The sequence below is a fragment of the Pseudochaenichthys georgianus genome, chromosome 4, assembly GCF_902827115.2.
Source record: "Pseudochaenichthys georgianus chromosome 4, fPseGeo1.2, whole genome shotgun sequence".
Classification (NCBI taxonomy): Eukaryota; Metazoa; Chordata; class Actinopteri; order Perciformes; family Channichthyidae; genus Pseudochaenichthys; species Pseudochaenichthys georgianus.
The window spans coordinates 13,765,916-13,828,579 of NC_047506.1; the positions used below are offsets into that span (position 1 = coordinate 13,765,916).

Consider the following 62,664-nt stretch of genomic DNA (forward strand, 5'->3'; position numbering starts at 1 on the left):
CATCTGATGCGGCCGGCGGCTTGGCTAGCGAAGTTTATTTTATTATTTGTATTATTTATTTATTTTTCTGAGAGAGACCGGAGCGTCTGCTCACGGCGAGAGTCGGAGTGAGAGAGACCGGAGCATCTGCTCACTGCGAGGGTCAGAGAGAGAGAGACCGGAGTGTCTGCTCGCTGCGAGGGTCAGAGAGAGAGACCGGAGCGTCTGCTCACTGCGAGGGTCGAGAGAGAGAGACCGGAGCCTCTGCTCACTGCGAGGGTCAGAGAGAGAGACCGGAGCGTCTGCTCGCTGCGAGGGTCAGAGAGAGAGAGAGACCGGAGCGTCTGCTCACTGCGAGGGTCAGAGAGGGAGAGACCGGAGCCTCTGCTCATTGCGAGGGTCAGAGAGAGAGACCGGAGCGTCTGCTCACTGCGAGGGTCGAGAGAGAGAGAGACCGGAACGTCTACTCACTGCGAGGGTCGAGAGAGAGAGAGAGACCGGAGCGTTTGCTCACTGCGAGGGTCAGAGAGAGAGAGACCGGAGCCTCTGCTCACTGCGAGGGTCGAGAGAGAGAGACCGGAGCCTCTGCTCACTGCGAGGGTCGAGAGAGAGAGAGAGACCGGAACGTCTACTCACTGCGAGGGTCAGAGAGAGAGACCGGAGCCTCTGCTCACTGCGGGGGTCGAGAGAGAGAGACCGGAGCGTCTGCTCACTGCGAGGGTCAGAGAGAGAGAGACCGGAGCGTCTGCTCACTGCGAGGGTCAGAGAGAGAGACCGGAGCCTCTGCTCACTGCGGGGGTCGAGAGAGAGAGACCGGAGCCTCTGCTCACTGCGAGGGTCAGAGAGGGAGAGACCGGAGCCTCTGCTCACTGCGAGGGTCGAGAGAGAGAGACCGGAGCCTCTGCTCACTGCGAGGGTCGAGAGAGAGAGACCGGAGCCTCTGCTCACTGCGAGGGTCAGAGAGAGAGAGAGACCGGAACGTCTACTCACTGCGAGGGTCAGAGAGAGAGACCGGAGCCTCTGCTCACTGCGAGGGTCAGAGAGAGAGAGAGACCGGAGCGTCTGCTCACTGTGAGGGTCAGAGAGGGAGAGACCGGAGCCTCTGCTCACTGCGAGGGTCGAGAGAGAGAGAGAGACCGGAACGTCTACTCACTGCGAGGGTCAGAGAGGGAGACCGGAGCCTCTGCTCACTGCGAGGGTCAGAGAGAGAGAGACCGGAGCGTCTGCTCACTGCGAGGGTCAGAGAGAGAGACCGGAGCCTCTGCTCACTGCGGGGGTCGAGAGAGAGAGACCGGAGCCTCTGCTCACTGCGAGGGTCAGAGAGGGAGAGACCGGAGCCTCTGCTCACTGCGAGGGTCGAGAGAGAGAGACCGGAGCCTCTGCTCACTGCGAGGGTCGAGAGAGAGAGACCGGAGCCTCTGCTCACTGCGAGGGTCAGAGAGAGAGAGAGACCGGAACGTCTACTCACTGCGAGGGTCAGAGAGAGAGACCGGAGCCTCTGCTCACTGCGAGGGTCAGAGAGAGAGAGAGACCGGAGCGTCTGCTCACTGTGAGGGTCAGAGAGGGAGAGACCGGAGCCTCTGCTCACTGCGAGGGTCGAGAGAGAGAGAGAGACCGGAACGTCTACTCACTACGAGGGTCAGAGAGGGAGACCGGAGCCTCTGCTCACTGCGAGGGTCAGAGAGGGAGAGACCGGAGCCTCTGCTCACTGCGAGGGTCGAGAGAGAGAGAGAGACCGGAACGTCTACTCACTGCGAGGGTCAAAGAGGGAGACCGGAGCCTCTGCTCACTGCGAGGGTCAGAGAGGGAGAGACCGGAGCCTCTGCTCACTGCGAGGGTCGAGAGAGAGAGAGAGACCGGAACGTCTACTCACTGCGAGGGTCGAGAGAGGGAGAGACCGGAGCGTTGGCTCACTGCGAGGGTCAGAGAGAGAGACCGGAGCCTCTGCTCACTGCGAGGGTCGAGAGAGGGAGAGACCGGAGCGTTGGCTCACTGCGAGGGTCGAGAGAGAGAGACCGGAGCCTCTACTCACTGCGAGGGTCGAGAGAGAGAGACCGGAGCGTCTGCTCACTGCGAGGGTCAGAGAGAGAGAGACCGGAGCCTCTGCTCACTGCGGGGGTCGAGAGAGAGAGAGACCGGAACGTCTACTCACTGCGAGGGTCGAGAGAGATTGAGACCGGAGCCTCTGCTCACTGCGAGGGTCGAGAGAGAGAGACCGGAACGTCTACTCACTGCGAGGGTCGAGAGAGAGAGACAGGAGCCTCTGCTCACTGCGAGGGTCGAGAGAGAGAGAGACCGGAACGTCTACTCACTGCGAGGGTCGAGAGAGAGAGACAGGAGCCTCTGCTCACTGCGGGGGTCGAGAGAGAGAGAGACCGGAACGTCTACTCACTGCGAGGGTCGAGAGAGAGAGAGACCGGAACGTCTACTCACTGCGAGGGTCGAGAGAGAGAGAGACCGGAACGTCTACTCACTGCGAGGGTCGAGAGAGAGAGAGACCGGAACGTCTACTCACTGCGAGGGTCGAGAGAGAGAGAGAGCGGAGCGTCTGCTCTCTGTGAGGGTCGAGAGAGAGAGACCGGAGCGTTTGCTCACTGCGAGGGTCGGAGAGAGAGAGAGCGGAGCGTCTGCTCTCTGTGAGGGTCGAGAGAGAGAGAGCGGAGCGTCTGCTCTCTGTGAGGGTCGAGAGAGAGAGACCGGAGCGTCTGCTCACTGCGAGGGTCAGAGAGAGGGAGACCGGAGCGTCTGCTCACTGGGTGAGGCGCTGTTGCTACGGGGTTAGCTGCTAGAGGAGGAAGGTAAGCGGAAGCTGGGTTGCTGTGGATTGCTGAAGGTAGGAAAGAAGAAGGGATGGAGGGATGTATGTGCAAGGGGATTTTTGTGAAGCCTGTGAGCAGGTACAGAGGGCAATACGACCTGGCCCCCACCAGGGGGTGCTGGTGAGTCGGGCTGTGTCCGTGGAGGAGGACGGTGGGCTGTGACGTCACGACCCGTGGTGCGTGCGCCGCACGGTGGTTGGCTCTGGAGCAGGAAGAGCTGTGTGTGTCGTTGCTCTTGCCATTGTGCTGCTGTAGGCTTTGTAGAGATTGAACAGTCTAGCCTTGTTGTCGTTTCGGCGAAAGTGGATGCCGTTTTCTCTCAGGAAACGTTGGAGTTGAGTGACTGTCCACCTCCGTAGTTCGGGCTCCGAACTACGTGCGCCGCTGCGAGTGGCTGGGGGCTGCGAATGAGGCAGGCTGCCGGTGGTGGGGAGATTGGAGCTGGCTGTGCCTGTTGTGGCCCCGGTTGTGTGCCCTCGCTGGCGGAGTAGACGAAGCCTGGGACCTGTCTGGAGTTGGAGGTGTCTCGTTGGGGGAGCTTGAGTGGGAGCTGTGGCGGCTGGTGTGTGGAACACTGATTGCCGAGCGCACGCGGCTCCGTTCGGATGCTTGGCTTAGATCCAACTGCTGAAACGTGGATGGCGGGTAGCCGATGTCGAAGAGATCTTCGTCTGACTCTGGTGAGTTGATCAGCAGTTCGGGATCCATGGTAAGTTGAATGTTCTGGTGGTAGAGTGTAGCTTGTTTGAACCGTGACGACGCGCGGCGTGAGTCACGGTCTGGCTGTCAGTCCTTGAAAGGATGGAGACGAGCAGTGGCCGGAAGTTTTGCCGGATATAAATAGGGGTGGCCGTGGTTCGAGGCGGAGTTTTAGGCGTGGCCATGCTCCTGAACCTATGTTAACATTTTAACCTCATTTAATGCATCCAATGAAAAAATGCAAAATTGAGAATTAATGGTTGTGCCTCTGATAGGCCCTATATGTCAATATCACTGATGCCTTTTGAATTGTAAATTAATTCCTTAATTTATATGGATCATTTGCTCCTCCTGCCAACGACAAACTCTGTAATGTCGTCTCTATGACGACACATTTAAAAGTGGATGGTGTCATTGATCAGTGACATATTTGCAACGCCTGAAAAGGCAGGTTTGTTTGTGTGGAGATTTGTTTGCTTCACTGTTTTCTTCATGCTCCCTTTAAAGAGCCATGCTCCGTATCCTAGCAACAGGACTCACTCCCCCCTCTGATCTGCAGAGTTGGTGGCGGGGAGCGAGGGTGAGAGCACAGGACCTCCACTGTTTCCGCCCCACACACTGGTCAGATTCAGCCCTAATTCCCTACTCAATGCGAGTTCAATGTAACAAATTAAAAGAACTGTAGAACCCAATTCTCCCCGATTCTGATGCTCAAGTACCATTTTTGGGTTATTTCAGTTTTATACTAGATTATTCTTATAATTTCTATAGGGCTCATTGTACTTTAACATATTTTTCTCAATTTATCTAAATGATGTAATTGTTGAAAGCGCAGATTCTGATTCAACACAAACTGTTATTGTATAAAATGTAATTGCAGTTATTTTACTTAACACAGTTAACACATTTCAATTTCTGATATTTTTCTTCCTATATGTCTGCTCTAATCAATAGCTTTCTTTTACAACTGATGAAATGGCTTTTCATCCAACTTTACCAAGCATTTTTGTTATCTTTTCACATTGTTTTGATTTTATAGCATACAACTGAATGTTCCTGTTTCATTTAGTTTTGTTGCACTGCTTTCATCATTTTAATTTCCAGATGCATCACTTTTTAGCAAAATAAACTCTGATATACCCAATAAACGGCATGTAGCATCACAGGAGAGAAATTAAAAGTTGATGACTAGCTGGTGAACATAGGGGAGCATTTAGCCACTAAAGAGTCAGATATCTCCATAAACCACATTACTCAAAATCTGCTTCTTTCGGGAGACTATAAACCTTAGAGTGTATAAACTGTGGTGTTGTTCTTTTTGTAGTAAACACAAAAATGTGAACTCAACAGGAAATGCCCTCAAGTTGGAGATAAAACTGTAATGATACAGAGAGCTTATCAGCGATGATGAACAACATAACCCAGGGTTTGAGATGTTGCAGTTCTTAATGACCTCTGTGCATATGAAGTGCTGCAGCTCTGGTCCCAGTGCCCGGCATATTATCCCACAAAGAAGATCTGCCAAGCTGTATCAAAGCCAGCGTGATTTCCTATCACAATACACTGTATGTTGACAGTATGCTTTCTATTCAAAATACTTGTGGCCTCAAAGCTCTGCCCTTTCCTTTCAAGTCTGCAATCACCACCCAACACTCTAAAAACAAATGCCTTGGCTCAACAAAGAAAATCAACGCAACAGTTTGCATCGATGTTTATTGAGTTAAGACAACTTCTAATTAAATTGTCTTAAAGCAACAAAGTTATTTGAGTTAGGGGAGAAGGATTTTCCTCTACAATCAGAGGTGTTTTTACCACTTACTTAATAATTGGTATTATAAGCACAAGTTTTGAAGTTGATTACTCAAAAGATTAAGTTGTTCCGACTAGTTTTACCACATGATTTAAAAGAAATTTTAAGTTTGATGTACTTAATTACCCTCATTCGGGATACAAGTTTTTAAGTTTACAACCATTTATAAATGAAGTTGCTCCAAATATATTGTATTCAATAGATTATTTTCTTAGCTTTTTCATGTTTTTGCCTTTAAATAAATTAATTAATTAATTCCACAACAAAAGTATTAGGCAAATCACTTTTTATTTTTGAACTGCAGTTGTTTATTTCAACATGATGTTTCAATCAGGAGATAATTCATTTTTGTTTGAACATTTATTGACACATGCCATATGATGTGAATCACAGCTGACTGCAGGAGAGAGGAGAACGATAGTTACGGCTGTAACTACGGGCCTATGAGTCCCGGATGACCGCCAGAGGCGGTGCTTTAGCACTGGATATGTCCATCGCGCGCATGCGCAGCTCGAGTACCAATAACAACAAAGTCACCTGTGACCCACGTGACACCGGCTATATCAGCCGGTATTGTCAGAGGATCTGTTCCCCGAATCTTCTCGCGAGCACACAAGAATTCTGAGTGACAGGGAACTCTGGCGGTCATCCGGGACTCATAGAACCGTAGTTACAGCCGTAACTATCGTTCTATTTCGTCCCTACTGACCGCCAGAGGCGGTGCTTTAGCACTGGATGACCTATACCAACAATGTCATGAAGAATCCAAGCCCTTGCTCACCACTGGAAGCAGCGGAGCTCGGCAAAAGGACCACGCCCAAAGAATGGGGAGTGGCGACATTGACCTGATGACAACTGGAGAATGTGCCAGAAGACGCCCACGACGCCGCGGCGCAGATGGTCTCCAGGGGCACCCCTCTCAGGGCAGCCCAATATGTTGAGATGCTCCTTGTAGAGTGGCATCTCAGCCTGGTGGCAGGGGGCGGCCACTGGCCCCGTAAGCCTGTGAGATGGTATCGACAACCCAGTGGGGAAGCCACTGGTTAGAGGGCCTAACCTCCTTTAGTGCCGCCAGGGCAAACTCAAGAGTTGCTCCTCCTGCCGTATACAGGCAGTAGCCTTGATATACGCCCTTTGGGCACCCCCCGGGCACAGCAACTTCGATGTGCCGTACTCCTGAATGTCAAAGCGTGCCAGCTGGGCAGGCTGATTGAAGTGAGTTTGTGGAAGGACCCCGGGCGGGAATGCCACATTTGCCCAAAGGGCAACGCCTGAGAGTCTCACCTCGGAAATGTATTGTTTATGGAGAGGACATGCAACTCCCCGACTCACTTCCCTAAGGCTGTGGCAAGCAGAAATGCTGCCTTTGTGGGCAGCCACCTAAGCCCCACCTGGGCCAGGGGCTCGAAGGGAGGAGGTGATAGGGCATCCGGCAGCAAGGGCAGGTCCCAAGCCGGAGCCCTCGGGGTGCAAGGGGGACGCTGCCGTAAAGCCCCTCTCATAAAGAGGGACACCGACCTGTGGCACCCCGCCGTGGCGCCGTCGACCCGAACATGTTGGGCAGAATCGCAGCCACATTCAGAGTGGAGTGAGAACGTCCACTATCTAGAAGGGACTGTTGTCTAAGCAACAATGTACATGCTGTCCCCAAGGAACACGCACATTCTTGCCCCCCAGTTGGGGTAGAAAGTGCGTGAGTGCAAGCTGCACGGCCCGAAGCTCTAGCACGTTGATCAGGGCCCAGCGGCCGAGGCAGCTGCCAGTCTGCCCAAGGGCCGGAGGAACTGAATATAAGGCACCCTCTTGCCCTGCCCACGTGGAAGTAGCATCCCTCGGTTGGGAACCACTCCACCTGTGCGTATGCAGTAGTCAGCATATAGAATGGCAGCACCTTCAGGAATCTGTTGATTCCTCTGAGGTCCAAGATCGGGCGAAATCCGCCGACTTTCTTGCTCACGAGAAAGTATGCCGAGTAGAACCCCCTGGCTAAGCAGAGGGTCTTACTGGGTTGATTGCGTCCTTGGACAAAAGGACGGACAACTCTTGGCCCAGAGGTAGGGCCCCTGCCGGATCGCTGACGACTGTCAATTAGACCCAGCCGAAGGCTAGGGGCCGGAGCTGCGGTCCGTACCCCTGGGTTAAGGTGAAAACCACCCAAGGGACGGAAGTACAGACTGCCCAGAAACTGAGCTGCTGCTGGGAAAGCAGCCGCCGACCACCCCCGGGATTTCAGAGCCCAGCCCCCCGGACCCTGGAGCCTCTTGGGGGGGTTCCGGTAAGGCTCTGGGGCACGAGGCCGCCTGGAAGGCGGGTGACATGGGGCACGAAAGTCATTGGGAGGCGGTTGAGTGGGCCGCTAAGACCTCTGCAGACCATCCAGCGGCTGAGTGCGGCTGCTAGAGCGGCCCCAGAGCCTGCTGGGAGTGGGCACAGGTCTGCGAGGACCCGAGTGCTGCTGCCTGGTCTGCCTAGCTTGGGCGGCACACTCCAGTGCCTCCAGGGCAGCCGATCTAAACAGCTCCCCTGGCTCGACTGGTACGCGACGGAGGACTCTCCGTCAACCGGAGGAGGTGCGTCAGCCGAAGGAGGGGCGCCAACCAAAGGAGGGGCGCCAACCGAAGGAGGGGCGCCAACCGAAGGAGGGGGGGGGGGGGGCCCAGGCTGTAGGGCCGAGAGGCGACTTCATCATGCCCCTATCGGCAGCTAGCCGATCCACTTTAGAGGACAGCCTATTTCTAGTCCTTCTATTGGGGGGAGCACACAAAGCCATCGCTTTGAGGAGTACGTGACAAGGAGAGGTGTCTGTTGGCTGCTGCCAGACGTTCCACCTCAGTGATTCGAGCCACTCTGAGCACCCGAGGCATGCAGCTACAGCTCATGCAGGCGTTTACCGTGAGAACCTCCCTCAGATGCTCGAATTTCGTCCCCACTGACCGCCAGAAGCGGCCGAGGCAGGAGGGGCAGCGGTCGTGGCCGTCCTCGGGCTAAAGAGAAACCCTACAGGCGCTACATGAATGAACCATTCTGTAGGTAGCCAGGTGCAGCGTAGCCGGGAGCGGGTGCGGGAACACAGCCTTCACCAGCTACCTGCTTAATGGAAAGAGTAGAGCGTTGCTGCTACTCGCCGAACAGAAAGAGGGATGTAATTACACCCACGTTACGGCAGAGGGCGCGGGAGCGAGATCACTGCCTTCACCTAGCTGGATTAGTAAATAAGGCAGTTTACCAAGAGCGGGGGCGAAAACACTGCCTTCACTGGCTGAGCTAGAGGCGAGTGCCAGATGCAGCGTAACCGGGAGAGGGTGCGGGAACACAGCCTTCACCAGCTACCTGCTTAACGGAACCAGGCAGTTTAGCGTCTACCAGGAGCGGGGGCGAGAACACTGCCTTCACTGGTTAAATTAAGACGAATGCCAGATGCAGCATAACCGGGAGCGGGTGCGGGAACACAGCCTTCACCAGCTACCTGCTTAACAGAATAAACAAGGCAGTTTAGCGTCTACCAGGAGCGGGGGCGAGAACACTGCCTTCGCTGGTTGAGTTAGAGACGAATGCCAGATGCAGCGTAACCGGGAGCGGGTGCGGGAACACAGCCTTCACCAGCTACCTGCTTAACAGAAAAACAAGGCAGTTTGGCGTCTACCAGGAGCGGGGGCGAGAACTGCCTTCACTGGTTGAGTTAGAGACGAATGCCAGATGCAGTGTAACCGGGAGCGGGTGCGGGAACACAGCCTTCACCAGCTACCTGCTTAACAGAAAAACAAGGCAGTTTGGCGTCTACCCGGAGCGGGGGCGAGAACTGCCTTCACTGGTTGAGTTAGAGACGAATGCCAGATGCAGTGTAACCGGGAGCGGGTGCGGGAACACAGCCTTCACCAGCTACCTGCTTAACAGAAAAAACAAGGCGGTTTGGCGTCTACCAGGAGCGGGGGCGAGAACTGCCTTCACTGGTTGAGTTAGAGACGAATGCCAGATGCAGTGTAACCGGGAGCGGGTGCGGGAACACAGCCTTCACCAGCTACCTGCTTAACAGAAAAAACAAGGCGGTTTGGCGTCTACCAGGAGCGGGGGCGAGAACTGCCTTCACTGGTTGAGTTAGAGACGAATGCCAGATGCAGTGTAACCGGGAGCGTGTGCGGGAACACAGCCTTCACCGGCTACCTGCTTAACGGAAAAACGAGGCCGTTTGGTGTCTACCAGGAGTGGGGGCAAGAACTGCCTTCACTGGTTAAGTTAGAGTCGAACGCCAGATGCAGTGTAACCGGGAGCGGGTGCGGGAACACAGCCTTCACCGGCTACCTGCTGAACGGGAAGAGTAGAGCGGTGCTACTACTCGCCGAACAGAAAAAGGGATGTAGCTACATCCGCATTACCGGTAGAGGGAGCGGGAGCGAGAGCACTGCCTTCACCTAGCTGGGTAAAATAAAGAAGCTAACAGTATACGCAAGACGTTAGCCGAGCAGCTGCTGCTAACGATCAAGCGAGATCAAGTCAAATAACACACATGTTTAAGACCAGATAACTAGCTTCTAAAGAATAGAATAGCACAGAGCCGTAGTTACAGCAGTAACCATGGCCAGGGCTCACACGGCATCTAACCGTAGTTACAGTAGTAACTATGGCCAGTACTTACACGGCTTAGAACCGTAGTTACAGTCGTAACTCTGGCCAGTACTTGCACGGCTTGGATACTTACACAGCATAGAGCCGTAGTTACAGTAGTAACTCTGGCCAGTACTTGCACGGCTTGGAACCGTAGTTACAGTAGTAACTATGGCCAGTACTTACATGGTTTAGAACCGTAGTTACAGTAGTAACTATGGCCAGTACTTACACAGCATAGAGCCGTAGTTACGGTATTGCCTATGGCCAGTACGTGCACGGCTTGGGACCGTAGTTACAGTAGTAACTATGGCCAGTACTTACGGCTTAACCCCGTAGTTACAGTATTAACTATGGCCAGTACTTACACAGCTTGGAACCGTAGTTACAGTAGTAATTATGGCCAGTACTTACGGCTTAGTACCTTAGTTACAATAGTAACTGTGGCCGGTGCATAAAAGTGTCAGCCAACGGCTGCCCACTAGACAATATAATATTGGGAGGATGAAATCCTCCTTAATGGCCATACATGCAGAGCACACGGCACACACAGTGAAGATTGTTCTCTGCATATCGTCCTAGTGCTAGGAGTCTAGTACTAGGAGCAGTAAATACAACGATATAGCGCTACTGCAACCATACCATGCGTTTACCGGGAGCGGCAGCGAGAGCACTGCCCTCACCGGCTGAGTTAAATAATGAAGCTTAACCGTACATGCAAGGTGTTAGCCAAGCGGCTGCTTCTAACAATCAAGCAACCGAGTCAGAACCCAATGTTAAGACCAGATAATTAGCTTCTAAGAAAGAGAACAGCCCGTATAGAACCGTGTCTGGTTACAGTAGTAACCGCACATGCCGAGCACACAGCACCCGCCGTGAAGATGTTCTCTGCATATCATCCTAGTGCTAGGAGTCTAGTACTAGGAGCAGTAATACAACGATCTAGCGCTACTGCAATCAAACCCTATGCTACAGGGAGCGGGAGCACTGCCCTGAGTTAATAGTTAAGCTCAACAGCAAGGTGTTAGCCAAGCGGCTGCTGCTAACAATCAAGCGACCAAGTCAGAACACAAATGTTAAGACCAGATAATAGCTTCTAGAAAATAGAAAGTACTTACCTTACTTTCTGCATCTAAACGAAAAACGGGTTTAAAGTATGACACTCTTGGCTTTCCATACTAAATCGAATGAGGGACGCAGCCAAAGCTGGGACTCAAATGCTAATGATAGCTCGGGCACAACGCCACAAGCAGAACTTTCAAAAGAGCATAAGGGCAACTTTATGGGAGAGGAAGCGGGAACACTGTCGTCACCAGAAAGTCTAAGCCACAAACAATAAGACGGTAATCAGGACAACTTGGCTGGGAGCGGGTGTGGAAACACAGCCATCCCCAGCAACAAGCTGACACAAACCTGTCTGTCGAGGCTCTGCACAGCCGGCGCAGCTCCTGGAGGACGCGTCTAACGACCCGTAGCCCCGACTGTCAGTCGCGAAGCTTCACGCGGCCAGCTGTTTGCAGAGAAATCCCTCAGATCAAACGTTCAAACCTGAACGCTGTAGGCTACGAAAACGTAGCCACGGTACCCTCGCGCAGCGAGAAGATGAAAAGGAACAGATCCTCTGACAATACCGGCTGATATAGCCGGTGTCACGTGGGTCACAGGTGACTTTGTTGTTATTGGTACTCGAGCTGCACATGCGCGCGATGGACATATCCAGTGCTAAAGCACCGCCTCTGGCGGTCAGTAGGGACGAAATAGAACCATTTTATAGTTTGGCTGCAGCGCGGTGATTGGCTGCTGGAGAATGAGGTGAAATGTAATAGGTTAAAGAGAACGCCTGTGATGAGCTGATTATATGCAGCTGCGGAGTGAATGTATGTAATTACACCCACGTTACGGCAGAGGGCGCGGGAGCGAGATCACTGCCTTCACCTAGCTGGATTAGTAAATAAGGCAGTTTACCAAGAGCGGGGGCGAAAACACTGCCTTCACTGGCTGAGCTAGAGGCGAGTGCCAGATGCAGCGTAACCGGGAGAGGGTGCGGGAACACAGCCTTCACCAGCTACCTGCTTAACGGAACCAGGCAGTTTAGCGTCTACCAGGAGCGGGGGCGAGAACACTGCCTTCACTGGTTAAATTAAGACGAATGCCAGATGCAGCATAACCGGGAGCGGGTGCGGGAACACAGCCTTCACCAGCTACCTGCTTAACAGAATAAACAAGGCAGTTTAGCGTCTACCAGGAGCGGGGGCGAGAACACTGCCTTCGCTGGTTGAGTTAGAGACGAATGCCAGATGCAGCGTAACCGGGAGCGGGTGCGGGAACACAGCCTTTACCAGCTACCTGCTTAACAGAAAAACAAGGCAGTTTGGCGTCTACCAGGAGCGGGGGCGAGAACTGCCTTCACTGGTTGAGTTAGAGACGAATGCCAGATGCAGTGTAACCGGGAGCGGGTGCGGGAACACAGCCTTAACCAGCTACCTGCTTAACAGAAAAACAAGGCAGTTTGGCGTCTACCCGGAGCGGGGGCGAGAACTGCCTTCACTGGTTGAGTTAGAGACGAATGCCAGATGCAGTGTAACCGGGAGCGGGTGCGGGAACACAGCCTTCACCAGCTACCTGCTTAACAGAAAAAACAAGGCGGTTTGGCGTCTACCAGGAGCGGGGGCGAGAACTGCCTTCACTGGTTGAGTTAGAGACGAATGCCAGATGCAGTGTAACCGGGAGCGTGTGCAGGAACACAGCCTTCACCGGCTACCTGCTTAACGGAAAAACGAGGCCGTTTGGTGTCTACCAGGAGTGGGGGCAAGAACTGCCTTCACTGGTTAAGTTAGAGTCGAACGCCAGATGCAGTGTAACCGGGAGCGGGTGCGGGAACACAGCCTTCACCGGCTACCTGCTGAACGGGAAGAGTAGAGCGGTGCTACTACTCGCCGAACAGAAAAAGGGATGTAGCTACATCCGCATTACCGGTAGAGGGAGCGGGAGCGAGAGCACTGCCTTCACCTAGCTGGGTAAAATAAAGAAGCTAACAGTATACGCAAGACGTTAGCCGAGCAGCTGCTGCTAACGATCAAGCGAGATCAAGTCAAATAACACACATGTTTAAGACCAGATAACTAGCTTCTAAAGAATAGAATAGCACAGAGCCGTAGTTACAGCAGTAACCATGGCCAGGGCTCACACGGCATCTAACCGTAGTTACAGTAGTAACTATGGCCAGTACTTACACGGCTTAGAACCGTAGTTACAGTCGTAACTCTGGCCAGTACTTGCACGGCTTGGATACTTACACAGCATAGAGCCGTAGTTACAGTAGTAACTCTGGCCAGTACTTGCACGGCTTGGAACCGTAGTTACAGTAGTAACTATGGCCAGTACTTACATGGTTTAGAACCGTAGTTACAGTAGTAACTATGGCCAGTACTTACACAGCATAGAGCCGTAGTTACGGTATTGCCTATGGCCAGTACGTGCACGGCTTGGGACCGTAGTTACAGTAGTAACTATGGCCAGTACTTACGGCTTAACCCCGTAGTTACAGTATTAACTATGGCCAGTACTTACACAGCTTGGAACCGTAGTTACAGTAGTAATTATGGCCAGTACTTACGGCTTAGTACCTTAGTTACAATAGTAACTGTGGCCGGTGCATAAAAGTGTCAGCCAACGGCTGCCCACTAGACAATATAATATTGGGAGGATGAAATCCTCCTTAATGGCCATACATGCAGAGCACACGGCACACACAGTGAAGATTGTTCTCTGCATATCGTCCTAGTGCTAGGAGTCTAGTACTAGGAGCAGTAAATACAACGATATAGCGCTACTGCAACCATACCATGCGTTTACCGGGAGCAGCAGCGAGAGCACTGTCCTCACCGGCTGAGTTAAATAATGAAGCTTAACCGTACATGCAAGGTGTTAGCCAAGCGGCTGCTTCTAACAATCAAGCAACCGAGTCAGAACCCAATGTTAAGACCAGATAATTAGCTTCTAAGAAAGAGAACAGCCCGTATAGAACCGTGTCTGGTTACAGTAGTAACCGCACATGCCGAGCACACAGCACCCGCCGTGAAGATGTTCTCTGCATATCATCCTAGTGCTAGGAGTCTAGTACTAGGAGCAGTAATACAACGATCTAGCGCTACTGCAATCAAACCCTATGCTACAGGGAGCGGGAGCACTGCCCTGAGTTAATAGTTAAACTCAACAGCAAGGTGTTAGCCAAGCGGCTGCTGCTAACAATCAAGCGACCAAGTCAGAACACAAATGTTAAGACCAGATAATAGCTTCTAGAAAATAGAAAGTACTTACCTTACTTTCTGCATCTAAACGAAAAACGGGTTTAAAGTATGACACTCTTGGCTTTCCATACTAAATCGAATGAGGGACGCAGCCAAAGCTGGGACTCAAATGCTAATGATAGCTCGGGCACAACGCCACAAGCAGAACTTTCAAAAGAGCATAAGGGCAACTTTATGGGAGAGGAAGCGGGAACACTGTCGTCACCAGAAAGTCTAAGCCACAAACAATAAGACGGTAATCAGGACAACTTGGCTGGGAGCGGGTGTGGAAACACAGCCATCCCCAGCAACAAGCTGACACAAACCTGTCTGTCGAGGCTCTGCACAGCCGGCGCAGCTCCTGGAGGACGCGTCTAACGACCCGTAGCCCCGACTGTCAGTCGCGAAGCTTCACGCGGCCAGCTGTTTGCAGAGAAATCCCTCAGATCAAACGTTCAAACCTGAACGCTGTAGGCTACGAAAACGTAGCCACGGTACCCTCGCGCAGCGAGAAGATGAAAAGGAACAGATCCTCTGACAATACCGGCTGATATAGCCGGTGTCACGTGGGTCACAGGTGACTTTGTTGTTATTGGTACTCGAGCTGCACATGCGCGCGATGGACATATCCAGTGCTAAAGCACCGCCTCTGGCGGTCAGTAGGGACGAAATAGAACCATTTTATAGTTTGGCTGCAGCGCGGTGATTGGCTGCTGGAGAATGAGGTGAAATGTAATAGGTTAAAGAGAACGCCTGTGATGAGCTGATTATATGCAGCTGCGGAGTGAATGTATATACACCCAGTCTTCCTGAAAGAACTTGCACTGAGCTTCATTTAAATCTTGAGAAAAAAGATAAATAACACAAATTTAAATTGCCCCACAAATAACAAATAAACACTTTAGCCATATTACCATGGGAAATGGGGACACAGCAAATACATGCTGCCATCACAACGAAGTTAGAGGCCTTTGCATATTTAAAACCAGTGCCAAATATGTAACATCTGTAAAGTTTTTGTAAAACTACAGAAACAAACTCTCAATGGCCACCAATCTGCAGATCACACACATCAATTTGACAAAAGATGTAACAAAGATGTGTGCACTGCCGACAGTCATTATTTCAAACAGTGTGAACACATTTAACGCAGAATGCTCATTCATTTGTTTCCCTCGACCACGATGGTTGCCATCGTATGGACAGATCCTGGGGTGGACCGGTCACTGATGAAGGCGATATTCATGTCCTTTTGAAGCACATTAAATAATAGGTTAGCGCATATGATAATGAATTAGGTAATTGCAGACTTTTTAAACTGTCACTCTTAGCGAATTCAGAGCCATTATTATCAGCTGCTAAAGCAACGCTGGTATTGTTTTCCCCTATTGAGTCTGCATGTGTGTGTCATCATGGCAACGTGGTCCTGAAGACACACAGAGGTGGTTTTGAGTACTTTGCCTAGTGTTTGAAATGCATGTGAACAGATTTTGTCAATCACAAACGTGCAAGTCTTCTCATCTGTTTTGCAGGTTCCATACAATATTTGAACTGGTTAAGAAGAGCAGAAGTCACTTTTCAAATGTTACACAATCCTTTTCCCATGCCATTACTGCCAACACCTATCCATGCTGAACGTTGCTAAGATATTATTGATTGGGGTTTGGCCAAAAGTTTACAAGGTGTCTTTGATGGCAGAATAAATACACGTTTTTGTTTTGCAGGGAGCGAGTCTCATCAGACCATGATGTGCCTCCCCGCTGAGCCCCCAGCAGAGGTGCTGATTTGCCCTTTTTCCCAGGCTCCTTCAGTGCGGGAATATAGTGACCAGGCTGCAACAAACAGTGAGAAAGCAACTATAGTGCTCCCCTGGGGATTAGGAGAAAGAAACAGATCATAGTCATTATGGAGCGTGCCAAGACAATCAATTGCACTGCATAGAAAATAATTTTGATTTCTGTTTATTTCTTTGGTCCAGAGAATTACAAGAGGTCATTTGAATCAAGTCTCTGCCAAGGCTAAAGCTTCAGATGTGTTAACATCAGCTTCACGACCCGCCCATTATATAAGGATGAGGAGTCCGCAGCGTTGGATATTTCAAAAATGATTGAAGAAGTTAATACTCTCTGGCACATTCTTCTAGATTTTCTGTCAATAAACAGACTTTCCTCACATACCAATCTTGGATTCCCACAAACCACAAGCCCAATCACAACTTATTTTCACTCCAACCTGTCGAATAACATGGATTACCCATCACATACTCTAACCTTTCATAATAGTTGACAGATAATTTAACCTTCACCTTCATGCAGGGATAACTCTATGTACAACAGTGCTTTCTACTGTGCTGTTAAAAGAACAAAACAAGATTCTGTCAGAGCAGCTCAAACGACACAGATTTTCTGTCTACATTTAATTCAGTTTGCAATACTTTTATTATGTAATGTGCACATGGTATTTTTCTGAACAGGCAAAGTAAAAAGAGTTGAATTGGTGTTATTTCTTTGAAAAAAAAATGTGTGAACATGGATGGACAGCAGAGAAAATTGACTTTGCTGCATGAGCCATATGTGACGTTACTATGGTGATCACAGTTACTCAGATTTACTTCCATCAAATCCCAGTGGAGATGCAGACAGAAAATGGTGAGAGACACAGAGAGGTATGACAGGCGTCAAATCTGTCCGCGGCAGGAACTGAATTGGGAACTTTTATAATTTATGCATCTTACCTAGGAAGCCATACGAATATATTTTGTGATTCAGATGACCAAAATATGCTTTTCTCTAAAAAGGATAAAACTATAAACAGCCACGTTGTAATCCTGCAGATGAGTATTTAAGATTCATTACATGTAGGGTGAGGTATCACTTCAAGTTAAACGTATATTAATGGTGTAATCTACATGTGATGTTTTATAAAGCGTTTAGGTCTAAAAGGTGTCATTTTAAACATTTTCCTTTAAATGTAAGCTATTAGCTTGATGTGTTAACTCTGTAGTCATCTCCCATTTTTCAAATTATGCTGTTTTCATTTTACCTACCATGCGTGACATGATCTGCAGATAAACTCTCCCGAGACTTATATCCACGTGGCGTTTACAGTTTCACAGTCCACACTCTATCTTCAGTTTATTTGCCCCCCTCCCCAAACCACTGCACAACTCACTACCCCCTTAATATTTTCCAAACAGAAGATAGCTGCTATCAGTTCAATGAGAGAGGAAATAATCAACATAAACAAAGTTAGCTATTTGAAATAAAACCTTCACAAGCAAAAATAAATATACTAGTATTTAATTAAATTTTTTCTCGAATGGCACTCCTACTATTGGCTGCTCATAATTTAAAAAAGTAGGTTAGTTTAATCTTTTCTAATTCTGCACTATAAACACATTGGGTTAAACCCTTAAATATTAATGTATGCAATGTGTGAAATAAGTCAAATTAGTCACAAGTTGTCTGCCGGGCCGGCTTTTTAGAGTACTACGGCTTCCACAGATGAATTTTTTTATGGATTTTTTGTCAAAGCACAGATATTCATTTCTATCGGGATGTTAAGAGCATTCCATGGAATATAACACAAAGTGTATCTCGAGCCGGTTTCTCAAACCTACCCCACCTTTAAACCACAGAACCATTTGCCCACCAATATTAAAGCATGTAATCTAACAGAACCACTACACTAGTTTTAATCACGTCAAAGTATTGACATACAACTGGCCAATGGCTAATCAATATCGTAATTACTTGTTTTAAATTGCATGCAATAGGCAGAATATGTAGCAGTACTAGTTTGTAATTGGATGTTTTCCAAACACTTGCTCTAAAGTTTCTGCACCGTGAAACAAGAAATAACAGCAGTGGCAATTAAATAAATGGAGAGATGGGAACCACTGTAATGTACAAACATATACTTTGCATGTTTTGCATTAAGAGAGTTAAGCAGATAGCATTTACTATGAGTAAAACATTGGTCAATTTTACAGGTGCAAATACTAAATGACAGATTTATACAATGACAATGATGTTGATCAAATTATCACATAAACAGCACATTCGTTGTATAATTATATTATTATCAAATGTATGTTTACAATAACATATTTGTAAGTTGTACCTCTGATTTAATTTTAATTATTTTCTAAGTTGCTGGAATCTACAGTAAAGTAGTCCTAAAATGCTCCTCAGAGATTCAAGTGCAACCTGATGCGTCACAAACCACCGTTGTGTTTTTCTTTTAATTTGGTCCCCCCCCGATGGAATACGTACATCTGTTTTTTCTGATGTGGGTCTAAATTCAGAGACCTGAAATCAAACCAATTAATTGCCCTATATTTATGACACTGACCCAGATTGTGTGTTAATAATGTCACGCTACAAAATTAGCTCATAGAGTACAATGCTAACACAAGTCTTGAGTTAGGATTGTTTCAAAACACATTTTACAGAATGTGCCAACATCCCGATTCAGTGAGGTTGCTCTTTAGGGTTTAACAAAAGCATTTATTTAATCTTGTCTTGTGTGTTCAAGGGACACTAGCATGCTTTATTTCTGCCCTTGGCCACTTCAAACGATCCTGAGTGCCCCTGCTGGTCTCTGGTTAGCTTTTTATTGCTACTTTCATATGATCTTTAAGCAAACTCTGACCCTTGACCTGTGTAAAAGAGGTCCTTTTTTATTTCAGGCATTGTCCCTCAGAGAATCAATGCACACCAGTGTTCCCATTAGATAACATGAAATCAGGTCAGAATGGCTCCTCCCAATCATGCAAACAACTGATCAACACTAACGGGCATCTACGCTATTCAGACAACCAAACCTTCGCCAGCCAATTGCGTCTCACAGGAGCGAGTTACAAATATAGACAGCCAGTAAAACAAAAGAAGATCAAGTAGGACATGTATACTTGTTGAGTGTTGTGGTGGTGTTGTTACAATCTCAGCTAAAGTTAAGTAGAGGTGTTGCAGTGTTGCTTTCGAGCTTCTGCCCAATTTTAGCTCTCTAAAGCTATAGCTGCAAATTGGGTACATAATTATAGAAATGGTTTTGCCAGTTGCGTCCCATTCAACAGTACATAAATGGTTATAAACGCAAAAAAATGTCCTGCTTACTTTTGATGAAAGTTCTTGGACAGTCATTGTTTTTATTCTTTCTCGACTTCTTGTCATTCCCAACCCAGTCTCACAAAAAAACTAGTGCTGTCAAAATTATCGCGTTAACGGCGGTAATTAATTTTATGAATTAATTGCGTTAAAATATTTAACGCATTTAACGCATGTGCAGAATGGCCCGCCCCATACGTGCCACCAGTGGCAGCGCCAGGGTATGGCTGGGGTAGGCTACACCCATACCAAGAAATGGCTTAGCCCCACCATGAGAAATGATGTTAAAGTAAGCAAAATAAAGTCTGCCAACTCGCGCGGAGTAAATTGCAGAGACAGCAGTTAGTCAGATTGATTGCAGCCACGGTTTTGAAAACTTTTGTCACGTAGTGATCGTCTTCTCAATAGAACATCTTTGATAACGGCGTGGTGTTGTTGCAAGAAGTCCCGACGGAGAATACTTGTGCTGTAGTACAGCACAGGGGTGCACATAACTGGTACGCAGGTTATGTACTCTGAAATGCGTACCATCACTTGTGTCACAAAGCGCATTTGCGTACCGACGTACTTGTGAAGCTTTTCCAGAAGGCGGTTAGATCACCGGACGACAGAGTCGGTCTCCGTGTGCACAGACAGGGCTGCTGTTAACGTCGGTCTGTACAACGGACTTGTGCCAAAACTACGCCAACCGGCTGAGGAGGGAGACTCCCCCCTTCACTGGAGAACTGCGCTAAAACAGCTGATCACAACGTTCACACTCTGTGGTCACGAAGTACTCCACTAGCGCCCCCCCCCCCCCCTGTCGACTTTCCTGAAGTACTCCCCCGTTGATAGAAATCAACACGTAATGAATTAAGACCCCACGGTTTGATGATTGATAGGTGTGTGGGCTGTCTTTCATTTTGACACACAGAAAAATGTTATAATAAATATAGATACTGTATGTTAAATGGATATATCCGCCTTCTTTCATTTATCTTTCCATTCCCACAACAATATACATAAAGAAATGGCATATTTTGGACATAGTTCGAATGGTGATTAATCATGATTAATTAATTTTTAAGTTGTGATTAATCTGATTAAAAATATTAATTGTTTGACAGCCCTAAAAAAAACGTGTAATAACTACGTTGGTCCACAACTTGGGACGTAGTATTTATACAAAAACGCCTCTGAAATGGTAGGATCCCTACGTTTTTTTTCACCATTCATTCCAATGGCTGGCGTCTATGTCCCGTGATCTTCAAATGCCTATTTTAAGGTTAGTTTGGCCATTGAAATGCGTTTTGATGTGAGAAATATGAGTTGTTATTTCAGATAATGTGTGCAGTGGATGTACATGATCTTTAGTTTGCTAGTTATTACGAAGATTACTTCAGGAAATTGTGTCTATACAACGTTTTCATTGTTACCAAGGTGGTTGCTAGGGATGCTGCTATCGATATTATTTCTGTTAGTGTAACTGTTTAATGGTGTTATCTTTATTGCTACCCCCTTCCCCGTCAATTTATAGTGTTGGTCCACAGCGCAAACGTATTAGTTTAACAAAATCTGCATCTAAAATTGTGGCATAGATATATTATTTTCCCCTGTGCAATTCTCCATTTACTCAACAATAACACATAATTATCCTTGTGTTTATTTATTTGTTTGATTAATAAACACAAGTTGGAGTCCGTCAGGACCGAGGGTCGGAGCAGCTCATTTGCTTTAGAGAATATTACACCCGGAAGTAAGTATTCTCTCCGCTTCGCTTGACAAACCCTGTGATAGTCCTCAAGCTCTGTGATTGGATGTTTGAGTGTGCTCCGAGGGTTACGCCGAGCGTCGAACAGCACTTGAAATGGGATGGAACCACGGCAGACTGTCCAAAACTGGATTTGAATGTCCCCTCCCCCCCCCAGAACTACACATGCTGGCTATTGTGTTTCGCAACATGTTCTCTATGGCACGTTGTTGTTTAATTGCTGATATATTTATGATCCACGTCACGTTTTTAGTTTTGGTGGCAGCTCTTCCTGTTTGTTTAGAAGTCTTCTCATCAGAGCTCTATAAATAGAGAACTACAGCAGATATGTAATATTTAATGCAGCCGAACCGTGTATTACAATGCCGTTATGTGATGACTTTCAAAGCGAAAAGCAAGCACACTCGGAAATAAAGTATTATTTTGAAAAAATGTTTTCGGTCTGTTTCCGGTATTTGTTTATGACGATGTGATGTGAGATGTGAGACTGGGTTGGAGAATTGCACAGGGGAAAATAACGTATGCCACTATTTTAGATGCAAATTTTGTTAAACTAATACGTTTGCGCTGTGGACCAACACTATACATTGACGGGGAAGGGGTTCCATCCCATTTCAAGTGCTGTTCGACGCTCGGCGTAACCCTCGGAGCACACTCAAACATCCAATCACAGAGCTTGAGGACTATCACGGGGTTTGTCAAGCGAAGCGGAGAGAATACTTACTTCCGGGTGTAATATTCTCTAAAGCAAATGAGCTGCTCCGACCCTCGGTCCTGACGGACTCCAACTTGTGTTTATTAATCAAACAAATAAATAAACACAAGGATAATTATGTGTTATTGTTGAGTAAATGGAGAATTGCACAGGGGAAAATAATGTATCTATGCCACAATTTTAGATGGGGATTTTGTTAAACTAATACGTTTGCGCTGTGGACCAACACTATAAATTGACGGGGAAGGGGGTAGCAATAAAGATAACACCATTAAACAGTTACACAACATAACAGAAATAATATCGATAGCAGCGTCCCTAGCAACCACCTTGGTAACAATGAAAACGTTGTATAGACACAATTTCCTGAAGTAATCTTCGTAATAACTAGCAAACTAAAGATCATGTACATCCACTGCACACATCATCTGAAATAACAACTCATATTTCTCGCATCAAATGACATCAAAACGCATTTTAATGGCCAAACTAACTTTAAAATAGGCATTTTCCACCGAGAATAAAACGAAGTTCAGCCATGTTTTTTTTTTCTGCAGGGAGAAATTTGAAGATCACGTGACATAGACGCCAGCCATTGGAATGAATGGTGAAAAAAAACGTAGGGATCCTACAATTTCAGAGGCGTTTTTGTAGAAATACTATGTCCCAAGTTGTGGACCAACGTAGTTATTACACGTTTTTTTGTGAGACTGGGTTGGTCATTCCTTGTAAAGCACCCACTTTTTTACTTGGACATCACCAACATGGACTTTCTTGACCTAGTGCAGCACTTTAGAAACACACTTTCTTCAGTAGCTGAATGGGATTCTCCGTCGGACTGGTCCTTGTGTTCATTTTAAAAAGTGAACTCCTATTTTAAGTCTGGATATAGGTTGATTGCCAAGCAGTCCTAAGAAATTGCTGCCTTCATGGTCAAGAAAGAAAAAGCCTGTGTGTGGGAGGAAGCCATCAAGAGAGCCCTTTAGTGGCCTTCAAAACCATTTTGTCAAACTGCACTGCTGTCCGCTGAGAGGACTCAGTGCTTTGCCCTTACAGTATTAAGCAAAGGTGGGGGACATCTAACCATGACTGCATATACAAAAACATGATCACCCAGATCTCGAAGGCAGGCTTTTTCCTGAAAAATATATCCAGCACTTTCTCTTCTACTGTGGTGTATAGTGAAAGACAGTAGCCATTCAAAACGTAAAGAAAAATTGAAACCAATTATGTGAGATATGGCATAATTATAAACTGGCATCTTCATCAGAGGAAAGCATCCAGCCAGGCAGACAAAAAAGGTAAATATTAACTTTCACTGGTACTCGTAAAAGAATTGCGTCAACGATTACAAATATATCCTTTAATAAAGAACAGCTTTCACTGTGGTCAAAATAATCATGATATCGTTTTTCTAGCTGCCTATTAACATGAATCAATTGAGCAGCCTTATTGAGGCTGTTATGTAACTGTAGCTGTTTACATTAATCAAAAAGTGAACATATGCATAATCCTTCCCATTTCCACTTCCAGCCTCCGTGTGTATGAACTTCCTTTGATGGAAAGACTTTGAATGCAGGGCTCAAAAGCCCCTCCGCAGAAAGGACTCATAATGTTTTTTGTTTTCAACAAATCCATTCCTACACCACACTTCCAACATTAGCTTTATATGATCATTTACCAACAGAAACAGTGTTGACTCTCAAAGTGCAGACGTGCCCGTACAAATGAACAAATGAGGCTTTGTATATTTCAGCAAAAATCTGTCAACATTTAGTTCACTGACATCAAAAACCTCAGCATTTAGCCGGTGGAAAACAATTCCAAAATCAGTTCACCAAAAATGCTGAAAATGTTAAAAAACATATACATGAAAGTCCTTCGAAAGTGTTCAGAACTTGGTTATTACTGCTGGTTTGCTGTGACTTACACTTTCCTTCCCTTGTAGGCGTTGAGGTGTTTGAATGCAGAGGGCATAAATGATTGAGAAACACACATATTTTCAAGTGTTGCAGTTGTAAGTATTTAGCCTGAGGAAATCGTCTCGAAGAAATAGTGGAGAGGATGTGATGATCCTCAAAGGATGTTATCTGCCAGCCCACTGACTGCCTCCAGGAGAAAGCTGCCAGGGAGTGAGCTGGCAGTCGTCCTGTGATTCTGGTTTCTGAATTGTTTTTGACTTAAGGTGAGTGAATCAAAAGACCGACTCAACTCAAAAGGGGCTGCAGCACCAGGATAAGTGTGGCCCCAAAGCTCTTGAAGTTTTATGGCATGATTTCTTCTTCTTTATAATTATTTTGGGTATTTTTGCATTCATAGGGCAGACACAGGAAGAGGCAGACACCATGAGGGGACAGAGGGGGCTTGTTACACTGGTCCATGGCCAGTATCGAACAGTTGTGTCTATAATTGTAACTATTTGGGTTAAAAATGTCACAAGAACGAGATAGCAAGCTTTATGCTAAAATGCGTTTAACACCTATGTCAAGGTCAAATGACAAGGCTAGCACGTTTGAAACGACAGTTGACCAACGTGTTGAATATGATCAATCAATCAATTAATAGTTTTCTAGGGTCTGAGCAGCTCTTATTATAATAGATAGACTGTTGTAAATCCAAAGATTAGCATTAAGACTTGGTCATCTCTATTTTTATGCCTTGTTCTATAGGTTCTGAAGGTGCAAGAGATAAAGTGAAGTCCATTTAAATAGACTGGTTTTACCAGTAAAAAGTGAGTGGCTGAATTTTTCACAAATTCTGTAATTATTTGTATACATTCAACTGATGCAATACCGTGAATGCCTTCAGACTTGCTCAACAACACACTCACTCACTCACACACACACACACACAAACTACCTGTTTTTGAGAAAACCTTGGCCTTTACCCAGCTCCTGACCTTCTGACGCTGCTTTGCTCTGGGTGAGAGGCAGATCTTAACATGTGTAAACACGGTGATGTCTGGATTTACAAATACAGAAGTGGATGTTGTGTGACCTTAGCTATCCAGGGGGTAATACTGTCTTTCAACGTGTGCATGTGCATCAAACATGCACTTTAATTATAACACGCTGTGTAGAATGTCAGTTTCAGATGGTTTGTTACAAAGAACACATAAACAGACAGACAGACAGACACACACACACACACACACACACACACACACACACACACACACACACACACACACACACACACACACACACACAAATAAACAGCAATTGACACTCCCATATGATATTCTTCTAATATTCTTGAGTCTCATAAATGATAAACTCATTGAACTGCTTTCTTTTCTTGTTTTCTCAGATAATGCATTTTCTACGGTCAAATACTTTCTCAGATTTTTTTCTCCAAATCTGGCAATCATGGGTGTCACTTAGTCTGAAAAAGTGGTGGGGATACTTGTTTCAGATTTAAAAAATAAAGCAACTGCACCCAATTGCACACCAATTGCATGCACCCTATTTGTGCACGCTTTAAAAAATATATTTTTTGAAACAAATAATACTTTCAACAAGTGTTTGGAACATGTCCCCACGGTAATTGACACATGCCTCTTTTTTTCCCTGGGTTATTTAGATAAGCTTGTGGGGGGTTGGAGGTTGGGAGGAGAGGTGTATGTGTTACGTGTAAGCGGAATGAATGTTTTATGTATTATGTCCTGTGTATGTCAATGTATAAATATTTTATGTTAACCTGACACATTCCTATAGTAGGATATACTACCTTATACATCAAAGTATTTTATATGTTCCTTGGAAAGAGATTGTAAGCAATACCCCATGGTGGAAAGAATCAAATTAAATAGAGATAATTATTTCAAAAATATCAAATCTTACCAGGTCTGAAAACAGCAAGTTAACCACATCGTTTTCCTTTAAAAGGGTCCAGCATTTTGACTTTTACAGCTTCTCAGTTTCTCCCTTTGTTATTTCAGAGTGTCTCCTATCTTTTTTATTTTCCTCTTTTATCTTTTATCCCATTCATTGACGTTTAGACAAACCGGTAAATACAATTTCACAAACATCTGACATTTTGCTGGGTTCAAACTCAGCCAATCACCATCAAGGACTTGAAATTTCTATTTTACGAATTGAGAGAAATAAAGCATTTCAGTAAAAAGCGTCCCAGGAGGCCTGCAGCCCTACAGCTCACTGAGTTAACCAGCAGTCGAGCTGACTCAATCTGTTTGACTTTCTCTGTGGGGCACATAGAGCCCTGGGCAGGCAACAAGGTCCTTGGGCTTGGCTCACATTGATCTCAAAATTCAGCATCGGACTGCTGGCCAACTCTTAAATATTTGGTTTTAATTACTGCCACAACCTTTACTCTGGCAGGACACTGTTGAAACATAATCCCCAAGGGGCTGCGCAGCAAGGGCATCACACCATTATTCAACCATAGAGGGGAAGGCATTTTTTATCTGGGAAAATGGGACACAGCACCAGCCGACTTTATAGGCTGCCTCTGACAAAGAGCAGTAGAGAATAGAGGGATGAGAGCGAGACACTCTATAACCCTTAATTATACAGCAGCTAAGTTGGATGGAGGAACGCAGCTTATCTCTCTGGTGGGGTTGGAGGATTTTTGAACTTCTCATTTGATTACTTGCCCTGTTCACCTGTCTGCCTCAACAGCCCACAGCTGCACTAATGAAGGTACACACTGTTCCTCTCGCAGATAAAGATATGATTTTATAATTTTGCCTCCTTTTTTCAAGGTAAGAAGAGGGTGAGGTCTCCTGTTTTAGATCAGTCGCCTAAGGGTAACATCTGCCTGTGTGTGAGTCTTCTCCTCAGCAGGGTCCTGACAGTCATAGGAAATTTCTCCTGTTCACTCTTGTATTAATTATCCATTTGCATTGCTGGTAGACAAACAAAATGCATTTTCCATTAGGGATTCATTCAGAACACTTTGCTCAAGAGATTGTTTGTTACTTTCCCCGAGGCTGCTGCCTGCATCCAGTGATTCAAAATAAATGTGTTATAGTGGCCAGGGAAATGTGCCCTCGTCACACATTTTTTAAAACTGCCAATGGGATGTAACAAACGTTTTGGCACAGGTAAATACAGTATGTTGGGTGCAAACTAAATATTTTTCCTCAAACTTCATATGGCACTTTTTGGTACGGGCATGCACACTGTTGAAGCCTGATAAAGCATAACATCTACAATATTTATGAATTGCACTAATATGCTGTTTTCTTTGCATTGCATCCACAGCATTACCCATCAAGAACCTATCTTTTTTTGCTGTGGAGAAATCATTATCCCCCTTGGTGTGAGACTGAGAAAGCATGAAAGGGTGGGAAAGAGCAAAGTGTGTTTTACATATTGGCTTTTAATCCAGACACTCCAATTATTGGACTCCATCACATGTATCCTTTGATGTATTTCTGCCTTGGTAACCACAAAGCCGTGTCTACCCAACAGACTGTGCAGAAATAAAAAGCTTCCAGATGGAAACTCAGCCCCTGTTTTTGTTGCCTCTCTCCGAAACCAGTGTGTACCACTCCCACAACAACAATCCCCACAAATCATACTCCCAGGTAAGCCTTGAGTATGGGGAGTGTGTTTGCTAAGGGGGTAAATATCGTCTATAACAGTGATCCTATCACCTCCTGATTAAAAATGTCAGTGAAGCCCTGGAGGTGACAGATAGCAGTGTTGCTGCCATCCCTAGGTATTTCTGGTGCAGGGACAGGTGCAGCATGCCTAGGAGACTTGGAGGGAGGAGTGTAGAGGGGGAGGGAGGGAAAATAGAAAGCATGGAATTAGGAAACTGGGAGCAAGATATTCTCATCGATGGCCTGTGGCTAGCCTACATCTTCTAATACCTGGGCCGAGCTCATCTGAGCGGCCCACTGGAAAGTGTGTATGAGAGGTAGAACACAACAACTAGTTCAGGATTCGTTTTGAGTTGCTTGCACCTGAGTTTATTTATGACCTCCTCCATCCTTACATCCACAGTGGGTCACTAAAGAATTTTGGACCAGAGCTCACTGGTTATCCCTCGAGGTGACTGTTCTTTTGAAGAGGTGGCTCCTACACTGTGAAATGCTCATTCTATAGACTTTGGATCTGGGCAGGTTGTTTATGCCTTTTAAAGAAAGATAAATACCCAGTTATTCAAACTAGCCCTGTCTTGCCTCGTGCTGTCTAGTGTTTGCTTCTCTGCTGTTAATGTTTGTTTGTTTGTTTGTTTTACTAAATATATGGTTTTGATTTTTTTTAAATCACGGTTTGAAAGCAGTTTTTGTTCTTTCTTGCTCTACAAATAAACCTGACTTATTTACTTACTTACTTACTTCAGATCAGATGCTTTTCCATCCACATAATCAACTCTCCACGTGGAACAAGTGACGCACAACGAACAAACCCCACTCGCCTGCCAGGAGAACGCTATACTATGGGGGATTGAAACACTGCCAGAGTTCATCAGGGCCCCCTCTAAACCTGATCCATCTGTTCCCACTGCTTGACTCTGACTTGTTATTCAAGGGGCAGCGCAACCGTCTGTTTGTACTTATCCTGCCACTTGGAAAGGTTAGGACATTCTGTTTGATATTTTAAGAAACAATTCCCTAGATAGATAGATAGATAGATAGATAGATAGATAGATAGATAGATAGATAGATAGATAGATAGATAGATAGATAGATAGATAGATAGATAGATAGATAGGTCCAGTGAGGCAAGCTGGCAGAGTTGGTTTGTGTTAAGTGGCATAAAGCAATCCTCTGAGATCTCACTCTCACATTATGCACATAACATTGCATTAAAGATGACAGGCAGTGAAGTCTATGCAGTCTGCAGAAACTGTGCTTCTTGATGTCTTGGGGAAATCCATTACAGAGATGTGGCAGATAAGCGTCGCAACAGGATAATCCTAGATTATTTCCATTGGGATCGCTTGGTTTACTGCAATCAAGTGCTTCAGATTGAAATGTGTCAAAATGACCTAACCACTTTTCTGGACTAAAACTGACCTCTGTTTAAAAATTTGATACGAGATATTTCAGATTAGCTGTTAGGAACATGCGTCTCTATTCACATGATGATAGCCATAGTGGTATGTGACATACAGATGTAGCGCTTCGTTACATGTGTTCATCCATTTAATGTGGCATCTGCTATAATGGGGTTAATGTATGATATTACTTAATAATACAATACATTATAATATATGATATGATAATTAATTTTTTTGTTTTATTCATTTCTTATTTCATAGTTTCTCATTATTATTATTTGTATCTCTTATCTTATTTTTGATTTTATTAATCTGTGTGAATCTGTGCTGTCCTGTTTTTCACTCTCACCCTGTTGCTATTTGAACTACTGAATTTCCCCACGGGATTAATAAAGGTCCATCTTATCTTATCTTAATGTATAAGTTGATTTACTTCAATCTACTGTACAATATTACAATAAATATACTGCATAAAGCAAACTATATACTTTATTTGATCTAAAATATTGATGTTTCTACAACGCCCATTGTGTATTTTGTGAATGAAGCGCCATCTCATGGTTAAATCCTGTAATTGAACAAATGGGGAAATTGGGCAACGCCCTCTAGCAATTTGGCAACACCCCCAGCCACTGGCATCCGCTGGGCTTTTGACTGGGACACACCCATTTGAGTCTGATCTGGAGTGCTACATCTGTATGGCAAGTTTTATGCTTTTGATAATCATTAGTAAAGGATGTAAAGGACATTCTACATGTAGGAGCATCTCATCATAGCATGAAATTGATAAAACAAAAACAAAAAGTAAGGAAAGAACAAGTAAACAAAGCCCAGGTGCCAGAAATGAAGAGAGTTACTTGTATAAATACTGTTTCCAAACACACACAACGAACAAAGGAGCAGTAAAAAAAATAGTCATTGGACCAGCTCAAATGACTGAAGCTGAATTATTGATCACTTTCACATTGATTATCTCATAACAAAGAGTGTATCCAGCGTGGCTTTTCTATTGTGGTGAGCTGTCAACCCCAGACAAGGCCACTCCACATCTAAGGCCTCACCACGGAGGGCTCACAGGCTTTTACTGCTGTCAGCAAGCCTTGAGCAAAGCAGTCACTCGCCTTTCAAACTCATTAGCCAACCCTGACGTGATGAACTCATCAAAGGCAATGTGATGAGACTAAGATGTGAGGTACCCTCGCTCTCTAACGTTTAGCATTTCCTGCTTTTCCACCATATAACCAATATAATATGGTGTTAGCACATAATCAAATCAGTATTAATTGTGAATGCGTATTTTAGAATGAAAGTGTGTAGAGTGTCAAGACTGCAACAGAGGACATCGCAACAGCTGTGAATGTTTGGACGTGGCCAAGTTAACAGCCATGTCAGTTGTTCTGTGCTGCACACAAACACACACAAACACAAACACACACACACACACACACACACACACACACACACACACACACACAGGAAGACACACAAAGGAAGACACATAACCAGTCTATACTAACACTCAGACATCTTCTCAATTACAAAATCACACAAAAGAACACACACACACGCTCACGCTCACACAGTGATCTTTTTCTTAAGAATGTAACACTCAATCCGCTTCATTGTGTGTGTGTGTGTGTGTGCGTGTGTGTGTGTGTGTGTGTGTGTGTGTGTGTGTGTGTGTGTGTGTGTGTGTGTGTGTGTGTGTGTGTGTGTGTGTGTGTGTGTGTGTGTGTGTGTGTGTGTGTGTGTGTGTGTGTGTGTGTGTGTGTGTGTGTGTGTGTGTGTGTGTGTGTGTGTGTGTGTGTGTGTGTGTGATCAGATTCGGCAGTGACAACATGCATGAAAAAAGATAAGCAACTGTTATCACATTTGGATCAAAAATACTGCTAAACTGATTGGTGTATAGCAGTAAGTTAAATCACCTTTTGCCAAATGATACTGCACACTTAAGAAGAACAGTAAGAAGATCAGAGACACAAACAAACCCATTGCCTATATAGTAACAAGCTAATTGAAAAAAAGCCCAATATCCTTTCTATTTGAGTGTCCACATTCTATGTAAACACTGAACAAATGAATGCAATTCATTGCAATACAGTAATAGATGCTAAAACGTCAGTTGTCAGACATTGCACCTGTCAGTTGTGATGTAAAAGAAATGGTGGAATGACGGCATAAGACCCCAAATCTCTATTGACTGCTCAGCAGCACCGAGTAAACTCTTAAGTGTCTACTACACAGCCTAGGGCAGTGGTCCCTAACCTTTTTCTACACAACAACACAGGTTATTGCGTTGGTGTGGACATAAGATGTGAAAAGTTCTTCCACAAAGTAAATATTCCCCCGCAGACTGTTTCAATTGAAGGACTTTAGAGCCCCAAAGAGGTTAAAGTATTCAGTATTTCACAGGGGGAAAAGTAAAACAACTATTTTCTTCACATCTTGTCTTGCGATCCCTCAGATTTATCTTGGGACTCCTTGAGGGAGTCCCATCCCCCAGGTCGGGAGCCACTGATACATGGCATAGTGGGCATGACTGAACAAGGGACTCATTTAGGATGTAGGTTTTGAGGTATAGATTCAGTACTGTTCGAGGTAATAGTAGTCTGGAAGGAAGACAAAGACAAGGAACATTTTTCGATAATTGTGTTATCTGTAGGCTAACTGGGGACATGAACTATACCAGGGGTGGCCAACCCGCGGCTCTCGAGCCGCATGCGGCTCTTCAGTTCGTATCGAATTGTATATGTGTGAGTTTGGGGGAAACTGACTCCTGTCCTGACTAGTATTGCACGGTGTACCGATACTTGAAAGGTACCGCGATACCCTGCCGTTAAAAATGTTACTATTCCTCCGTTTCATTAGTATCGGTACTTTAAGAATGACTGGGGAAAGTACTCCGGTGAGAAAGCGCCGTTAAATAAGAGCCGTGTGTGTTCAGCGCTCTGCTTCCACCATAGACTGTATATATAAAGTTCTCATTCATAACACTCCGTTCGATGTCTCACTATGGGATGTGCCTCATTGCGGAGCAAACAGAAGCATCAATCTCATTACGCCAATCCTGATTGGCTGGTGATCTTGACGTCAACGTCAGGGGAAATCACCCCCTATAAGTAGCCTGCGCCACGATGCATGCGTCATTCAAACACCTCTTCTCGCTTCAGAGCACATCTCTAATGGTAGCCGGGCTAGCTTAACAGTCCACAGACTGAACCAAAAGCTAATTTCGGTCGACGGGCGTTAGCCGGCTACCCTATTCTGCCTTGCACACCAGTTAGTATTATAGTCAACCTCGCCGTTCTTCCTCTGGAATAAAGGTAAGATTTTGACTTTCAAGTTAGCAACACACTCAATCAATCAATCAATCAATGTTTATTTATATAGCCCAATATCACAAATGTTACATTGGTCTCAGTGGTCTTCACAGTGTGTACAGAATATCAGTATGACAATATGACACCCTCTGTCCTTAGACCCTCACATCGTACAAGGAAAAACTTCCAAAGAAAACCCAGTTTAAAGGGAAAAATGGGAGAAACCTCAGGGAGAGCCACAGAGGAGGGATCCCTCTCCCAGGACGGACAGACGTGCAATAGATGCCGTGTGTAAATTGAAAAGATAATACATTTGCAACATAGGTAGTCCAGATGTTTGGAAATGCATGTGTGTATAATAGGAAGATGAATCCACGAGGATATCCATCCAGGACTTATGATCCAGGACCACAGCCACGACTCAAGATCCAGCGCTCGCGATCCAGGACACAGGACCGCAGGATCATCCATGACTCCGGATCCCAGCGTATATAGACACCAAAAGAAAGACATTTGGGGAAGCTGGGTTAATCGGAACATGAGAGTACACAGGTATAGACAGAGAGAAGGAAGAAGTAAGATGACCCCCGACAAACTAAGCCTATATCAGCAAAACTAGGGGCTGAATCTAATCAGCCCTAACTATAAGCTTTATCAAAAAGGAAGGTCTTAAGCGCACTCTTAAAAACGGATAGGGTGTCTGCCGCCCGAACACAAACTGGAAGCTGATTCCACAAATGTGGAGCTTGATAAGAAAAGGCTCTGGCTCCCATTGTACTTTTAGAGATTCTAGGAACAACCAACAACCCTGCATTCTTGGAATGCAATGCCCTAGTAGGACAGTAGGGTATAATGAGTTATTTAAGGTAAGATGGCGCCTGCCCATTAAGGGCTTTGTAGGCGAGAAGAAGAATTTTAAATTCTATCCTGTGTTCTATAGGGAGCCAGTGTAAGGCAGCCAGAATAGGAGTAATGTGGTCCCTTTTCCTAACTCTGGTTAGTACACGAGCTGCAGCATTTTGAATCAGCTGAAGCGACTTGATTGACTTCTTGGTACTCCCTGATAATAAACAGTTACAATAATCCAGCCTAGAAGTAACAAATGCATGGACTAGTTTCTCTGCATCGTTTTGAGGCAAGATATGCCTGATTTTTGCAATGTTACGTAGATGGAAGTAGGCGGTCCTTGAAATTGATTTTATGTAGGCGTTAAAGGATAAATCCTGATCAAATATAACACCAAGATTCCTTACAGTCTCACTGGAGGCCAAATTAATGCCATCCATAGTTAGTATATCTTTAGATAATTTGTTTCGTAGATTCTTCGGGCCAAGTACAATAACTTCAGTTTTGGTCGTGTTTAACATCAAAAAGTTTAAGGTCATCCACGTTTTTAAGTCCTTAAAGAGCTTACGAAATGCTTTTAGCACCTGTTAGTGGGCTTAGTATATGATAGAGGTTGCATTTGTATTGTGGAATGTGCCATATGATTTTTTTATTATTGATCTATTTTTAATAAATCACGATTATAACAGCATACAAAAGTTGTCAGTTAGTAACAATCGTTCGTTGCGCCGGAAACATCAACTTCGGCCATTTCCGGCGGTGACGTCATGAGTGGAACACAGCTGAGCTCAGTCCCGTTTGAATGCATTGAAGGGCCAAATATTACGACAAAGAATGCACAGCAATAAGACGCCAAGAATAATTGGCAAGCGATATGTTGTATGGGGATGTGGGGCCGTCTCAACATCTGGTTATGGGATGTTTTTGTGGCCCAAAAATTATCAAATGTTGCGTATATGGACAAAACAAGTGCGTCGTACGAGGCGGACGTTTGCTAGACCAGGTAACCCGGGGTCGATGAAACCGACGATGTGTGGGGCAGCACATCGAGAGATCGTGTTTCGCACAATCAACAATGCCCGCTAAGGAGAGAGAGTAAACGCTTTCTCGAAGGTTCGTTTTGCTTTCTTACAACGTTACGTTAACTCAACCTTACGTTTGCCATGAGGCTATGTTACTTCCCTTAAGAGCTAGCTGTCTTAGCTAAAAACAGTTAGCAGCTAACGTTTTCTGCAGTTTGTGTTTCCACTGAAAAACGTGATGTAGTTATTTAAGGGTAAGTTAACTAAACGTTATCTTACAAGTAGAGAAAGTTAAGTTGTGTTTAAAATCGTCAATGTAATGCACGTTAAAGGTTTTGTGTTGAGCATGAAGTTAGCTTTACTGTAGCTCACCAAAGGTTAGCATGTTAAGCTGCACTTTCTGTGGCAGCTCGCTTAATACAAAGAGGGATTTTGTGCTTCATTGTAAACTTTTCTTACAAATGTGTGTTAATCTACCTGAAATTGTAGGGACAGTTTTTTTCTACTCAACTATACAGACCATTGTTGAGGAGATGCAAAACATACTGTAAATGAGTTGGGTCTGGTCTATACTTTGAGTAATGTTACTATGCTGCTAAAAAATGAAACATTATCAGATGAGGACATCACCAAAGTGTGTGAGTCTGTCAGGGGATTTGATCTGTTCTTTGCATGTCGTACAGGGCCTGTACACACTGCTCTGGTATGAATTAAAAATATAATTGTAAAATGTATGTCTCTCGCTCTTGTCATCATTCAGGCTTTGCATTTTAACTCCTATGACTGGTTGCGGACTTGAAGGGAACGACTCCATGGCCTTCCTGACATCCAGGAAAAAGGTGAGATTCTAATCCATTTCAATGCCAACAGCCAGTCATTGTTTTTAACTTTTGTAATATGATTTTTTGGGGAATTTCTGTTTTATTGGATAGTAGAAATCTACTGGAACCTAACACCAAAGATAGAGGGAGGAGATGATATGCAGCAAAAGGCCGAGGTTGCTGCTCCGTGTGGAGCGTGTTCTATCAGGTAAAGCACTTTGGTACCCAGTTATTTATGGTATTGAGTTTAAATTTAGCCTTTGGAAGGTCATTTCCGACAGTGCATTGTAAAGACTGAAAAAACATTTATTTGTCTCAACATTCCTGTAATAATTTGTTTTTTTTTATTGTTGATATTGTTTTGTTCTTTATTTTTGTTGTGAGAATCACTTTGCAATTGTGTAAGTGCTATATACATAATTATACTAATATTATTGTTGTTACCATCATTACCATTATCAAAAAAAATGTCTTTGTTTTCTTTATTTATCGCTGCAGAAAGGATCATGCCAGCCCACATCAAACACCTGATCAAGAACTTGTGAATCTTCAGGCAGAAAACACCTGTTCAAAGTTCCAGTTTCCTGTACATGGAACCATGCCTGTCCTCTGTTCCACATGTCTTCAGTCAGTCCTGAGGCCTGTACTACGAAGCAGGATGTTCTCTTCGCGGCTAACTTCAGGGAAAACTCCGGCTTTCCGGTCCTACGAAGCTGGTTCTCTTCTTAGCGGGCTAGATCTCCATGGTAACTTATGCTGAATGGCTAAACTGCCCCGGAGCAGGTTATGTTGCAGGCTAAGAGCTCAACTCAGTGAAAGCACCGCCTGCTGACCAATCAGAGCTCAGTGTGCAGAGTTTAAGTCATATTACAGGAGAAAGGAAACACAGAAAAGCTGCCGTTGCAGGAAAGACGGCCGGCAAAAATCACTGACTGTGTGAATGTGAACATGAACAGAATATCACCTCCCATCTTCAGAGCAATCTGACTATTATAACATTAGCGTTAAGAAAGCTCACTTAAATATCGGCCACAACATAAGAACCCGGATCAGAGTAACATTAAGTACAGTCCGCGGCATATCACTTCATAATGTATCACATATCTCCTGATCTGAGTCAGCTGAGCCGTATCTGGCCGTGCAGCACTCACAGTGTCACATACTGTATGCAGAAGTATTATTTTAAGCAACACATTAAGTTGAGGAAACACTCGAGTCAAATGTAATGAAAGTCAGATCGTGTTTTAGACGGGGCAGTGATATCATAAACCTGTTAATGTACGCATTCAAACACTTTTTCTTTTACCAGCTGTATTCACCTTGCAGGTGCAGCTATGTGGCTTTGATCCTGGATAAAGTGTTTAAGTCATGGATGTTTAAAGTTTAACTTCTTCATTTTTGACTAGTATTAAAGTGCACTTTTCATTCAGGAAGTATGACGCTGCACTGTCAGTACGCTTCTCCATGTTTGTGATTGGTCGAATGCTCCAGATACCACCCCTTTCATGTGAACGCGCACCTAACTAGATAGGACACGGCTGGCTTGAGCGATCCACTTGATAACCCGCGTCGTAGGACCGTTTAGCGAGAGCACGTATGTTTTGGATTAGGCCAACCGGCTAACTCAAACATATCCAGGTTAGGTTGAACCGGCTTCGTAGTACAGGCCTCTGGACCCTATGACTCGGACACTAGTTCTACCAAGGCTTATTAGAGGTAAGAGTGGTAGGAGAGGAGTGGAGTTATCTTTGTATTTAGGCTGCAAGTCGACAAAGGTGATCAGATGCTAATAATGATCCGATTCATTTGATATTGATTGTCTGCCAATACCGAATCCTGATCCGATTCTTCTATTTCCCAGATAATACAGCTGCACCGTGTACACTAGCTCTATTTGTTTTTGCCATTGTAATTCACCATAAGCAATTGTTGACTGTAACGTCTAGACTCTATGCCAACCAACTGTAATTTGTAATGTATTATACTTTAACGGTTCTGGCAACCACAGCAGCCCAAATGTTAACGTAAATATTAAGTTTTCTTTTTACAGTGTACTTATATCTGTACATTTCTTTTCTGTTTGCTTCAAGAAGTGGCTTCAACAGACAGAAGTGCAGGCCAGATTGGGAAAGGCTGGACGCTACACAACGGGAAACATTATAGACATGAACAAGGAAAAACAACAAACACTTTCTTTGTTGCCTTGTTCTTATCATACATAGTGTTACGGTTTTTGTTACCATTTAAATATTGAATTCTATGTATTACTTTTATTTTAAATCAAATGCACCGGTTTTAGATAATATTTATTTTGATGTGTAGGTTGATTTGCAGGTTGGTTGTTATTTGTATAATTATTGTATTGTTACTGTGTATTTTATTATATTAACTAGCTATTTATTAAATTAAAATACTATTATGAACACTATACAATGTCTTTATTTTGTAGATACCAGAATACATGACACAATGAATCTTTGTAATATATTTATGTTCTCTTGTTTAAATAATCATACCAGTATTTAATGTATGCTGGTCACCTGGAATCCTGGTAAGCTCCCAGCAGGGTATATTTAATACTATTATTAAACATAAGCTGGTGATAGATGGATAAACCAGCCCTCCTGGCCAGCTGAAGTGTCCAAAACCCCTCTCCAGCCAACCATTCCAGCCTAATATCTACTGGCTGGTCAATTTACAACAGCCTGACCAGCTACATGTATCTAAACTGGTTATTTCAGCAGTCATTATTATTTATTTACTATTTTTTGAGAATCTCTATGAATTTTAGTCAAATGTATATACCAGTCTCTGTTCTGTTGCCTGAGCCAAGTTTGTCTGCTACATTACGATGTATTATTATTTATTTACTATTTTTTGAGAATCTCTATGAATTAAAGTCAAATGTATACCAGTCTGTGTTCTGTTGCCGCATCGGATCTCCACCAAATGAGTCTTGTCTGTCACTCGATTCTGTCTCCAGAGTCCGACATCAGCCACAGAGGTAGTGTATTATTCAACAGGTGTTCTACTCGTGACGTGCGTGACGTCACTAACCGGCGAAAGCTGTTTTGTTCGGAGCGGTCGTGTAACATCGGAAGTGAGCATGGAAAGTTGTAATAAACCACGATTTATAAATACTGCGGGCATATTGTCATGAATGACATGATTTCCCATTAATAATAGTATATATATTATCGTAATAAGAACAGTATTGTCCTTCATTTCGTAAGCTCTTTAAGGCAGTCTTGAATTTTATTTAGATGATTAATTAATCAGGCTTGATTGATAAATATAGTTGAGTATCATCCGCATAACAATGAAAGTTTACAGAATGATTCCTTATAATATTGCCTAACGGAAGCATATATAATGTGAACAAAATAGGTCCGAGCACTGAGCCCTGTGGCACTCCATGGCTAACTTTGGTTTGCGTGGAAGATTCATCGTTAACACGTACAAACTGAGAGCGTTCAGATAGATAGGACCTAAACCAGCCTAAAGCAGTTCCCTGTATGCCAACTAAGTGCTCTAGTCTTTGCAATAGGATATCATGGTCGATAGTATCAAATGCAGCACTGAGATCGAGCAAAACAAGAATAGAGACAAGTCCCTTGTCTGAGGCTATTAGAATATCATTTGTGACTTTAACCAGAGCTGTCTCTGTGCTATGATGTGTTCTAAAGCCAGACTGAAAGTCTTCAAATAAATCATTGTTTTTTAAGTAATCACACAACTGTTTTGCGACCGCTTTCTCAATAATTTTTGAGAGGAACGGAAGATTAGAAATAGGTCTATAGTTGGCTAAAACCTCTGGATCGAGGTTGTGCTTTTTAAGAAGCGGTTTTATCACTGCTACTTTGAATGATTGTGGAACATAGCCTGATAATAAAGACATATTCATAATATTTAATAAAGAAGTGCTAATTAATGGAAAAACTTCCTTCAACAGCTTAGTTGGAATTGGGTCTAACATGCACGTTGATGGTTTAGAAGAGAGAATCATTGAATTTAATTGTTCAAGGCTTATAGCTGAAAAGCATTCTAGTTTACTATCTAGTGTAATATTAGAACTTACGTTTCCGGGAGCTGTTGATAACACTATACTGGTCAAAGGCAAGAGGTCATTAATTTTGTTTCTAAGAGTAACAATTTTATCGTTAAAAAAGCACATAAAATCATTGCTACCGAGTGCTATGGGAATAGAAGGCTCAATGGAGCTGTGGCTCTCTGTCAGCCTGGCTACAGTGCTGAAAAGAAATCTTGCATTATTCTTATTCTCATCTATTAATGAAGAGTAGTAGGCTGCTCTCGCTTTACGCAGTGCTTTCTTATATTCATTGAGAGTAATATGCCAAATTAAACGAGATTCTTCAAGTTTAGTGGAACGCCATATCCTTTCAAGTTGTCTAGACTTTTGCTTTATTTTGCGGGTTTCGGCATTATGCCATGGAGCTAATCTATGTTGTTTTATTTTCTTCTTTTTCAAAGGAGCAACAGAGTCTAATTTTATTCACAGCGCATCTATAGCACTATCAACAACATGATCAATTTGGGGTGGTGTACATTTTGTATAAGTTTCCTCCCCTACATGCAGACATGCTATCGAGTTAAGTATTGGTGGAATCTCTTCCTTAAATGTGGCTATAGCATTAACAGATAGGTTTCTGCTGCAAGAGCTTTTGACTAATGCTTTGTAGTCTACTAACAGTACTTCAAAAGTTACTAAGAAATGGTCGGATAAAGCAGGATTATGCGGTTCGACTAATAGTTGCTCAATTTCAATACCATAAGTCAGAACAAGGTCGAGAGTGTGATTATAGCAGTGGGTTGGTTTATTTACACTCTGACAGAAACCAACAGAATCTAATATAGAGTTAAATGCAACAGTAAGGCTATTTTTATCATCGTCAACATGAATATTAAAGTCACCTACGATAATTACTTTGTCTGTTTTAAGAACCAAAGTTGATAAAAACTCAGAGAATTCTGATAAGAATTCTGAATAAGGACCTGGTGCACGATACACTGTAACAAATAAGATTGGCTGCAAAGTTTTCCAGGTCGGATGCGTAAGACTAAAAACAAGGCTTTCAAAAGAGGTATAATTTAGTATTGATAAGTAAACTTGAGTCAAAGATTGCTGCAACTCCACCTCCTCGGCCCGTGCCCCGAGCCATATGAGTGGGTGGAGTGGCCTCATTTATGCTGACATATTCTTCATGTCTCAACCAAGTTTCAGTGAGACAGCATATATCAATATTATAATCTGATATTAAATCATTTACCAATATTGCTTTAGATGCTAGAGATCGTATGTTTAAGAGACCACATTTAATCTTCCTGTTTTGTTGCACTGTAGTAGTTGTTACATTTACTTTTATTAGGTTATTATGTATGACACCTCTATTAGGTTTTACCTTAAATTGTCCTTGGGCAGACACACACACCGTTAATATTGGGTATTTTATTGGGTTCGGGATTCCTATGGGTGACTGCCTAGGAGAGAGCGCAGAGAAGCGTGTAAGACTGCGACTCCGCCTCCTGGTCTCAACTCCAGTTTGTCATGGATTAAGTCCACAAAGCCCTGAAATGTTTGCCGAAATGAGATCTGCACCTTTCAAAGTAGGGTGAATGCCGTCTCTCTTAATCAGACCAGGTTTTCCCCAGAAGGCTGTCCAATTATTTACGAAGCCCACATTGTTTGCTGGGCACCACCAAGACAACCAGCGCTGAAATGATGACATGCGGCTATACATGTCATCATTGATCAGATTGGGGAGGGGACCAGAGAAGATTACGGTGTCCGACATTGTTTTAGCATAACTACACACCGACTCCACATTAAGTTTGGTGCATTCTGATTGGCGTAAACGAACATCATTACCACCGACGTGAATAACAATCCTACCGTATTTATGTTTATTTTTAGCCAGCAGTTTAAGATGCGCCTCAACGTCGCCCGCTCTGGCCCCCGGAATGCATGTGACTGTGGAGGCTTCGGTCTCTAAATTCACATGTCTCATAATAGAGCTACCAATAACCAGAGTTGGCTTCTCAGCGGGTGTCTCGCTGAGTGGGGAATATCTGTTAGATACGTGAACGGGTTGGTGGGGACCTGTGGGTTTCGCGTTATGCCCCTTCTGAACAGTCACCCAGCCTCCCTGCTGCTCGGGACGGCTAAGAGGAGCTACCTTTTGCCGGTCCGCACATGCTAACATGGGCTTTACTTACTTACTTTAACACACCCGTTGCCAGCTTGTGTTTTTCCCTCACTGCCGACACCACGGTAGCGAGGACGTTTTTTCTTTTCTCTTCTCACGGAGGAGAAAAGGATTAAAAGAATATTACCACACCAGGTAATATTCTTTGAGAAAAAAGACCCACACTGCCCTTTTTTCTCCGGATTAAAGACAGATTGGTAACACTTTTTTCTCGACGTACCTGTTAAGAGCGGGTCCTCTCCACACCTCGCGGCGAACGAGATGGACGCCTCTCTCCCTCACACCAGAGGAGTCAGGGACTCGGAGGCTCGACTCGGAGGCTGCGGGTTGAAGATATCAGGCACAGACTCACACCAGGTCTGCTCGTCCTGCCTCGGGCTGGAACACGCCCAGGAGGCTATTGACAACCCCGGCTCGTGCGGGCATTGTGCCCGCCTCACCATGAAGAGCCTCCGCCGACGGTTAGCACGACAAGCTAGCCTGTCGGGACAGGATCCCCTCATGTCCATTGATTGGCCGGCTGGCAATCAAGACGCGGGGGAGTCCGCCGCAGAGACTGAGTCCCTCACCTTTACGGTCTGGGGCTCATCAACTGCGGCAGCCGCGGAACCGGATTCAGGCCGGGACCCGGTGGCGGCAAAAGACGCGGGAACGGGGCCCCACGCTATACCAAGCTGGGGCTCCCGGCTGGACCTCACCATGGTTTCACCCGCGGAGGATGTCCTAGAATTGGATTACATGGAGGACAAAGAGGATGCCTCTGAGTTCCTCCTGTCTGATTCGGACGAGCAAGAAGACGACATCTTCGTGTCACCAGCTCAGGCTGCAAAGCCGGGAGCGATGGCTGCTCTCCCGGGCGATAGCACACCAGCTTCGCCCTGTCTAAGCATGGACCTGCAAGCCGTGTGTCAGCGCGCTGCGGCCAGGCTAGACATCCCGTGGCCCGAAGTGGCCAAGGAGACCTCCAGGTCCCGTTACGAGGGAAAACATTTTTCCCAAACAACGAGGACAAAGAGGCAACTCCTTCCGGTCTTCCCGGAGATGTTGGATGAGGTGTCGGTCTCGTGGAGAGACCGGCCCTTTAGGTGACTGTGACGGTATGGAGAGGCTCGGCCTGCTCCGCATACCGCCTATGGAACCGCTGGTGGCAACCCACCTCCTACCGAGGATGGGCCCGTCACCAAGCAGGAACCCCACACTGCCAGCGAAGGCGGACCGATTCCAGTCGACCATGACTGAACGGTCCTACAAAGCCGCAGCATTGTCCGCCAGGGCTCTGAACGTTTCCTCGATGCTAACCGCGTACCAAGCGGAGCTCTGTGAGGATCTGTTGAGCAATTCTGGACCGGCCACTCTGGACGAGATAGCCGCGGTCACAGACATTTGTCTCCGTGTCCAACGCTGCGCCGTCCAGGCCACGGGCAAGGTAATGGGGATCATGGTGGTGCAGGAAAGAGCTAGATGGCTCAACCTCACCAACCTCCCGGACCGGGAAAAGGAAGATGTGCTTGATATGCCCATCGTTCCCGAGGGGATTTTCGGCTCCGCTCTCGCTTCCATGCAGAGGAGGTGCGAGTCGAAAAAGAAGGAAGACGAGGCCCTCCACCTCTGTCTCCCTCGAAGGGTCCAGCCGCTGCCTTCGCAACAGCGGCCCTTCGCCCAAGCTGCTCCGAACCCTGCTAGGTTTAAAGTACCAGGTCAGCAGAGGTCGCAGCCCACCCCGAGTCCCCAGCCCAGGCAGGAGACGAGGGCGAGTTGGCCAAGAAAATCTCCGGTTCCGGCTGCAGCCCAGGCGCAACCAACCCAGAATTTCGGCCAGCAGTCGAGGAGGAAGAAGCGAGCGGCATGACAGCCCCTCCTTTTCCCCTCTGTGACAGAGCTGGAAGTTCTTTCCCCGGCTCGAAACGTGTTCCCGCTGCCTCGGGAGATGCCTCAACGTCATCCTCAAGTCCGCATAAAACACATGTCAGATCTTTGTTGTTTGAATAAACCATTTTCCGCTGACGCATCCAGGCTTCGACCAAGGGCGCAGCTCAAAAAAATGGAAAGAAAAACAATAAACAGTCCGTTAACTATAAATCCCCTTCTGAGAGCAGCTACGGCCTCTCTCAAAAGGCGGATAATAAACGGGTCTGTGAAGGCACCACCGCCACGCGCATGCGCAGTGCCGGTTGGGGCTTTAAGGGCACTACCGTCACGCGCATGCGGAGTGCCGGCTGGGGTCGTGAAGGCTCCACCGTCACGCGCATGCACAGTGCCGGCTAGAGCTGTAAAGGACAGCCCGCCAATCCTTCCCCTTTTGAGAGCAGCTACGGCATCTCTCAAGAGGCGGATTATTGACGGGTCCATGAAGCCACCGCCACGCGCGTGCGCAGTGCCGGTTGGGGCCGTGAAGACACCACCGTCACGCGTATGCGCAGTGACGGTGGGGATTGTTGAAATGGGGTACCACCGTGTTCAGACACTAGAGGGCCCCATAACACAACAAATAGAGTCTCAGAGGGTAAGAGATGTGACATCTCCGCTGGCTCTAAGGAGCACACAGTGGAAGATGCTCACAACATCTGCTTGGGTTTTCAAGACAGTAACACGGGGTTACAGACTCCAATTCGCTGTCACCCCCCCTCGTTTCTCGGGCATTTTGTATTCACAAGCCCGGGGAGAGTCAGCCCTCATTCTGGAGAGAGAGATCCTCTCACTTCTAGAAAAGAGGGCTATATCTATTGTACCTGCCGAGCAGAGTCAGAGTGGCTTTTATTCCAAGTATTTCCTCGTTCCCAAACGAGGAGGGAACGGAATTCGGCCAATACTGGATTTGAGGGTTCTGAACAGATATCGAAAAAGATACAAATTCAGAATGCTCACTCACACATCTCTGCTGCGTCTCGTGCGACAAGATGACTGGTTTACATCAGTCGACCTGAAAGATGCGTATTTTATTTTCACATCCCAGTATATTATCCACACAGGAAATATCTGAGGTTCGCATTTCAGGGGATCTGAGGATACAGAGTACTTCCCTTCGGCCTGTCTCTCAGTCCAAGAGTGTTTGTACGATGTACGGAAGCCGCGATAGCCCCGTTAAGACAACAGGGTATTCGCCTGGCGACCTACCTGGACGACTGGCTGCTTCTCGCACAGTCGGAGCAGGAGGCTGTTACGCAGACAAATGTCCTCGTAAAGCACCTGCTCAACCTGGGTTTCATAATAAACACAGAGAAGAGCATGTTGTGCCCCGCGCAGACTATACTCTTCCTGGGGTTACGCCTGAACTCGGTGCCCTTTACAGCCCGCCTGTCAGCGGAAAGAGTGAAAGCTTTCAGAGCTTGTCTCGCTCAATTCCAGCTGCGCAAACATGTTCTCTTCAGAACATGCCTGCGGTTAATGGGGCTCATGGCGTCAGCCATCCTGGTTGTACGACTAGGACGCTTACACATGAGGGAGTTTCAGCGCTGGGTAGCCGCCTTAAAACTAAACCCCGCGCGTCATGGCGCGCGGGGAGTAATGGTTACTGTGAAATGCGTAACGGCACTGCGCCACTGGTTGCAACCGACTTTTCTAGTACGGTGCGTGTCTATGGGTGCTGTCCTTTCACGGAAGGTGGTCACCACGGACGCATTTCTGACAGGTTGGGGAGGTATTTATGAAGGCCGTCCGGTGAGGGGTCTCTGGAGCAGAGACCTCCAGCGGGCGCACATAAATTACCTAGAGCTTTTAGCGGTGTTCCTCACCCTAAAACGCTTTCTGCCTTTTCTCAGAGGACACCATGTCCTCGTGCGGACAGACAACACGACTACAATATCGTATATAAACCGCCAAGGGGGTTTGCGTTCTCTCCATTTACACATGCTGGCACGCAAACTGATCTTATGGAGCAGCGGGCGTCTCCTCTCTCTGAAAGCGACGCACGTACCGGGTGTGTTGAACCTCGGAGCAGATCTGCTGTCCAGAGGTGCACCACTTTATGCAGACTGGACTCTACATCCAAGGATTGTGAGCCAGCTGTGGGTGCGTTATGGTAGAGCCACGGTGGACCTGTTCGCATCAAAGAGAAAATGCTCAATGTCAGCTGTTATTTTCGATGCGCGACTTAAATGCACCGTTAGGCGTGGACGCACTCGCACTCGTTTGGCCTTCGGGCCTTCTGTACACGTTTCCACCCCTGGCTCTGATTCCCCAAACTCTGGCCAGAGTGAGGGAACAACGCCACACACCTATCCTGATAGCTCCGCACTGGCCCGCTATGTACTGGCTGGCGGAGATTTATCAGCTGGTGTGCGGGCAGCCATGGCAGCTCCCACTACGCAGGGACATACTGTCCCAGGCGGGGGGGGGCGATTTTTCACCCACACCCACAGCGCTTGGCCTTATGGGCCTGGCCCGTGAGTGGTACAACCTGAATACAGTGAGACTCCCTCATAGGGTGATAAACACTATTCAGAGTGCGAGAGATTCCTACACCAGGTCTCTCTAATATAGTGCTGTTACTGGTCCTGGCTTCCGCCAGGCGAGCCAGTAATGTTTTCATGCACTATCTGTACATATTTTTTCACACACTCGGTTCACCCCAGGGCAAATGAGAGTGTTGTTGAAGCCCAACCCTGTCCTTATACTCAAGGGGGTTGGGTCATGTACCCCAATGGACATTGAGGCATTTCCTCCGCCGCTGACTCCCTCCGGGGAACAGCAGCTGGATTTGCTGTGTCCAGTTCGTGCTTACGCACCTGTATGGACAGATCAGGGGTGCTTGTCATAATGACCAACTCCTGGTGTTCTGGGCTAACCCTTATAAGGGCAAGCCTGTTACTAAGCAACGGCTCTCCCACTGTCTTGTGGAAGCAATTGCTTTGGGGCCCATACGAGTCAGAGTTCGCAGGCACCCTCGGGTCCGCGAGCTCTTTCGACTCAGGGTCTGGCTGCATCCTGGGCTCTGTCCAGCATGTCTCCCATCCAAGACATCGGTGCAGCGGCGAGCTGGTCCTTGCCGCTCACTTTTGTCCGCCTCTTAACAGGCTGGGTGTTCTGCTCCCGGTGTGACTCAAGCAGTGCTGGGCACCTGGTTGAGTCAGAGCTCTACCTGTTGAGTTCTGGTTGGTTTGGTGATTTTCCAGATAAGCTCGTCTGGCAATACGGGAGCTACAATTTCCCATAGTGAGACATCGAACGGAATGTTATTTGGTGTCATTTGAGCAAAAAACTTTTACAAGAACCAGGCTGGGGGGGTCAAAAGGGCTTGACCAAGGCCGACCCAAAGTGCACGGTGGTCGGACTCATCACCTCCGTGATGAGTCTCCATTGTGATTTGAAAACTTCCATCAAACGAGTCCTTCGGTGGGCGGGAAAAAAACGCGTCGGAATCGTCACTTCCTGTACTGACAGTGGAGGTGTCCTGAGAGTGGAGGTCTGCAACGGAACTGTCCTGAGAGTGGAGGTCTGCAACGGAACTGTCCTGAGAGTGGAGGTCTGCAGGCAGACTCCCATGGTTAGGTGAGGAGAGGATGAAAGCGCGTCTAATTTTGATGTGGCCCAAGAGCCAATCACAATAATACCTGTGATGCAGTGAACCAATCACCTTTGAGGGGGGGAAAACCTATCGTTGATTAAACACTATCCAGTGTTTCCCCTACCATTGTCTTGGAGGGGCGCTGCGCCCCGCCAACAGAGCCCCGCGCCCCCCCTAAAATTCAAGGTGTTTACAAAATATATATAATTATTTTTTAGTTTTAACATATATATAGCACCAAATTGCAAATAATCTATAACTACTGTCACTTTTCACATTGAACATGTGCTCTTTTATTAAATAAACTAAACACTTTCATTTTAAGTTGTGAGTTTAGTGTTTTTGACCCTAAGAACTACTGATGCATTAATCAATAACAATAATCCACAGCTCCTCTCTCTGCTCCAGAGGATTTAAAAAATATATATCCCAATGCCACAAAAATGCATCAGTGACGTGGTTGAAATCTTGTCTCCAGAAAACAAAAAACTGAAACAAGCGGTATCAGTGACTGTGTGTTTGATGTGGCTCTTTACAGTAAAATAGAACCTCTGACTGGTTGGCCACCCCTGAACTATACTCTATCATTAAATAAACAACAATGCCTCATTTAGTTTGTAACCACTTCAAGAGACACTTTGTTCAGTTAAATATTTTCTTGCAAATGTATAATAATGGAAAATAAACAATGTCACATCCCTGTCATTAATATGCCTTCATGAAGTCGAACACATCTAGATATATAACACGTTCAGTGCTTCGCCACCCTGACTGCTGTGTATATACCAACACTACCACACACACAGAAACACACAACCACCCACTACAGCCCCCCCACCTCCACACACACACTGCATACTGAGGAGGCATGCAGGGTCAGCATGCATTCATGAGAACCCGCTCAGTGATGAAGAGAGAAGGAGCTGGGAGCACTAGTGGAAAGTGGATTGAAGGCATATGGAGTATTATACAGAGGTTAAAGAGCAGCCGTGTAACACATTCCACTATTTTACCTCAGAGGAAACAGCAATAGATGTCTGGTGAATCATGACATTTAATTTCAGGATCGACATGGATGTGAGTGGAAGTTGATGGGAATACAGACAGAGAGCAATGTCTCGATGGGGTTGGTTGGTCTGTTGGTTGGTTGGCAAAGCCAGTGATTAGGGGGCGTGGCTTTAATTTTCAATATCTTAATATCCTTACTCCCTCTTTCACAACAAAGAAACTACATAAGGAGACATCCGTAGATTTATGGTAGTGATAGTACAAATTACAGCATTTCTACAATAATGTACCTTGTTTTGAAGATTGTTCTGTTGAATATATCAGACTGTTTTAATTGATTGTAGTTCTGTTTTTAACACTGTTCATCTACACAGCAGCGCAGAGACTCTCCAAGGATGTGTCGGACCCCCCTTTTTGTTTTCTTTGTAAAATTATATAATATATAATTGTGTCAGCTCCCAACCTAATTAGTCTTTGGTTTCCCAATGTACTCACCATCAACACCAACACTGAGAAAGATAGTTTGCATACTAGAAACACAAAGTGTTTGAGTGTGCTGGTGGTTGGTGAAACACAATAAGGAACATATTTTGGAAACATAAGCATTCATTATTTGAAGTAATATATAGGTTTTTTCCAGTTTAAGCTCATAACATGATATCTTGAAAAAACATGCTTATCTGCTCTCTTGCTGGGACTTCAATGAAAACATATGTTCAATATACAGTAGAGCTACATCCAGCTACCAGTTAGCTTAGCTTAGCATGCAGTCCTGGAGCAGGGGGAAACAACTAGCCTGAAAAAGTTAATACAACTAGCACCTTTAAAGCTCACTATTGAACAGTAATTGAGAATACTAATAAACACAATTTCCCTAGTTTATTCAAAAATCAAAGTGTAAAGATGTCCAAGCAACAGACTCCATTGGTCAGCGGCCATCTATTGATTGATGTATGTCGGTGCATATATATTGCTTATTTCTTATAAGTAAAAAACAGTTAAGTACATAGAATTTGGGATATGGAAAAAGTATATTATGATAATAAGAATAATATGCATACTGCAGCCCACTCCGTACCAATATGAGTGAGATATACAGGGAGAAAGAGTTGAATCTGTCCATAATAATGACTCACCTTTCCCACAAATATCCAATAAACTGTGTTTGAAATAAGTGTGAGTTAATGGGACTGCTCACACACACTGTATCAGGTGTCCACCCTAATAACTCACAATAATCAAAGAGATCAACAAAACCCTATTTTGAATCAAACTGATAAGATGTTTATGGAAATATAGGGGATAAATCGTTTTTACAGCCACCACATGACACCGTTGACACCGTTGAAATACATTATACTGACATCTGTATGTGTTTGAGTGAAATACAGGGTGACAAGGTGTCAACATACGTAAATATTAAAGCTATACCAGAGGAATCTCTGTCAATACTTTTTCCATTGGCTAGATGTCCTCATTGATAATTATACACCTGCATGGACATGCATGCAGCATGAATGACTGTGAATGTATCTGGATGTTTATGGGAATGAAATAATAATGCACGTAGTCTAATACTGTTTGCTCAGTGATTAGGCATCCATATTTATAATTCACCACACCCATGGACTTCAGCTAAACCTGTATCTGTATCAACATGACAGGAAGTCATTTGGGAATCAGCAGAGGATATCTATTGTGTCAGGCTGTTATAATCTGAATATAATAGGGCTTGACTCAATGAATAGGTTTTCATATTCATAATTGGCCATGCCCTGTGTCTCTGTGTAGTTTTCTTTGCATGCTTATCACAATAACACAGAATGATAATCAGCTGCTATCTCAATCCCCAAAACCCTAATTTCAACAGAGGTTATTAGAGAGTAAAATAGCTATAGCCATATAGCCCCTCACTATATTCCACGCACACGCACTCTCTCAGATAGAGTATGAAATAAGAGGCCTCTCAACTATTTAATAACCCAATTTACAGATGCTGAGGATAAAAGCATATTCCCACTTACCTTTTCATCGAAAACTTGTTATGTTAAACCTAAGTAGTTTGGAATTATAAAAAGGGTGGGGAAATCAATATTTATAAACAAGTGTCCCGGCTGATACATCAACAGTGTCCTCTTGTGGTAGCCTGGACTTAGAAGATGTCCCGTCTGCTTGTTGCCTGAGTCCAACTGTCCCAGATGTGTGTTGCTTTGTCAGGATGACTTGACATCTGCCAGACACAATTGTGCACAGCTGTCAGCTGTGGTAACAATGTGGCATGATTTGCAAGAAGGACTGTTTCTGAGATGAGCAGGAAGAATGAATTTTAGTCTCCAACAATGGGATGGTACACCATTAGGTTATATTTATTTGATTTCCATCAGTACAACAAGCATGCCACGTTCACTTTGCACAAATGGTACTTGTTGTATTATAAATATAATACTGTATTACCAACTGTGCTTCCCATGTTTTCCGCAACAACATGCTCACAGTTGCTCAGCAACCCCATTCATGCGTTCGGATCCAACCGTTAATTTAAAAGTGATGAACAGTTATAGAGCAGTCAGATAACATCCAACATCCATCATTAAAGTTAAAGTATTTTTGAGGCAAGTGTTACTCTGTCAAATACCAGTCATAATACAGAACATTGTATTTGACTGCTCTCTGTATCTATCTCTACATGATATAACTTTCTATCTTTTCTCCAAACACATGCTAGCCACTTCCTTACACTTTCTTCTCATCTTCTGATGGTGTTATCTTAATGTGTGTGTTGGCAGGTACCCAAGTCATCCTAAATTACCTTCCATCCTCATTATTCTTTGCAGCCAGGCCCTTCAAAGCAAGCGGTGAGACAGACGAGTATAAATGACGATGTTGTGTCTGATCTCACACTGATTCATGCTCTGTCTGATACATACATGCGTGCCGATTACTCGCAATAATATAGTCAACAATATAGTCAACAATATTACGCGATTGGGGGAAAGAGATCCTTTAAAGTTGTCCTCAAAAGAGGATGCTGTGTTTCCGACAATATAAATAATTGAAAACATCTTGAAACGCATTTGCTAATATAACTTGTAATTCAGCAGGCTGTATCGCGTTTTTCCCAGCATGACTCCAGCTGGCAGTGGATCTCCTAAAGTCAAAGCAAAAACTACGGCTCTGCTTTAAATGCATGGTGGTCTCTTAGAAAGACTGATTCATAGATAAGGCATGTGACTGCCGGGGATTGCGGCAAACGGGTTAACGAACGGCTTAGGGCTTAGGGCTTCTGGTCCTGATTGGTATTAAAGATGTGGGCACAATTCTCATTTAGTAAATTCTCATTTAGTAAATAGTCATTTGTGGCTCTTTAATATTACCTTGGTGACGTTTCCCCTGGCACCTGGCAGATATGATTTTATCAGCTGTGCTTTTTATTCAACAGCAGAGTTAAACCCCCCTCTTCTTATCCTTTACGCACATTGAACTTGCTTGCTCTATCTGCCTCTCTGTTACCCCCTCTCTCATCCTGACAGGCATGACATGGTAGTAGTAAGACCCACTGTGTGAGTGGCTGGCACATCACAGCATCTCTGCCTCAGGAGATAGAGCCATTTGAATTGTATTCCTCCGCTGCTCTGGATATTATCATTGAATGGGCAGCAGTACGAAGAATCTGACACAGGTCTAAAACAAGTTTTGCTGTTCATGCATACAATAAGTGTGTCATGTTTTGCTTGTAGAGCAATCATGTTAGTTGGTAGGAATTGCAGCATGTGGCAATGCAAGTGTGCTGTTTTAAAAGAGGTGTGCAAAAGGGGTCAATCTGCTCCCCCCTCCTTTTTCCAGCAATTCTTATCAGGCAATTACCAGCTCACCCTTGAAATACCAACATGGTGGTGGTACACTGGTGATGGTGGAAAGGCGACATAGGTCATCTTGTAATTATGACTTCTTCCTTCAGCATTCATTGTCTGTGCATAATCAGCTCCATCAGGGCTGACATAATTGATTCTCTATTTATGCTAATAGTGGATCTGGAGCAAATACCCAGCCATGTTGTCTTTTGGCCGTGACATTTAAAATGGAATGAAGAAGGTGTTAGATTCAAGTCAGATAGCAGGATGTTTTTGCTTTCCGGCCTCAGTGACAGCCTTGCGGAGCATCGCCACGCTCACCTTGTACTTACCAGACAACACATTGAACGGGAACGAGACCTTAAGATGTATTTCACTTCTGCCTGTTAAGGGATCTTGAATATTGTGCATCAACTGGTGGAGGGAAATTAGATTGCACTCACTCGTGCAGTACCAATTAATCCCCTCAGCAACCAGGCTGTGTGAGGCTCCAAACAAAGACTTATTGAGAGAAAACAGACCAAAACAAGTCTGGTCTTTGCAAAGTCAGAAACATATCTGACAATCGCTTCATAAAAACGTATAAGACCAAAAACTCGCAACTGCTTCTGAATCCTTTAGTTCTTTAATGTCAATCACCTGTCAAGCCGCGGCTGATGGGCTGCCAGGAGCCCAGCAGGATGCCTGTGGCAGGGAAAGGTAACTCATGGGAATTAAAGTTTTTCCATTACTATTCATGATATGAGCAAATCACTTGTACACCCAGTGTCCTCCTCATCAAAAGTGACGTAGTGAAAAGGTTTTTTAAAACGTATTTATTTATTTTTTAAAACACATCTATGTGAACAACTGTGGATGAGGCACTGCACACATCTAAGTCCCTCTCAATAGTGCATTCAATTGCACTATTTTTAGCTCCCAGTCACCAGTTCCCACCATGCCAAATGGGCATTTCAAATGGCCAGTTAACAAAACCTGCACACCAAGGAGCTTCAAGCATTTTGTCCACTGGACAGCTCTCTCCCCAGAGGAAACCCCTCAAACAAAGGCAACACGGTGGAGAGGAAGGCCATGACGGCTCTATCTCATTCTTCCCTGCCACTCACACGGTGCACACATCAATCACAGCCCGCCGGCCTCAGATCCGAGCAGCTCTTTGGATGCAATTCGTCACAGGTCCTTAGGCACTGACATGCTTCTTAAAAGCTCACCTAATCTGCCTAAGATAAAGGTTTTATATTTCCTTGGTGGGTGTTAATCAAAATGATCTGCTCTGTGTCCAAAAATGACCACTGCACACAATGAGGATGGACCTTGCAATTAAGTACATCGTTAAGATAATGGGAATGGATGAGCACAGAGGATAGAGTGACTTTTGACATTAAGAAGAAACTGTCCTTTTTAAGAAAGGAATGGGAATAATTTGTGAGAAATCTTTTATAGCAGATCAGATATGACACTAAATGAATTACAATGAAACTGCCTTGTGAATTTCATCTGTCTTTGACGTAACACAAACACATTTCTATTGACAGTCCACGCAAGACTGTGCAGGGAAAAGGTAGGTGTGTCTTGGGTCTTTTGTCCACTGTGAAACCAAAAGGGTTTTTTTCTTACAAAGGTAACTTAAATACATTTAAAAACCTCCCCTATTTTAGCCAAACTAGACATTTTATTTAACCTTACCTATGTGTTTTGTCGCCTAATTTCAACTTTGCACTATGTTTCCTTTCTGCGAACAACATGTTTAAAGCTGTGACAGTAAACTGGGACAAAATATGTTTTCCCAATAAAGCAATTGAGAATGTTGTTGAGTTGTATGGAAATATATTTTTAAAGGAACAAAGGAAAAAGTTGGGGAAACATCTCAATCTGAGGTTTGATTCTACTTTAAAATGTTCTTAGTCTTGGACTCAGGCATTCCTTTAGCATGGACTTTTCAATCCGGCACCAGATTATTCATGAATAAGAGACTACATTATTCAGTGACTGGTGCTTTATTCACCAGCCTGCATGGTGGAAGAATACTCCAGCAGGGAGGATGCATGCCACCCCTTCAACAGCAATTGCCGCTCTCAGCCCTCTATGGGAGCACGCTGCTGAGAGGTGGGTTGTGATGGACCCAATTTAATGCTCCATTATGCAAATTGATCTTCTCAATTGACCATCACTCTGGTAATAGGCTGGGTTGACTGGGTATGAGGGGTGAATGGGGGGGGGGGGGAGCCTTTTAAAATCTTTAGAAAAACATCAGACCAAAATCCCAGGTGCTAAATATAATTGAGGTGCGTAAAAACAAGAATAAATGCTTCACAACATCCACCAATGAGGTGTGACGGAGATGAGTGACAGAAAGCTAATGGTCGTCTTGGTGACCTAATGACCATGTTTAAAAGTCACCTGTAATGTCATTCCTCTGAGAAACATAGGAATACAATGCAGCATTTGCATGATGAGTTTTAGCTTGATGACATTTTCATACTGGTAATTTGTGATGTGGTGATTTTTCCTTCGATTTTTCCCTGCCAAGCTGACTCCCTTGTGTTAGGGAAATAATTTGCTTCGGTATTCAACCTTTGACACAGTTCATAATTTTCTCCTCTCACTGTCTCCTTTCCCATGGCATATGTCTACGGCCTTGGGTATTGCTGCTATCTCTCTTAAGGAGGGGCAGCTTGGGCGCATTGTTGTTGGCAGTCTATGAGAGAGCACAAGCTGCCATGAGGTAGGGACGAAGGTTCCCTGACGCGCATTCTTTTCTATGGACGAGAGCTCTAGTTAGATTCAGGGTTGTTATCTGTGTTGGTTATTCTCGCGTCCAGGAAAGAAGCTTAAAAAGGAGACTAAATGGAGTCTCTGAGATTGTTTCAAATTGGTACTTTAATTAATAAAAAGCGTGGTAATGTTACAAACAGGATATTGTTCGGACAGAAAAGCAGCTGTCCTCTGGCTCTCGCTAGCAGAGAAAAAGAGGCCGAACCTCTCAGGTCGCACTGTTTATATATCTTCTGCTGGCTCCTCCCAGCGGGCCGGCTCTCCACGTTTCAATGTCCGTTGTTACCATAGACCAGTGACCACCAACTGGCGGCCCGCGGGCCACATCCGGCCCACCAGACATTCTCATCCGGCCCGCACGACGGGGGTGACTGTGGCGTTGGCGGAGAGGTTACTGCGTTCGCCCCCCACCCATTTCTTTGTTTACAACGTCTCGTGAGTAAGGTACCGGAGTCCAACAGCAGTACCGGAGTCCAACAGAGAGGCAGCAGCTGCGGGAAAGTAGACTGCATACTGCGAAACCTTCCCTTCCCTGAAGAAGAAGTGATCCTTCGTTGTGAAGAGTCTGGTTAATGCGCTCTGCACCACAGCAGTAGCCCCGCTGCTACAAAGTCCAACAGAGAGGCTGGAGCTGCGGGACAGTAGCCTAGAAGCAGGGTTGGGTTGTAACGGAATACATAACGGCGTTCCCTAATCAGAATACAAAAATCAAGTAGGCTAACTGTATTCAGCTGGCGTTACATTTGAAAAACGAGTAATGTAGTGCCGAGAGATATGGAGTCAGAGGCGGTGCATCGAAGGTGCAAAAGGGAACTTTAATCACAAGCTGCAAAGGACATGTTGTCGGGTCGCAGCCCGAGAGAGCCAAGAGGGCACACCTATTTATAGGAAAACCATAACATGTCCGTGTGGGAACAATAACCGCAACTGTAGTTCCAGGTTTGAATTATGTCCCAGTGGTTAAATAGGTGGTCACCACACAAGCCCCCCCAGAATTCAAACATGGCAAAAAAAAATATATATATCCCCACGTCCGTGGAGGAAGCACCACAAGGGCCGAGGAGGGTGGGGCCGCAGGTGAGGACCGGGCCATGGAACGGGCCACGAAAGGGGGCCGCAGGAGAGGGCAAGGGCCCTAACGAGGGCGAGGGCACCCACACCGGGGGCGGGCCGTCGTAAGGGGGCCGCACTAGGTGTTGCGGAGAACCCAGCAGGAAAGAGGGCAACCCGGCCGCAGGCAGACGCACAACGGCGGCGGGCATGAAGTCCTCGGCAGGCGTCGAGGTATCCCCGGAAGAGAGGGCAACCCGGCCGCAGGCAGACGCACAACGGCGGCGGGCATGAAGTCCTCGGCAGGCGTCGAGGTATCCCCGGAAGAGAGGAGAGGCCAGACAGGGTCCCGGAGCGCGCCACCCATGGGCCGATGGAGCATGGGCGACGTCCGGAACTGTCGAGGCGAGAGGGGGTCCAGGAGTGCGCCACCCAGGCGTCGATGAACGTGAGTGGCGTCTGGATATCCCCGGAAGGCAGGAGAGGCCAAACAGGCTCCGGAGCGCGCCACCCACGGGCCGATGGCAGCATGGGCGACGTCCAAAACCGTTGAGGCGAGACGGGGTCCAGGAGTGCACCACCCAAGCGTCGATGACACCGTGAGTGGCGTCTGGAACCGCCGTCGAGGTGGTGACAAAAAAACGAGAGTGTCCACATGAGGTCAACCGGCTGGTCGAACCTCCTCTCCAGCACCGGAAAAAAAAAAAAATTGTCAACAGTCAGATGTTAACAAAAATATGTCGACAGCCGTTAACAGCTAGCCGTTAGCCGCTAGCTGGCAGCCATGGGCAGCTGCTAGCTGTCGTTAGCCCCTCGTGGTTAGCCGCTAGTCGTCGTCAGCTAGCGCAGCCTGGACGTGCAGCCGCACGCCCCAAAGAAACAAGCCCACGAGGTAGCAATCGGGTTGCTGGTCGACCCAGCAGGTCGTGCATCGTCCTCCTGCTGGTTGGAAAGCCGATGCGGGAACGGCGAGCAACGTCCCCAGCTCTTCTGCGGGGCGCGCACCGAGCCTCAGTCCGCGTGCCGGTGGCAGCCACGGACGATTCCAAAAATCCCCGGCATTTCGAGAAAGAAACATGAGTTCCTTTTGCCGTGTTCGGGTCTGTCCCGGAAACTTCTCGAGACTTGTCAGGGTCACCAGTGTAGTGCCGAGAGATATGGAGTCAGAGGCGGTGCATCGAAGGTGCAAAAGGGAACTTTAATCACAAGCTGCAAAGGACATGTTGTCGGGTCGCAGCCCGGGTCGACAAGAGAGAGAGCCAAGAGGGCACACCTAACCCATAACATGTCCGTGTGGGAACAATAACCGCAACTGTAGTTCCAGGTTTGAATTATGTCCCAGTGGTTAAATAGGTGGTCACCACAGTAATCTGATTACAGTTACTTAAGTAAACATGAAGTGAATACATTTTGAAATACTTATTGGAATTATTGGTGGAAAAGTTTCCTCACAAAATGTAATATTCATTAACGGCAGAACTGTGTGCACACTGCACTCTGCACAGCGCTGCAGCATGTCTGTGAGCGAGAGAGAGATGCAGCGTGTCTGAGGCCCCGCCCCCGCACGCAGATGAGAGAGAGAGAGATCTCTTTTAAAATATATTGAAAGTTAGAAACGGAGATGGTTAGATAAAATGTCCAAGATAATGTTTATGTATCATTTCTTTATTGTCGAAATGATGACATTTCATAACAGGATCAAATCAAAGTGAATGGCCTGCTGTTGCTGAATGCATGGGGCAAGTGACTGGAAACAGTTTTAAAAGTTATTACATCGTTTCAGATAATAAATAATAATGATAATTCATTCTATTTAGGCGCGCCTTTCAAAGCACCCAAGGACACCTTACAATTCATAACATATTCTAAGGAAAGGTTTTAAGACAGTACAAAGAATGCAGTCAGGGTGATGTTTTTTATGTGGGGTGCAGATGAGAGAGCTGTCCAGAATGACACCAAGATGTTGTGTTTGAGTTCTTGATAAGCCATGAAAACAGTAAAATAAGTGTCTCCTGTGCACCAAAACATACCCATCTGTTATGGAAAAAGAAAGTATTCCAAATGTAATCTGAATATAAAATTCTGGGCTATATAAAAATCGCTGGCCCGCGATAGTGTCTATTGGTTATATTTCGGCCCTTGGACAAATGTAGTTGGTGATCCCTGCCATAGACTGTATATATATATCAGAGGATACAGACATTGTACATTCAATATATATCTAAACACGCCTTTTCTCCTCCTTAACTCTTTCAGACTTTTCATTTAACACATTCTAAACGCTGTTATAAATAAATAAAAAATACAGGAAATACTTCACAGCAGTTTGGTTTCCGGTCGTTCCGAATGTTGTCTCATGCTACCCACATCTGTAAACAATAACGTACTAAAATAAACTGTACCTTATCTAACAATAATAATATCTCGACGTCTATAGTTGTAGTGTTGAAATCAGTAGGTTTCGCTGTGCAACATCATATCATATCGCTGCTAAATTCACCTCTATAGTAAATGGTATATTAGCCTCATGCTAACCGGAGATGAAGGATTTTCAGAATAAAAGCTCAACAACTGGTTGTGCACAAGAACTTCTGGTTTTTCAGTATAAAACAGCATTTAAACTGACGGTATGTTTAAGGTGCACTATGCTATCAAAACATTGATTTTAATTTCTAACAGGGTCCATATGTGTTTAGTCTCACTGATGAAGAATGTTGATTATTACACTCCAAACTAGATAAAACCTCGAGCTACAGAAAGAGTTTTGCTGTGTCAACTCCTGACACACCACCTGTCTTGTCAACTCTCCGGCCATAACTCCAAATAAACCATCAGTGTTTGACATCAAAGCTCCAACTCTCCTCGTGTCTCTCTGAGTCCTGACTCTCCATTGCTTCAGAAGTTTCCCTTACACCTTGTTCCTAATTCAAAAAATCCAAATAGATTAGAGGAGGAAAGCAACATGTTTGTTTTCATTTCCATCTAACTTGGGAGTTAATATTCCAGAAATTATGCATTGTGGGGGACACAAATTGAGTTAGATATTCTTTTCTCACCAGGAAGATTTCCAGCGAGCTAATCCCCTGGCGACCCTGTGAAGAATCACACGACACACTTGAGTTTCCCTCAGAATGGACAGGGCGCAGGAAAGTCAGAGTTTAGGCGAATTCATTTTGTCAGTGCCTAATTGCATTTATTGGCCATGCCTGGCACCTCCTAATCCTGGATTATGATGATGCATTAACAGCTGGGACTGGCTGTTTACAAGGCATTTATTAGCTGGTGTCAACATAATGAGACAAATCCCACCTATCACATTAATCACCCCACTGCCAAGACTGTGTCTCTGCCAAAGCAGAGCCAGGTGACGCATAGGCCGAAGCTGCCCTGAAGCTGCTTCCCATTTTTCCACATTAGCCATTGTTATATTGCAATCAGATTACCTCCTCAGTAACTGTCAGCCCGGCAGTGAGGTGGTGACGAGCAACTCAAAGTGAATAGAGAGCAATGAATCGAGGGAGGTTAAAGATAACGGGAGAAGAATTGTGGTATCAAATGCACGGTTGAGTGCGTCGAACCACAAAAACAATTTCCCCCACATAATGCTTCTAATTGAAGCCAGGTCACTTAATTACAGTGTGACTATTGTTTACTGTGAACCCATCTCCGTCCAGCTGTCACTTTCTCCTCCCTCTACCACTATCTCATTTTCATTTTCTCTCCTTTACCACAGTTATATATGACTTCCTAGCCCAGAACACTGTTTGTTGAGAGTAAACAACCATCAAATAAAAAATGGTGAAGATAATTCGATAATTTATATTTGATTAAGCGCTAATTCAGTATGAAGCATACTCACTTTTCTATAACTATCAAATTACTATGTACAGCTTTATTTGAAAAACAATATACATCTTAATTAACCTCAAATTAGCCTTAATAATAGAGTACAAATATATTTCACAGTGGAACTAGTATTCTGCGTGTAATTTATTTCTTTTTGCTGTGGTCTCCAAAAATGATGTGCAATAATTAAACAGGACTATGCTAGACAGACCTGACAAAAATATTTGAGAAATTACATTGGAGAAAGTCCCGCTGGCCTTGCCTTAATGGAAGCAAGGGGTATAGATATTACATTTTGTACAGAGACATGGGAATCATCAAGTGAGATCGTCCCTCGTCCTTTAAACACTTTATCTGTGGAGATCTCTGATTCCATTTGATTAACAATGTCTGGTTGCAGGGTTTGTGCCAACATCACTCCTCCAATTCTCCGGCCTGTCAGGATGGGTTGTACTTGACACATTGATATTGTCAGTGAAGAATGCTCGATCACCTGGAAGCTGAAAGCATGGTTGTCTCGGCCTCAAAATATGTTTTTGTGTGGAAACGAACATGATTTTGAAAAAGTTTTTCATGGAGATTCTTTACCAACTTTGGTATTATCTATAGTGATTAAGACATTGAATAATAGGTTTAAACTATCAGCACCAGATGAATACTCGACCACTTTTTCAATGCACTTACACAACCGAAACTGATGATCCAGTAGTATTCGCTCCATTTTGTATTATAGTACTGCTAAACAAAAGGTTTATAACTCATACATTTAACACATCATATCAGGCTTTGTAGATTGCTTTCACAACAAGTGGTGGGACTGGATTGTAAAATGTGTGCTCTCTGGCTCCCAAAATGAATGTGCTTTGGTGATAAGGACTGGATGAGAGGACGGGAGATACGGCACAATGCAGCAGCGCATCTCCCAGCACAAGCTGTTTCACTGTGCAGTAGTCTGCATTATATAATTCTGATGGGCTTCGCTGGCACCTTACACTTCACCTCCCACGGCTAAAGTGTGAACACAGAGCCAGCCTTCGGGCTTTGAAATGTTCTCGGACAAATGTGCAGAAACAAATAAAGCATGCCTCAAAAGGGCATAGTAAATGACACTGAGTTAACAAACAGCCCCACAGTTGACTTGTGTTTGGCACATGGGGAATACACGTCACCCCTGATTAATGCTGAATCATGATATTGAAATAAGAGCGGAGGGTGGAGTGTGCCAGCACTCACCAGCCTCCAACTTTTCACCCTCACAGTAACCTTTTTCTCGGGAACCGCTCCCTGCCATCTGTCAGTATTGGAAAGCCCTTGTGGCTTTCAGCAGGTTTTTCCAAACCTACATACATGGCTGCCTTTCCCTGTCAGAACCTCTGCTGTGCATAAACCTTCAGGCGTAACCAGCCACTGGGAAGGAAAACAGTGTCAGTCCAGCCAAAGCCTCATTGACACCATGAAAAATCTCTCTTAGTAATGTTTTTGACCCAGGACATAATCAGCTGGTGGGCAGTACATTGGCCAGAAAAGGACACAGTAAAGTTGAGAAAGCATTACCACCAGTGAAGCCACTTTAATAGAATTGGATGTTGTTTAGCTAAGTGCTATTTAATTGCCTGACTCCTCGCTGAATCTTTCATGCAACTCTGTGCCGCAAACAAACATACCAAACATTGGCATTGTCTCCTTATTAGTTATTCATTGCTTAATTAACTTCATATCTCTGCTCACTCTTTTTTGCAGCGCTGAAAACTAGCAGGAAGTAGTTTTTCAGCTGAACCTTGTGAGTAGAGATGGCTCCTGCGCTATCAGTTAGAATAAAAAAAGGCTTCCTTTATGAAAAAAAGTTTCGATTAATTAAAGAAAACTCAGAACCGAACAGATTGGATGCCTCGTCTTGAACAAATAACAATATGTATGCGGGTGTGGAGGCTCTTGTTTTCATGCAATATTACACTTCTGGCCTCTGTGTGTGAATTATATTGAGTGACGGTCCAAGAGTCATTTCCTTTAGGAGAAAGAGGATGACTCATAAAAATGTGCCTCCATCGTATCTGATACCTTATTTTTGCTGGCCCCTCATCCTAATAAAACCTTGTGTGGGGCTCATAAATCAAGTGCATGTCTCCCTAACAGATACATAATGATTGTTCAGTTCATCTCCAGTGTACTCAATTGAAGGAACCCAATCTTGTCCAAGACATAAACGACATTCATCAACAATTATTTCACCCCTGTCAAAAGTGGGCAAAAGGAACAGAGGGCGAATAATAGAAAGCAATATACTGAAGCTAAAGCACCGAAAAGGCTTCTTGTGTGGCCTCAGGTTCACGGACCAGCTGTGACTGTGACCTCAAAGAGTCTTTGACTTTGACCGGCAGCAGATTGTGTGGACAAGGTCACTTACAGAGAAGCTTAAGCCCTGCTGTGTAACTAAATCGTATCTGATGTTAAGTACATCACATGAGAAATATCTGCAACTTGGGGCCTTTCATTCCTTGTTATGAATAGTAGTAACATCTCAACAGCATAGTGTGTTACTTACTGCCTGCATTTTAACAACCTATTAAGAGCAATGATTATGAAACATTTTGTTCTATTGGATTGACCCCATCCTGGCCAGGTCAAATTGGATCTGAAATCCGAAGCCAGTTTGATGCAAATTACATTTTCCCCATAGACTGTATGGAGTTTTAACATACACAGAATTTCCTTTGGTGTATGGACAAGGATTTAATAATATAAATATGTATAAGATGTTTTTAAATGTTTTTTTTAAAAAGCTTTGAGGGATATGCAAAAATGTAATAGAGACAAAGGTGCCAGCATAAAGAATAAAACAAATATGCATTGTACAGAGATACTGGTCTGAAAAAAGATGCATACAATCCTATATACAAATGTGAAGACTTTAGTGTAACATGTAGTGTATGGGGATATTAGTCTGTGTCAGTGGGGGTCCTTGGCCTTGGTGATGAAGCCAGCTGCAGATGGGGAGAAACTGTTTTGTGGTGAGGTGTTTTGGTCCTGATGGAGAGGAGTGATTTTAAAAGATTTCAGTGTCCAGGGTGGGAGGAGTCCACCACAAGCTTTCCTGCACACCTCAGGGTCCTTTAGGGTTGGAAGATTGCAGCCAATCACCTTCTCCACAGAGCAAATGTAGTCAGCTCTAATGCAAATATAAAAATCTAAAGATGTGATATTTTGTGATTTAAGTAAAGAGGGTTATAAATCTGAAATTGTAAGGGATTTATACAATGCATATTGTATTCCAGGGTACGGGACTATATACAGTAGCACTAATGATCACATCTGTGAATTTTACAACCATGAATTATAGTCCTCTGCCATATCTAACAGAGAAGAGCAGACATATATATATATATATATATATATATATTTCTTATTGTGCATACAATAAAACTTATTATCTATCTACTCACTTTATGTCAGCCGAGACCAGAAAACGCTGAGAGGCATTCCTTTGTGTTCTCAGTTTTAAGGCTTTCTGTGAGAGATCAGTGACTTTTTTGAACTCCTACCAATATCTATGCTACTGACAGACACCTCAAACAAGTGGATACTTCATCAACATGTAACTAAGTCACTAAGTCAAGTGTCTTTTATGTCAAGTGCCTTAAATATCTTATATAAA

The 62,664-nt window shown here is 44.9% G+C and overlaps 1 long non-coding RNA gene across 2 annotated transcripts; it reads left to right on the forward strand.

The window, feature by feature from the left end:
* Positions 1 to 26,214: 26,214 nt before the first annotated feature.
* Positions 26,215 to 29,140, forward strand: LOC117445939 (uncharacterized). Of its 2 annotated transcripts, none has more exons than XR_004552059.2 (4): positions 26,215 to 26,432; positions 26,997 to 27,093; positions 27,207 to 27,322; positions 28,087 to 29,140. It is a non-coding gene; the product is annotated as an uncharacterized lncRNA (long non-coding RNA). The 2 variants fall into 2 exon arrangements; XR_004552058.2 differs by having other exon boundaries at positions 26,997 to 27,078.
* Positions 29,141 to 62,664: the final 33,524 nt, after the last annotated feature.